This window comes from Nycticebus coucang, chromosome 24 (assembly GCF_027406575.1).
Source record: "Nycticebus coucang isolate mNycCou1 chromosome 24, mNycCou1.pri, whole genome shotgun sequence".
Taxonomy (NCBI): Eukaryota; Metazoa; Chordata; class Mammalia; order Primates; family Lorisidae; genus Nycticebus; species Nycticebus coucang.
Genome location: NC_069803.1, coordinates 13,274,103 through 13,335,050, shown reverse-complemented (window position 1 = coordinate 13,335,050; position 60,948 = coordinate 13,274,103). Strand labels below are relative to the sequence as shown.

General features: G+C 46.3%; 1 protein-coding gene and 1 long non-coding RNA gene across 2 annotated transcripts; one reads left to right on the top strand and one right to left on the bottom strand.

Moving 5' to 3' along the window:
- Window positions 1-1,035: 1,035 nt before the first annotated feature.
- Window positions 1,036-13,630, bottom strand: DUSP4 (dual specificity phosphatase 4). Its single transcript, XM_053578666.1, has 4 exons — window positions 12,798-13,630; window positions 4,143-4,288; window positions 2,409-2,628; window positions 1,036-1,918 (listed from the first exon to the last, which is right to left on the bottom strand). Exons 1-4 carry the CDS (start codon window positions 13,228-13,230, stop codon window positions 1,533-1,535), a joined length of 1,185 nt encoding a protein of 394 aa, XP_053434641.1. The 5' UTR covers window positions 13,231-13,630; the 3' UTR covers window positions 1,036-1,532.
- An 18,040-nt stretch (window positions 13,631-31,670) lies between these two features.
- Window positions 31,671-36,879, top strand: LOC128576543 (uncharacterized). Its single transcript, XR_008377420.1, has 3 exons — window positions 31,671-32,054; window positions 33,885-33,974; window positions 36,662-36,879. It is a non-coding gene; the product is annotated as an uncharacterized LOC128576543 (long non-coding RNA).
- The last annotated feature ends 24,069 nt before the right edge of the window (window positions 36,880-60,948 follow it).

Genomic DNA, 60,948 nt, shown 5'->3' with positions numbered 1-60,948 from the left:
ACTGAGGCTTAACATTATTTATGGGTTAGCAAGAATGTGTTTAGATCTAGACTCTCTAAGGGCAAAAAACAAGAACAAAAGAAAACCTGGACAAGTCTGCAATCACCGCTAATCTGGCACTCCATGACAGCACTGTTCCACAATACTACAAATGAAATGACACGGACCTTGTTCCCTCCTCCCTCTCCCCACCCTCCTCCCTCACAAAAACATAGCCTCTTCTTTCTAAAGCCATTCCACCATTTGGAAAGGCCCAAGGATTCAAAATGGCGGTCGTGTGCCCACAATTCTGAAATGTGGTGTCTACTTCTCCCCTTATTCAAAAGAGGGCCTTTAAAAATATTCACCTAACCAGGGAATTGCAAGAATCTGCTGGCATATTCATTTCAAGTAAAGCCCCTAAAATCAAAATTGTTGATTTATGCAAAAGAGAAAAAGATGGGGCTTCAACTCACAAAAAGATTCATCTCGGGTATACCTCTAGTTATCTGGTTCCCCTGATGGCCTCGCCAAATGGTTCGCTGTAGGAAAATCTGAACAGCACCCAATTTTCCAGGAGCACCTTATTAAGATATGGCATTTATCACAGATGATAGACAAGTCTTAGGCAGATCTTGGGAGAAAGATGCTCCAAACACCAAACTGATCATTGGAGAGAACAGGTTGCCTTGTGGTTAAAATTGCTTTGGTGATGTACCTGCCCAGCAATCAGCTTGAAAAGTAATTAAAAAGTCATTCTTCTCTTTCTTTCTCCTCCCACTCATCCTGCCTGCTTTTCAGTGGCAACAAATCCAAGTTGATTACCATGCTGCCTTGTACACTCCTACAAGACATTTGCTTCCTAACCATTCTGACGTTTGCATGCTGTTGTGCTGTGCTGTTGGACATCAACATGAATATATTCTAAAGTTCACTGTCACGAGACTCCTTGTACTTACATACTCCAAAGAAATTCTTAATAAATACCTTTATTTATTATTAAGCATAATTATTCACCCATGGGAGACTCAGAAATGAAAACCATGTCCTCGAAGATTTCTTTTAAAAAACAAAACTCCTGTAACTACAACAAATGACGACGACGATGACGAGGAAGGGACACGCACACAGACCAGGCACTTCTGGCAAACTTGTTTTCTTCTTATCTTTTCCCACCCGCCCTCCCTCCCCCCTTAATAAAATTGGTTGGGCACATTTGCCAGGATCTGTGGGTTTCCTAACTTCAAGCCTTAAAAAAATGAGGTAAGAAATTTCTATCGGAAAAGCAAAACTGACACAGAAACCAAACCAAGGTCTTCCCCGGCTGCGGAGACAGCCATTATTGCTCTAGGTTGGAGTATTTTGTTTGTTTGCTTTTTATGTGGATTCAGAGTCCTTATTGCCTGGCTGGCCCCGGGGTTGGCCCAGGAGAAATGCACAGGGAAGGAGCTTGGTCGCCTGCCCCCAGCTGGTCAGTCCCCACTGGCTGCCTGCACACAGTCGCCCCAAACTTGCTGGGAGCCAACTCCGGTTTGGGGGGGTCCTGGGTGCCTCTAACAGCTGGGGGAGGTGGTGATGGGGCTGTGCAAGTAGGGCAGGCTGCTGGGGGCCGAGTGCACGCCCACAGAGACGGGGAAGCTGAAGACGAACTGTGACGTGGGGGTCGGGGTGGCCTTGCCACGCTCCCGCAGAGGGCCTGAGGGGCTGGCGGCCTCTGCGGCACAGGACGTGGCCAGCACCTGGGACTCAAACTGCAGCAGCTGCCCCATGAAGCTGAAGTTGGGTGAGATGATGCTGCGGCGCTGCTTCACGAATTCAAAGGCCTCCTCCAGCCTCACCCGCTTCTTCATCATCAGGTAGGCCAGGCAGATGGTGGCCGAGCGCGAGATGCCCGCCTGGCAGTGCACCAGCACCCGCCCGCGGCAGTCCTTCACTGCATCTGGGGCAGAGAGGGCCACACGTCAGTGTTCCTGCACAGCCCTTCCTCCCTCGCCAGGTGGCACCAGTACCAGGGCAGGGAAGGGGATGGGGGGACAGCATTCCTACTCAGGGATGGCCAAGTTAGGCTGGGAGGGGAGCTAAGAAAAATCCACATGGAAGGGACTCTGCAATTCTACTCCTTTGGAGTCTTCCAGTTGAATCCCACCATACATTAAAGGCTTTCCATTTACAGAAACAAAACCATGACCTAATTCTCCCTTTGTCGTCCTGCCCATCCAAGAAGTCTTATGATTTGAACATCAGAGACCATGGAAAGGCCACTGGCTCTGCAAGCTAAGCTCAGTGTAGAGGTGGTCACCTTCGCACTCCCAGCCAACCCAACATCCCAGGAACAGGTCTTCCAACTGAGGACAAGGGTACAGTGTCCTCCCCACTCTTTCCCTATACCAGCCCTCGGACCCAGGAGCCCAAGGCCAGGGCCAGCCTACCGATGTACTCGATGGCTTCCATGAACCAGGAGCTGATGTCGGCCTTGTGGTTGTCTTCCACCGGGATGCACTTGTACTGATAGTGCCCTTCAAAGTGGTTGGGGCAGTCCGAGGAGACATTCAGCAGGGCAGTGATGCCCAAGGCGTCCAGCATGTCTCTTCGCGCAGCGTGGTAGGCACTGCCGAGGTAGAGGAAGGGGAGGATCTCCACAGGACCCCCCTGCACCAGAAAAGAGAACAACGGCCCCCAAACAACATGAGCCTGAGGCCACCAGCAAAAAGCTAAGGTGTGGGGACAAGGAGGGAAGCCTGGGGTGGGAGGGACAGGTACTTCCAGGTCCTAGGAAAGACGCCTGCTGGGCACTGCCCTCTGGGCTTCTCCCTTGGCCTCCTGGAGAGGGGCAATGGAACCCATGGACTTCTCCAGCCTTTGCTGTCTGCTCCTAGGCAAGGGAAGCCTCATGGGTACCTCCCAGCCCTGGCCCCAGCAGTCTGCCTCCCCGGTGGAGGAAGCAGCACAAGGTCTGCCACATGGAGGGTTCACACCAGCCAGCCATGAGCCATTGCTGTGTGGTGTAGGCACCTGTTGGATTGGACACACCTTAATTTAGCCCATTAGAAACAGGTGCCATCGGGCTGGGCGCGGTGACTCACACCTATAATTCCAGCACTTGGGAGGCCCAGGCAGGTGGATTGCCTAAGCTCACAGGTTTGAGACCAGCTTGAGCCAGAGCAAGACCCCCATCTCCAAAAAGTAGCCAGGTGTTGTGGCAGATGCCTGTAGTCCCAGCTACTTGGGAGGCTGAAGCAAGAGGATCATTTGAACCAAAGAGTCTGGGGTTGCTATGAGCTGTGATGCCATGGCATTTTACTAAGGGTGACCAAGTGAGACTGTCTCAAAAAAAAAAAAAAAAAGAGAGAAACAGATGCCATCTTGATGGCAAACTGAGGCTATATACTGGCTTAAGTTTAAGACCAGCCATGCAGAGAATAGAGGCGTGCTCCACCCCCACACTGATGGAAGGGATGGAGGGGGTGGGCTCCTAAGAAAGGCCGTGGCTCTACCAGGGGTCCTCAGACTGCGGCCCGCGGCCCACATGAGGCGGTGTGATTGTATTTGTTCCCGTTTTGTTTTTTTACTTCAAAATAAGATATGTGCAGTGTGCATAGGAATTAGTTCATAGTTTTTTTGTTTAAACTATGGTCCGGCCCTCCAACAGTCTGAGGGACAGTGAATTGGCCTCCTGTTTAAAAAGTTTTGAGGACGCCTGCATCTAGGCACTTTTCTCAGAGGGATGTGGTGGTGGCTACATCCATGTAGCATTTGCAACTGGCTAACTGGCTGGTGGTGAGGGGCGGCCTGATGGTTGGGGTCCAGGGATGTGTTCCACGACCCACTCCCTGGGAAAGGGGTGATCTCAGCTTCCTGCACTGGTTTCCCCGGGCATCATGCAGGCCTCCTCCGGGCCACACAAACCTCTACAGGCTAAACTGGGGAGTCCTATCTCTACATTTCTGTCTTCAGGGGGGCGGAAAGGAGAGGAAAGAGAAGAATTCCAGGGGATGAGTGGGCCCTATTTATCACCCCATCTTAACACTCAGGGTTACCACATTTCCCCCAAATTGAGGTTCTGCCTTCAAAGCCTAAGAAAAAACCCCGTAACATTGAATTCAGAGGCCCCTGATGCCCACAACCTGCCAGCACAGATGCCCAGGGCTGTGCGCGGGGTCTACCTGGTCGTGCAGTGGGGTCCCGCAGGAGCCGCAGCCCAAGTCCAAAGGCTCCGTGGCGCTGGGGGGCACCGGCGGTGGGATGGCTGCTAGGGCCTTGGTTTTGGAACAGAATTCTGGGTACTCAGTGGAAAACCTTTCGTAGCCACCTGTCAAGGAGCAAGAAGTTAGGGTTAATGGGGTCCCTAAGGCAGGGAAGGAACTTGGCTCCTGCCAGACTCAAGAGCGCTTTAGGGAAGGTGCGAGCGGGCTGGCGCGGCACTGACCACCAGGGGGAGCTGTGGGAACAGAAATGACGGCCATCGAGCCGCTTGCGGCGGCTGCAGAGCTCAAGTTCCTGCAGCGAAGATGCCAACACCTTCAGGAAGACTGGTTTGAGATAAAGATACACACAGGAAGATGTGCAGGGGTATGCAGAAGGGACTCTTTCTAGAGAAACTCGGTGAAAGAGGGGACAGCCCCCCTCTCCCAATTCCAGCCCTTCCTTTGGGGAGGAAAAAGTGACCCTGGCATCAGCCCTTGTGGATCTCAGCAGCAGGAACAGATGCTGGTTGTGTGGCCTCATGAACAGCTGTTCCATCAACAAGGGGACAAAACAAGAGGAAATGGGCTTAAACCTAAATAAATCCCTCTTGCTACATACAGGTTTGGGGTAAGGTAGGATTTCCTGACACAAGAGTCGGTAAGCCCTGGAAGGGTTATCTGTGGCATCACCTTCCGGAAATGGGAGATCTTTTAAATAATAACAATCACAAGGAATTTATTATTTTCTGGGACAGTGTGAGCGTTAGCCAGAGCAGGGGGTGAGGTAGGTGGGGTGAAGGAGGGTTAGACACAGACTTTCCTATGATCTCTGGGACTCTGCTTCATGGGCAGCTTCCAACCTACAGTATGGACAATGTTTGGCCCCGCTTTATTTTTTATTTTGCAACTTCGGTAGGACCAAAAGTGGATTATCTTAATTCAGTAGGGTCTGCGTGTTCCAGAACAACCAACCTAATGGACCCATTCACCTGATGAAAATGACAAGTTGACCGGTGGTCTTGAATGTAGTCATCTTGAATGATGACTGTGACACAGGGTTACTATCCCCCTAGAGCCATTCACAGGAATCTTCCAATGTGCAGACATGTGATGGTTAGTCAATTACTTGCCCCAATTCCCAACCCTAAAAACTGCTTCCTACTGCTTCTGAGAGGAAGGAAAATGGTTCTCTGACACATCAGAAGGCTTGCAGAAACAGGGCATACATTTTTTCCTCTCTGATCGGAGGCCTCTCTGTTCCCCTCCACTCCCTCTCTGAGGATATAAATGGATCTCTCTCTGGTCACAGGCACTCATTCCTGCTGAGTCACAGTGACCACAGCCTCCTTGGATGGAAAACCTGCCGGTGGGGCCAGTGCTGACAGCTTCACATGTGCTGGTGGCTTTAGGGGCCACATCAGAGGAGCACCCCTTCCTTCCCATGGTAGCCCCCATTCCCTGCCCCCTGTCCTTATAAGGCTGCCAGCACTGCGGCCCAAAATGCAGTGATCGTTCAGGGTAAGAGGAGTCAGCAAATGTCCGAAGCTGGAGGCCCTGGCAGGCCTCTGCCATGTGTGCATGGGTCAGAGCTCTTCCTGGGAGAAAATGGAAGGAGAACCGCACAGATTAACAAACCATAGTCGTACCAAGTGGGTGCTGAACAAAAGCCTTCACGCATCGAGCACTTCCACAGGATCTGGAAGCGTTTAACAAAATGACCCTTATTTGTTACGTAATTTGAGCAATCAAAGCATGTTTTTAAAAAGAAAGGTAAGATTCAGGTGGTGCCTGTGCGCGGTGATGGTGAAAAGTTCCCTGCCCAGAGTCCTTGGAGGACTAATTCCTGCAGCCAGGGCTCCACGCCTGTCACCAGGCAACACACGGCGAAACTGGCCCTTCTTGGAGCCTGCATCCAGCGATGCCTTCGAAGGTTCCCAAAGACCAAAGAGGAGCAAGTGGGCTGGGTAATGACAATACTTTCTTGGGCTCGAGACCCGATAGAGAAGACAGAGAGGACGGGCAGGTAACACCTGGCATTTTCTACCCTCCCTTCCCAGTCCTGCTGCTGGCTCAGCAGAAACCTCTTGGTGGACCTGGAGGCAGCTGCTGACCTTGGCATGGTGTGGCAGGAAGGACAGGCAGCTGAGTGGGGAGGACCCAAGTGGCCCAGAAAGTGGAGGACAGGCTAGAGCAGGTTTGCAGGGGCCACTTGTCCTTCTCCCCCAGGCTGATCATAATAGAGAGACACCCACTGTTTGGAACAGACACCATTAGATTGGAGCAGAAAAATGATTACTGAAAAGTCACTTCCCTATAGCGGAATCAAGCATAAAGTTACAAACTGAAGATGAATTTAAGGGATGGGCGACTGGAAGAATTTCACTACTGACAGTGGGATTTCCTTCTAGTGGGCCCTGAGCTGCCCTCAGGCCAGGACCATCAATGAGACCAACATGCCCTGCAGGATATTGTCAAGGTCACGCACAAGGATGTCTGCAAATCAGAGTCTGTCCACCAGGTGGAAGAAACCACCCAAGTTCACACCACCGAAAATGGTGTCTGGGTATCAGACAGATATTAAATTATAGCCCCTGTGAGAAGGAATGCTTACTTTGTACCAGCCTCTTTCCACATCTGTGTCCAACCAGCCCCTGTGGAAAGCATGATTACTCCCATTTTACAGAATAGGAAACAGGCACACACGGCAGAGGGCAGGGTCAGCTCTTAGCCTGGTGGCCCCAAAGCCAGCCGTCTAACCTTACTTTCATTCCAGCTTGGCCATCTCTGCTTTTCACCCCTTCCTGGTGGCTCTTCTTTCCCCTGGGGGCACTGTTGGTTTTGTCTGGTAAAGATGAATTTTTCATGCAAAAGCAGAACTAATCCTGACATTTCACCAAACTCTGCTTCTATCCCATGATTTTCTATACAGGCTGCCATGAACAAATCATGAATGACCAGCATTTTTTCAAAAAATAGAATATAGTAGAAGAGGAATTGGTGGAATGCATTGCATTTGAAGAGGGTACCATTTCATGAACTTTTGTTTCAGGTGTGCTAGCCGCCTCCCCTGGGCCGTGATGTAAATTAAAATGTATGTCTTACTGTGGGTGCAGAAAAGACTATTCTAACACTTCTTCCCCTCAGTCCCTCTTACCTTCCCCAACTGGGTGCAAGTCCCATAATCACAGCTCTTTGCCAAGAAGTAGTTTTAGATCACCAAGTTTTATCCAAAATTCACGAAAGGAAAAGCTCCATCCTATTGCATATGAAGGAATTGGGTTTCTACCCCCTGCAAGGGAAACAGGTGGCACCAGCGGCAGGTGAAAGACTCAGCTCTAACTGTGGCAAGAACATTCTTTCCTAAGCCCTCTTTTATCCGCACCCTCAAAATTTAAGAACTCCGATTCTAATATTCTCTGATTCTAAGAAACCAGGATCCACTTATTGCCTAGTTTTGCCAGCTCCCGTGCAACAGTTGCCTGAAATCTACATTTCTATTTTCTAAATAAAATTTCCTAACATATATGCCAACGAATGTCGACCTGTTTTTCCTATGTCCTGCTGAATGTATGAATTGAATTTCTTAAACATCCTATTGAACACAATTCCATAAGATATTCCTTACAAATTTTAACCTGTTTTTCGCATGTCCTTATTTAAGAATCTATTTCCCATTCTTAAAGCTCTCGTTTTCTCATATTAATTTTCAAACTTGAAAGTCTAGGGGAAAAGTACAATTTTCACCAACTTTACTTGTGGAATCAATCCATCTACTGTTTAACTCTGCGGGCAGAGCAAGGAGGCAATTTTCAAAGTTTAATGGAAATAATGACCTCTGGTCACAAGCTTGTCACCACACCCCCCACCCCAGGGAGATAATGTATGTGTAAGTACTTTACAAAGGGTACAGTGATATAGTGCTGATTATATCATCATAATAGGACTCTTAATGCATCTGTGATGGGAAGACTATCACTAGATGATGACTGTCATCACGCATCTTTGTGGGGCTGCCACTTTCCACCATTCCCCTTTCAACACTCAGAATAGCACCTGTTCCCAGACAGGGCTCATGGCCTTGCCCTTGCCCAGCAAGAGAGCCTGGGGTTGTCTGAAGGTCTTTGGGAACTTCATTTTATGTGAGTGCTGACTTACTAAGCATTCATGTAAATGCTGAGCAGTATTTAAAATCTATCTAACCAAGCTTCTCACTTTAGGGCTCTGCATGTAGAGACACCTGTACCTTCCTGCCAGCTGGCTGACACCTAACACAAAGCTGGGGGCTAGATTTGATTTGCAGCCCCTCCCAGTCCTTCTGTGAGATTTGCTACGTTCAGCAAACTGGCTTCCGCTGGAGAGTGAACTTTTCTTCCTGTCATGCTTCCTCTTTGTGAGCCAGCAACAGCCTCCCATGAAGGAAACCAGCTCTCTGGTTTCAGATGTTCTAATTTTTCAGAAGAATGTCTTGGCTACTTAAAATGGCCACCCTTTCTCCTTCAGTTTCTGTGGGTGCAGCCCCTTTTAGTAGGTGCAACCCACCTCACCTCTAAGTATCTGGGACAAGCCCACGGAAACTGTTACGGCCTCACTGGGGATCAAGTTCACATTCTCAACTTACCTTTGCCCCCAGTCTTCAGTTACTTTTGTGGGCTGGAAACATGCAATTTAAATGATGCCAAGGGCAGTTAAGTTTGCTTCATTCATTGTAATTATTTAATGAATTACAATAGAGGTTGGAAATTATCTTTAAGGGCTACCATTTAGTAATTCTAATCTTTAACTGCCATTGGCATTATGTTACATTTGCAAACTGAAAAGCTAGTTATTGTCCTATTGGGTGGAAAAGGTGTGCAATGTTGGCACTCCCCAGGGCTATGCTGTTTAATGCCACTGAACTGGGGAACCACAGATAATGAGAAGGCAAAGATGGGGGTCAGGAGATGACAAGCAGACAAGTCCCCACTGGCCTTACCAGCTGTTTTCTACAGGAAGGGTGACATCAGAGGTGACAGTCAAGCCCTTGGCTATTGAGTACTGCAGAGTACTTCGAGTTGCAACCTGGAGGGAGAAATCAGAATGTCTAGGTGATCCTTCCAATTTCTTAAACTGTTCCAGGACAACCTTTAGAGCAGGACTTGAATAAGAATGAACTGAGGCAAATTTTAGACAGAAGGACAAAAAAAAAGATCACATCCTTATACCTGAAATCTTTTGTGTAGCAGATTGATTTATTTGGGGATATTGGACATAAAGAATGACTTCTATTAGGGTAAGAAAATGCTTTTTTTGTTTGTCTCTAACAACCAGGGAAGCCTAAACCTCTACTCCAAGGATTTTAAAAGAAGACAGACAGGGGTTTCAAAGAGGTGTGTGTACTGTGATAAAATCTGAAACCTGAAATTTCTAAACTGACCCTAACAATGCCTTACAGAATTTTAAACTAAATGAGCTTTTAAAAAAATTACCCCATTGGGAAGCTTTTACTAGCAAAAAGACTAAAATAGTATAGGATTTTAGTGATAGCCTTTAGCAAATCTTGGGTAATATTAGGAAACGCAGAGTTCAGGTAGCAGTGTTTGGTCTAAGTTTATTCCTGTCTTTATGAATTTTCGATTCTGATATTTGGTAGTAACTACCTGCACCAAGTCACATATTCAGTGTAGCATAAATAGACTGAATTTTTAATGCAACTAAGTAGTAGAATTAGATAGCTTTGTCTGGGAAAGACAATGCCACTTCTGAAAATATCCTGCTGTTTTTACTGCCCAGTCTTCCTCCCCCAGGGTGGCAGATACCAACCATTAGGCCTTCGGACAGCCTCCTGTCCAGCCCACTGCTTACCCACATGCACCAGCGCACATGAAATAAAGACCCTCATGGTGGAAAATAAAATGAACAATTCCGGTGGGAACCAAATGCCTTAATTCAGGCATTTATGAAAGATAATCTAAGGGGCGAATTTATCTTCCTTTGCTTCTAAATATTCCCCTTTAGATCCTTATTCCACAGCCCCCTTGCGTGAAAGCACATTCCTTGGGCTGCCCTGGCTTCTGGGCATGGAAGGGAGGTGTCTCTGGGGATTTAGGAGACACTTTTCCTGTTCCAGACGGCGGCGCCTTCCCCAGGGCTGTAGGAGCAGATATTTTTTCTGTCCTCTCTAGGATGACATTTCATTAGAGAACTAACAGGGGGAAGATGGCCTCTGCCTAGCGCATACGTCAAGATCAGCTAAGCTGAACACAATACCGCCCAGTTGACCAGGCAGATGTTAACCACCGAGAGAGTGCGCGGAAGATCCCCGCACCGCCTTTAGGCGCTTGCTTCCAAGGGCAGCTCCTGGTGTTTGTGAAGAGATGCAGCTGAAGTGGCTATTGGGGACAGGAGGTGGTGGTAGGGGGTTGTTTCTGGAGAAACAGAAGCTAAACCCTGGGTCCAGGCTTAGAGACGATCCATCTTTGAGACACAGGATGGTGCCCCCTGCCCGCACGGGGCAGACAACAAGAGGCAGTTTGTGCCTGGGGAAGGAACAGCCCTTAGTACGCCCCCTTTCCGTTGGCCAGGCCCTTGCCCCCCACCAAAGGACTGTCATCTTCCCCAGAGGTAGTCTGTCCTATCCAGGCATTTCCCTTGCCTGGAAACTCCATCGCTGAGAGGCTTGTCAGCGGCTCTGGGTTACGCCAGAAAAGCTTTAGAAGGCGCAGGATGGTGCCAAAAGCCCTGAAGGGTAAACCTTAAAAATAACGCCTCCCTCCCCAAGACTGGGCTTAAGCTCCGAGCTCCGGGGAAGCCTAAGTGCTCAGGTCCCGGAGCTGCCGCTCTAAGGCGGTCCACTCCGGATTTCTCCCAGGAAGGAAAAGAAAACAAAACAAACTCAGCCTCCACGTGGGCTCGAGCCCTACCGCCGTCCTGGATTCAGAGGCCCGCGAAGGAAGGCGCGCGCTCGCAGTCGGAATCGGGGGGTGGGGGGGACTTGCAGGCAGCGCGGTACGCAAGACACTCCGGCCAGCCCGGGCCCCTCCGAGGGACTTGCGTCCCCGGGGAATTTCTCTCATCTCTCCCATCAGTGCCGACAAGATCAAACAATAGCCTAGTCTCCCAACCTCGTGGTCTACGCAGGACCCGGCACCCCTCGGTGCCCAGGGCAGGAGACGCCGGCCCTTCCCTGCGCGCCGCTGGCACAGCTCGGGGTCAGGCCTTCCGGGACAAGCTCCTTCCCGGCATTTTCTCTTAGAGCTCTTTGGCGACAAGGGAGGAGGCCCGGGCTCAACTAGAGGTGTAAAAGGCGGCCCTCACGGAAAATAAAAGAAAAATCCGCAAAATCGCCTTAGCAGTTCAACCAGAGGGCACCAGCAGCACGTCCCCAGCAGCTGACGGGTCAAATGGGCAGGAAACAACTGCCGAGAACAAAGCCCCCCGCTGTGCGGCGGGGACAAACCGGGCTCGCCAGCACTTAGCCATTTTTGTTGTGCTTTTTGGAAGGGGTGGCGGAGGGAGGTTTCCGCCCCCTCCAGCTCTCTTCCTCTCCAGCGGACAGGTCAGGAGAGGAAAGTTGGGAGGAGGGCTAGGGGCGCCCTCGGGGACAGAGGCTGTCCTTTGATGGGACGGGAGTAGGAAACGCCTCCGGGGTTCGGAAGCTGGGACCCGACCCGCGCCGAAGAACGCGCTAAACTGCGCCGCCGATGGGGGTGGGGAGCAGCACGGCAGGGGGCGCCCCAACCCCAAGCGCCCTGACTGCTCCCGGCCCCGGGGAGGCTGCAGACCCGGCCCAGCAGGTGCGGCGGGCGCGAGCTTCCTCCGGTGACTCGGAGACCACGCGGTCCTTTCGGGGTTTCCGACTTTCAAATGTGAAAAGACACCCGAGTCGCCGAGTTTCGCCAGCGTTCCCTTAAATCAGGCACACGCCACCACCGGATAGTCGGAAATCGGTTCTGAACAAAAGGTCAGTCCCGGCGGCCAAGATGTGCCGGCGGCAAAGGCACAGTTCCGCCCGGCGTCCCCGGACTCCCAGGCCTCCCAGGCTCCGGCTCCCGGAGCCGGCGTTAGCCCGCGTTGGTGGACTGGCCACCTTCCAGCAGGAGCTCGGAACCGCAGCAGACGAGATAGAGATCGCGGCACACAATGTGTGCAACCCTATCCTCCCCGTCTACGTTACCAAGGTCTTGTTTTCAGACCAACAGTAGGGCCGATTTCACCTCGGTGCCCCCCCTCCCTTCACCTCTTCCCCACCTCTCGGGTTCTCCCAGTCGGACTCAGTGTAGGGCCCTGGCCGGCCAAACCAACAGACTTATCTCGTCCCCACCTGCCCGGTGGTACTTCGGGGCACTTCCTGGGACTAGAAGACCGGCCATGCAGAGTAGCGGACTCACCTTTGCAGACAGGACCGTTAGTGAGTGTAAATAAACGCGGAATGGCTACGACCCTGCGGGATTGCGGGTGACGGGGTGAACGCTCTCGCACTGTCTCCGAGGAGGACTTGGAGCTCGCAAAAAACCCTTTCAAACCTGTGCCGACCAACACTCACAAAGGGGCGCGCGGGGATTCCACTCCGAGTACTCCTTCCCAAGCCAAAAAGGCACAGGCCGCCCAGCCCCCTCAACGCCCACCCTCCGGCTGGCTGCCGGAGCCCTAGTTTACCTTTGAGCAGGCAGATATCGGTGCGCTCGGCGTTTCGGCGCAGCGCCTGTACCACCAGCGACACTGTGCTGTCCTCGCGGAGGCTCTCGGCGCGCGGACTGCGCTCGTCGTAAACGATGACCGCCGAGTAGAGGCCAGAGCGCAGGCGGGCGCGCACCTCCTCCTCGGCGGGCAGGATCTGCTCCAGGCTCACCGAGCCCTTGGCCCGCCGTCGCACGATGGTGTTGCAGCGCACGTTGACCGAGCCTCGGATGTAGCCCGCGCTGTGCGCCAGGAACGGTCTGCAGTCCAGCAGCAGACACTTGCCACCACTCAGTAGCCCCAGAGTGCCGTGGCCGCCGCTGCCGCCCGCGCTGCCGCCGCTCTCGTCCCGGTTCATCAGCCTTTTGAGCACACTGCAGTCCATCTCCCGCAGCTCCTCCATCGTCACCATGGTCGCCGGGACCTGAGGCTAACTAGGCGCGCGAGAAAGCGAAGGGCGCTCTGGCTAGCTAGGCTGCAAGAACGGGCGGGAGAAGCTAAGAGGGAGCGCCTGCAGAAGTGGCCGCAAACTTGGCCCCAGGTGCTCCCGGAGCGAGCCTGGTCTCCCTTTCTTCCGCAGCCTGGCGGTCACATAGCAGTCGGAGCGGCCTTGGGCGCCAAGCAGGAGGGCGCGCAGCGCGGAGGGGGAGGCGGTGGAGGAGGCGAGTGTGTTTACGGGAGAGGACCACGATCTCCCGTCCGTGGTGGCCTCTAGTGTTGGCCGGTTGTGCCGCTACTGCTGCCACTGGCGCCGGCGCGACCGATCTCCACGCACCGCCGGAGCTGCGCGCTCTGCCTCAGCCTTAGTTCCCTCCTCGGCTTACAGATTTATTAATGCTTCAACGCGCTCCCTCGGGAGGGGGGTCGGTACTACCCTACCAGGCCCCGCCTCTTTCCATTCCCGGCCCCGCGCCCTCCCCGCCCCCCGCGCTGCGCCCCGCCCCCGCCCGGGAGCTTGAATGGAGCGCCGCTGCTCGCGCCCAGTGTCACGGGATCTGGACGTCACAAAAAGCGGAGTAAACAGGGCGCCGGGTGCTCAACGCTAGGCCCATTCATAAAACCGAGCCGGAGAGGAAGAGGGAGGCGGCCTGCGACCAGCCGCCGAGCGGCTGCGCCGGACTTTGTGAATGGAGCGCGGCGGCACCTCTCGCCGTCCGTCCGCCGCTGGGGCCTGCGCCACGCGCCTTCTGGCCGCTGCCGGGAGCTGTGCGGCCCGCGGCCAGACTCGGCCGAGAAGCCGGCCTCGCGGAGGCCAGGACTCTGTCTTACCCCGGGGCGCCTTCGCGCGTCCCGGCTCAACAGTCTCGCAGGGCTCTCCCGGGTACCCGCGTGGGGAGGGAACGCCGCACCGCTGCCCACCGGGCGGGGCTGGAACCTCTAGCCCTAGACTTCCCGAGCGCGTTAGGTCCGGACAGTCGTTTCTTAAAAACCAGATTTCTCAGACGTTGGCTTACGCATCAATGCGATCAATTTTCATCCCAAGCCATTAAACGAGCTTTATAGCTTCCCGAGGAATGTGGGCAAACCCCAATTTAGAAGATAAAAGAGAAAGTGCTCCCGCCCAAGCCCGGTAATAGGGGTGAGGTGCGGGGTTTGTTGTTTTACGACCAGAGGGAGGCATGAATTGCAGGAATGTTGTTCCTGTGGGGGAAAGCTGGCTGTACTCTGGGCCACGCTTCCTAAAAGATGTTTATTTAACCCTGGTGGGGGAAGAGACGCTGTTTTCCGCTTTGAGGAAAGTCTTCACTCCATCGTGCTTACTTGTGAATTGTCTTCTTGGGAAATGACAGGGTCACATTTGGTTCAGAGCTAGACCCTGGAAACTGTACCCACGAAGAGTGACCTTTTGAAAGGACTTGGTAATCTCTGGAGCCGACTCAGGTTTTCCTTGCATCCCGCTTTCCAGGTCACTTAGCATTCCGCCCCCCACCGCTTGTCTCATGCATTTAATTTCCCAGAGGCAGCTTTTGGCTGGAAGTTTGTGCACGCGCGCGGTGGGGACCTCACAGAGCCAAAAATTATTCGCCCGACATCTTGCCAAGTCTTGTTAGTGTGAATTAGTCGAAGAGCGAGGGAACTACGGGACTCGCTCTCGCTCTTGGCGGCAGCGGGATCGAATATTCCATTGCAGGTCGCTCACCGAAGCTCGACAGAGGCAGGGAGGGCTGCTGAACGACCAGGTCCCTCCCGCCCCAGCTCAGCGCTCCCCACTTTTTCCCCCTCTGCCTTTGTTCCGGGCAGAGCGGCGCCCGGGAGCCCTCTTCTCCCGCCCCCAGGCCATCCTTGCACTCCCGGATCCGGGCTCGGCGGGGCCTCCACTTCCGAGATCTTGGACCGGCGCTGGCTTCCCCCTGCGCGCAGAATCCCCCACACCAGAGCCCTGGTTCGGTGGGCTGTGGGCACCGCGTGCCCAAAGGGATCGTTCCTGTGGGATCAGGCTCCAAAATAGCTCACTACGGCACTGCATTGAGCTTGTCCCTATTTAACATGTAATCTATTCATCGTAGACTTTTGCATTATGTTTTTATTTTAAAAGCATTGCATTAAGGTATTTTGATTACTGACTTTTTGCACTCCCTTCCCTCTTAGATTTTGCGCCTAAGGCGCTTTCTGTCCCTAGTAATCTCAGCTGTGGAAGAGGTCACGTTCGTGGACTGATCGAGGTCGCCGATGCCGAGGCCTTGCGAGCCGGGCACCGCAAGCAGGTTAGCAATCAAAGGCACGCGGGGTGACCCCTCCAGTGGGGAGAGCAAAAGAAGCCTGAGGCCAGTTTCGCATTCTGCTGAGGTGGCTGGGAGACTGCGTAGCGACTCGCTGGACGCTAACATACAGGGGCGCGCCCAGTCCAGGGAGCCCTCTATGCCCGGATAGTGCCAGGCTGATCCGCTTTTGCTCTGCAGAAGCTCAGAAACCCGACCGCTGCCAGGACCCAGGGCTGGAGCTTTCCCGGCACAAGGAAATACCAATTCCTTTTAAATAGACTTGGCCAGGACATTTCTTGAAAGAGCCTCTCAGGTGGAGCCACAACCAAGCCAATTTCACGCGTGTAGCGGGAGCTGATCCCTGGACCGCCCTGGCCTAGCTCTACACAGCCTTTGTCTCCCCGGCGCTGGAGGAGTCTTCCCTCCCGCGCGACCCGCGCCTGGCGCTCACGTGGGCGATAAATAACAGTCAAATCCGGGGGGAGGAAGATGCCCACGGAACAAAGAGGCTTCTTTTCTGCACCTGACAGTAATCTGTGCTGGCGAAGCCGGTAAATCCCACAGCAATTCACACAGAAGGGGACGTGGGAGGGCCCCTGCGAGGGTGTGCACGTGTGCGCTCCAGACCCGGCGCTCCTGCTCCCTGGAGGCCCCCAAACTCCCGCAGCTCCAGAGCTAATGTATTGAAGCCAAAAGCGACTTGAATTCCGAATGCATAGACCTGATGTTTGAACAAAACTAATTTTAAAAATCCCCTGCCCCGACCCAGGAATTAGCCTTCAGTTATGTGAATTTCAGCAAAGGACACTTAAATTAGCGTATTGTAGTTAACCAAATATTATGTTATCACCCTAGATACAAGTACATTTTTAATTGTTAAATTTGTGGGTCATCTGGTTCAGAGTTAAATGAATACGATGCGAGAGCTACCGCCATACCCACTGCAGAGATTATGATAAAACTTGTCTCCAATTGGTCTCTGGGCTGTGGGTGGCAAACACAGTCGGTTTACACAGGAACCAGTGAAATGGCATCTCAATAAGCCAACCTTAGTGAAAACAGAGGCATTTGGAGGGGAAGACATTGCGTGAACGTCATTTCAGAGTTAATTTAATTAACTAAGGCATATCTGCAGGAATTGGGGTGTGATTACCCAACAAGGATAGGTATTTTGTTTATATACAGCAGTTAAACCTTGAGTGAAAATAACTTTAAAAAAATCACTGTGACATGTAAATCCCGCTTCCCCTTATCAGACAGTCCATAGACTAAACTTAGTCACTGTCAGGCTCCCCCAAACTCCCTGCTCTTGTTTAAGAAAATTTCTTTCCAATTAGGAAGTTGTGTGATCTGGGAATTTAAAGTCCAGAGAGAGTTATGGCTTCTATTCTGGTTTTGATGCCAACCTCTGACTCATTGCCCTGTCCCCAAGTGCCTGAATAAAACTTGCCTGAAAAATCGTTAATGAATTAATCAAGGTGGTGCTGAGAAGAAAAGACCTTAGGATTTTCCTTTCCTGGGTGAAGAGGGGGCCTTGCTTATTACTCCCAATGGAATAGGAATGATCCGTCTTGCCTGGAACTGTTGGCTAGGTTTCAGTAGTGAGAATGTTGGAAAGAACTGGGAAGTCATCTCAGGCTTCTCAAAGCAGGACAGTCTGTGTCAGTGCTGTGTGTTATTAGGCAACATTTACTAAAGAAATTGAGAAATGTCTGTCCTCTGCCCATTAAGTCCATAATTACACGCAATGGCAAGTCTTCAACATCTAGAATGAACATCCCCCAGAAACCTCAAACACAGACTGAAGGTTTGTTTTTTAAGTCCTAACTTTGTCACTGGTATGTTCAGTAGCCTCCATTTATTTTTTAGGTGCTATTTTCTGTAGCACTTAGTCATGATTTCAAAGGCTAGGTTTCTAGCCCAAGGTCTCTGCAGAAAGGTTTTAATGCATTGCTTTGCATACTACTTTTCTGAAAACCACCACGCAATTTAGGCTACGCCACCATCTTGGTTGGTGGCCTTGGGCAATACAGTCTCCCTTGACCTCAATTTCTTCACCTGCAGATTGAAGAGTTTGGGCAGGACCTTTCCTCAGGTCTGATCTGTTTCCCACCCAGCATGATTCTGAGCAGGAGAGACCTTGTCAGCTCCAAGAACAGCTTCACCAGCCTTCTCTCACCCTTCCTAAAGCCATGCCTGCTAAAATGCTACAGGGTAAAGCACAATCTCTAGCTCCTCCCTGTCCCTCCTTTAGAATATAAAGTCATGGGGAACAAAGTTCATAGTTTTTATTTGTTTAGGTGAGTGTTAATGGCCCAAGCATTGGTATAAAACTTTTTCAGGTTTTCAAAAACAAACATTTTGGAAACAAAAGCTGCTTTAAATAAGAGATAAACATGGGCTTAGCTTTTTCTGGTCACTCTAGTTGTACATATTTTCTTATTATTTATACATGCATTCAACAAACACATTAAAACTCAGCCAGAGAAACAAAGTTATCCAAAACCCTAACTGTGCCTTCGAAGAGTTTGCAATCTCATGTGTCTAGTCAGGGTGTGACTGGTCCTGTACGTTGCTATAGAACAGGGTCTAATAAATGTTATTAGAGATGAACAAAGTGTTAGGAAGATTCAGAAAAGAACAGGATCAAACTATGTTGTTGGATTAGGGAAATTCAAGAAAGGCCCTCATGAATAAAGTGCATTTCATTTACTTAAATGTTGGCCTTGAAATGTTGGCCTTGACTTCTCTTGTGGATCCTTTTTATTTTTTTAACTGTTATCTCACCTCTGACATTCATTCTGCCCTTGTGCCTTGTATTCTTTTCCTTTCAATTGTTAGCATCTCTCTTCCCCAGTGGGTTTGCCTGCTAAAAATAGATGAGCGATTGGTCCGAAACTACTAGGAAGCCAAGATGATGCAAAGGCTCTGCGGAAAATCTGTGCCATGGACGGTAGCCAACCTAGTTGCAAGATGACCTAGGTATGGGCCTGACTGTAACTTTCATTGTCGTTTTTAAGTAAGTCATTTGTTCTATGTCTTAACTTTTACCATCTCTAAAAGTAGGGAAAATAATGTAATTATTATTTACTCTTTTTTTTTTTGACAACAAAATGTCTAAGCCACCTTTCTAAGGATCTGACAAGAAACATATTTCCAAACCAAATATTGGAGTATGTAGTCAGAAAAGATTTCTTTGGGACTTGGGAAATTTCTTACCCAAAAAGTCTTAGTAAGGAGTAAACATATTATCCCATTGACTTATATGTTTATTCATATTTCTTTTATGAAAAACAATAAGATGACCTGTGATCTATCAGAGAAAATCTGGGACTTTGGGGTGTTGGTTCTTTACTGGTGAAACGGTAAAGGCAACAAAGTTAATAGGAGATCTCTGTCATGCCACCTGTTTGTCACCAGAGCTCAGGTCATCATCATCCACTGGTGTCTCCATATGAGTGCCACAGAGGGTCCTGGACATGTGCCCAGTAAACACAGGCGTGTGTGTCCTGCTGTTCAAGTTAGTTGTTTTTCACGTCCACGTCTTGGCCTCATTGATGGGTTTTTGTGTAATGATCAGTGAATTCTTATTATAGTCACATCCACAACTTGACCACATGCCGTGCAGTGCAAAGATAGGTGCCAGAGCTTTCAGCTTGAGCTTTGGCTGGGTGACCGACAGGTCCCTTCAAGCTAATCAATGGCTTTAGAAATTCTGTAGGTCTTTTAGAAACCCGGAAGTCCCTACTTGCGAATTTTCAGGTAGACATAAGGAAGAGGCCAAGAGCCAACAATTTTTTTTTTCCTTTTTTTGAGACAGAGTCTCAAGCTGTCACCCTGGGTTGAGTGCCATGACATCATCCCTCACAGCAACCTCCAACTCTTGGACTCAAGTGATCTTCTTGCTTCAGTTTTTCTACTTTTAGTAGACATGGGGTCTCACTTTTTGCTCAGGCTGGTCTTGAATTTGTGAGTTCAAGCAATCCACCCGCCTCGGCCTCCCAGAGTGCTATGATTACAGGTATGAGCCACCTCGCCCAGCTAAGCCGACAATTTCTAAAGAAAAAAGAAAAAAATCTACCTTTAGTGAACTACCTTAGCAAAAAGCAAACATTTTTGATTGTATATGAATTTGATCAACTTATTTCAGTTGAAATATGGTTTTCTGAACATCAGATATGAACACCCTTCCTAGCGAGATGGGACACTCAGATTACTAGCCCTGGAAGAAATGAAAGGAGAAGCAGGGTTGAGGACTAGAAGGACCTCCCCAGTCCCCCACACTTCTCAGTGGGCTGCCGTTCTGAGACGGCCCCTGAAGAGCCACCGCCTCCCCTGCCCGGGCACCCGGAGCAGCCTTTATTCCTCTGTGACATCAGCTGCTCGGGTCTCCATAATGTGATTTCATCTATATAATCCAGTTCTTAAATTTCTAATTTTCCCTTTTTCTTTTTAGTTGGCCTGTAATAATTGTACATATATATGGGACACAGAGTGATCAAATCAGGGTAATTAGCAAATCTGTCACTTCAAACATTTCTCATTTCTTTATGCTGGGAATATTTAAAAATCTTCTCTTTTTGAAAGTATACAATAAGTTCTTGTTAGCCGTGTTCTTCCTAGGGGCTATAGAATATTAGAATGCTCCTCCCATCTGGCTGTAGTTTATACCCATTAGCCCACCTCTCCCCAGCCCCTGCCTCCCTCTCCTTCCCAGCCTCTGATAACCACAATTCTACTCTCTAGAATTGAGAGCTCAGTTTTTTTTTAAGCTTTCACATATGATCTTGAACTCTCTGTGCCTGACTTATTTCACTTATGTAATCCAGTTTTTTACTTTATATAAAAGAAAATTGGGGCTTTCCAAAATCAGCATACAAAATGTGCTGTTTTCTTTTGTGGGAAGGAACTATAATCTCTCTCTCTACCTTTTCAGATGGAATTAGCATGACAGTTCACAGGGATTTACCCATGGAAGAAACACCTAGGGTCCCTTTTAAGCAACTGGCAATTACATCCGTCTATTTATCCCATTTACTAGAGGTTAACTAATTAGCACCCAGCCAGCTCCACTTTCATCTAATCTATTTTTCTGCCTTCTTCCCCAGATTCACAGTGTCATGTCTTCTCTGTCACACTGTCACACAGTGATGAGGTTTATATTCTCTTCTAAGTGACCAAGGTCCCTTTACAAGGACCATCATCCAGGATGCTCTGGCCTAAGTCTGAGCTTTGTCTTCTGCAGACCTCGGTTTAGTGTGTTGCATTGAAAAAGGGCACAGGCTTTATAGCCAGACAGATGTGGGTTTTGATGCCAGATCAGCCATTTGGCAGCTGAACTTTGGGTCAGTTGTGACCTTTGCTTCCCACATCTTAGTAACCAGGAATGTTACTAACACCTGGATTAATCATCAGGAACATTTTTCAACAAACATTATTCCCTTTCTCTTAGACAATTTTTTTAGGAGATGTCAGTGAGGCTGCATTTTATATATATATATATCATTCTCTCCACGGAGGTGAACTTGGCAAAGCTGCAGACGTATGGGAGAGCACAGGTGGGTTCCCGAGTCATCAGGCCCAGCTGTTAGCACAGGTGTCTGCCCAGGTGTTTTCTCATCTGTCAATGTAACATGAAAGGCCCCTGGATTCTTCTGGCTGCTTGCCACCGTCCTGGGCTGCCCCACCCCTCGCTCTTCAGTCCCCTTGCTTTTTCTCCATGCCAGCCCCCTTCATTCCAAGGACAAAACCTGACAGCCTCAGTGAAGCCTGTGACAACTCCAGCAGGAAAGTCACCCCTTCTCCCTGCGAGCTTTCTCTCACCTTTCCTGCTGTTCACATTTACTTCTTACCATTTCCTGCACAGAACTTGGCCTCTCTACAGTGTGGTGTGCAGTGGCAGCCTCCTTATGCTGCCAGGCAAACCGTCCCAGAGGTCAGGAACAGAAAGGCTCTCAGCCCAAATCAAGAACTTGAACTACAAGGTCTATTAAATCAGTTGAAAACACCTAGTGTTTTCAAAGGGGAAGATAGGAGGTAGGTTTACCCACTTAGGTTAGAGTGCAAGCGGCTGGAAGGACCTCATGACCTGGTCCTCAGTGAGTCAGTGTACACATGACCCTCTTTCTCTGTCACGTCAGTCATCCCAGACTGTGGATAGTTACACAGCAAGCGTTAAGATGGGGGCAAGGAAGCTCTGCAGAGAACACTGCCCGAAGCCCCACAGTCTTGCAGTACTGAAGATGAAGACACAAGGCTGCCCGGGCAGGAAGCAGCTTGTAAACCACCACGGGGGTGTTCTGTGTTTCTAGGAGGAAGTCCAAGAGGAGATAGAAGGGACCAATATGGTGTCACCAATGATATACAATTTAGGGGTAACGTACCTGTCATACCAGAGGTGGCATAACTTATACCTTATAACTCAGTCCTCCCATCTTTTTCTGTCTATAACCAATCTTATTTGTTTTATCCTTTCTAAAAACTAGCCATAAAATACACATAACATAAACTTTATCATTTCGACCATTTTTGGTGGATGATTCAGTGGCAGTAAGTGCAACCATTACCATTATTCATTTCCAAAACTTCTGTATCGTCTTAAACCGAAACTCTGTTGAACAGTATCAGCAGTGCCTGGGTTACAGACAAAGTAAGTTCAGTAGGTTTATTCTTAAATTGAATTTGTGTGCAAGTTGGAACAGGTATATTTACCTATTACCCATAAAACCTCTGTTCGTAAGTGCACATTGTATATCAGTCTAACATCCGTAACTCAGGGACTTACTGTCATAGCACCCATTCATAAGTGTGAGTTGTCTGTCAGTCAGATGTTTGTAACTTGGGGAGGGACTGCCTGTAACTTCCCATTACTCCTCCCTGCAGCCCATGGCAACTTCCATTCTACTTTCTTTCTTTTTTTTTTTAAGAGACAGACTCTCACTTTGTTGCCCTCTGTAGAGTGCTGTGGTGTCACAGCTCACAGCAACCTCCAGCTCTTGGGCTTAGGTGATTCTCTTGCCTCAGCCTCCCAAATAACTGGGACTACAGGCACCCGCCACAACACCCAGCTATTTTTGTTGTTGTTGTTGTTGCAATATGGCCGGGGCCGAGTTCGAACCTGCCACCCTCAGTATATGGGGCTGGTGCCCTACTCACTGAGCCACAGGCACCGCCCTCTACTTTCTATATCTATAAATTTCGCCATTCAAGATACTTTATTTCAATACTCAACATAATGTTCCTGAGGTTCACCTATGTTGCAGCGTATATCAAAATGTCATTTCTTCTCAGGGCTGAATGATCTTCCATTGGGTGCATATACCGCTTTTTTAAAAACTCATTCGGTTGTTGATAGACATCTGGGTGGTTTCCGCCTTTTGTCCATTGTGAATAATGCTGCTATGAACCTTGGTGTTCAAGTTTGTTTGAGTCCCTGCTATTACCTCTTTGGAGTATGTACCTAGAAGTGGAATTCCTGGATTCTTTGATAATTCTGTTTAACTTTTTCGAAGAAACCATCAGTTTTATCCTTTTTTAAAAAATTATGTTCATATGCTCTTTTTCTGTGGCTAACATTGGTTTTTCTTATTTTTTTATACACAGTTCTTAAATATTGCCAGCAATTGACCTTGCAACCCCCTGCCCATGTTATCTGCCCAGCAGCACTACAAAGTCTGTTCTTGGATGTTGACACATGCCCTTCAATTCTTGGGCTACAACTATGTACAGAATAGTCAGAACAGAGATTAGCTAACTTATTAATGACTATGACCTTGTGCTAAGGGAAAGTGTCAAGAGCCTTCTCCTACTCATTTGCCCCCCCTTGCCAGTGACTCTGCTCTGTCTCTGCTGCTCACATGCTTTTAAATCCTCTGTAGGATTCCCATGCTTTGACACACCTGCCATCACTGTTGCTGGCCACCACTTCCTGGTCCTCTTACGTGGCTTTGAGTTTTGCTGCCTGGACACGCAGGGCGACAGCTCACACACCATCCAGACCAGTGATTTTCAACCAGTGTGCTGTGAGAGGATCCTAGGTGTGCAGCGAAAAATTTTTAAAATGATTAATTAAATACATTAATATGAACTTAATTTAAATTAAGAAAGTATATTCTTTTTTCTCACTCTTTTTTTTTTTTTTGATCAACATAATTTAAGTGTGCCTTGGAAATTAAACTATAGGTTCAAGAGTGCCGTGAGATAAAAAAGGTTGGAAAACGGGGGTACAGACCCTCAGCCTCAGACTGGGGTGTCCAGGCCAACTGCCCCTAGGCTGTCATGGCTTCATCAACAGTCCAAGAACTTCGGGCACTTCCAAGCTTACCCCAGATAGGCAGGTTTAATCCTCTCACTTGCTTTCTGGGAACCTCTGACAAAACCTGCTGCTTCCGCTCGACTGAAGCGTACTAGGTGGTCACACTGAAATGTGCTTGTGTGTGTAGACCGAGTTTCAGAGCAGAACCTGAGCAAAAAGGTAGACTTCCTGGCCCAAGGCATAAACACCACATATATATTTTTTCCTTTCAGAAGGGATATTTTTCATGCTTGTAAGGAAGTGTGGTTAGAACATATTTTCTAGAATATTAGGTCAGGCAAATTTCTTTCCCCTTCTGTTTATGTGAATAAAGATGGAATTTTAAAAAAACATGCTGTTAGATACTTTGTAGATAAGTCCAGATAGCCAATTCTAGAGCAGAATTATTTCTGGGATGTTTTAAGATGTAACGAAAGATCTCTGTTATTGGTTTGAGGTGAAAGAGGATTAAGTTGTGCCTTTGGCAGGACCATCAGGTCTTTGGGTCAGATAAAACACAGAAATAGTTTCTAAAAATGACCAGAATTTCCACTTGGAATTTACCAAATGTAAAGAATATCAAATAGCAGAATGCTAAAAACACAGATTTATGAGCGTTCTGGTTCCTCTGTCTTTTTGTTTACAATTGACTGAAGAATCAAGAAAAAATGCTGGAGGTAGGCTTACACCTTCCCTGCAGAGCAGCCCTGGGCAAGGCCTTCTTCCCAGGTATAATATTCCCTAAGACCATTTGTTTTTCTGCTTGAAACACCCATTTCCAACCTCCCCCTCTATCCCTAGACTAATTTTTATAAAATCACCTGATTTCTTCTCTACCCCTTGCAATTCAAAGGGACTTTCTTTTTCCCCCTTTCTGTGAGTGTTAACTCATAGTCATGGCAGGATATACTCCAATAAGAAGCTCACAAAATCCAGACACTGATTTCTTTCCACCTCCAGTCTGGGCCTCTCACTGTCAAGGCGTCTGTGGTCAGTCATCGTTATGGAAGATCAGTGGCCAGCGCTGGGTGGTGATGGGTAGGCGGGAATAGGGGACACCAGGAGTGGGACATGTTGCATTTCATTGTGATTTTTATGGAGGAGGAAAATCATTGCTTAAATGAGGCCCAGGGAAGAAGTGCCTGGCATCCCTCCCAGCCAATGCCTGCAAGGTCAGCTTGGGCCTGCAGTCAAGAAGGGTCAGTCTGTCTCTCCAACCGGCTTCTGCAGGTAGTTGCCAGGAGATCCAAGATGGAAAGATGATTGACAGAGGCACCAAATGAATCCATAAGTGGTTTTGTGGACACCTGCCATTTCTCCACCTCCCTGCCCACATGTCTTAGTCCATTTTGTGCTGCTGTAACAGAATGCCACAGACTGGGTAATTTCCAAGGAACAGAAATTTATCTGGGCCATGGTTCTGGAGGCTGGGAAGTTCAAGATTGAAGGACCAGCATCTGGTGATGCACCATCTTACGGTGAATGAGCAAAGGGAATGGAAAGAGAGGGATTAGCAGTTTCAGACCCTTTTATAATGGGCATTGCTCCATTTGTGAAGGTGGAGCCCTCCTGACCAAACTACCTCCCATTAGGCCCCACCTCCCAACACGACTTCATTGGGTACTGTATTTCCAACAGGTGCTTTTTAGGGGACACGTTCAAACCATAACACTACTTCTTGAGAAGGATTCCATTCTAAAGGTAACTCCATGTAAATCCCTCAAACAGGTTCTAGAAAACAAACAGCACCCACTAACATGGGAATTTGTATTAGTTTCCTGGTGCTGCCTACAATAAGAGAAATTGTGGCTCAGCTGGTAGGACGCCGGCCCCATATACCAAGGGTGGTGGGTTCAAACCCAGCCCTGGATGAACTGCAACAAGAAAATAGCTGGGCGTTGTGGTGGGCGCCTGTGGTCCCAGCTACTCAGGAGGCTGAGGCAAAGGAATCGCCTAAGCCCAGGAGTTGGAGGTTGCTGTGAGCTGTGACACCACATCAAGGGCAATAAAGTGAGACTGTGTCTCTTAAAAAAAAAAAAAAAAAACTTAAAAAAAAAGAGAAATTTAATTTCTCACAGTTCTGGAGGTTGGAAGTCCAAGGTCAAAATGTCACAGGAATTGTTTCTTTCAACGCCTTTCTCTTTGGCTTGTAGATGGCTGTCTGCTCCCTGTGTCTTCATGTGGCCTCCTTCTGTGTGCCCATGACCTAATCTTCTCTTACAAGGATGCCAGTAGTAAAGGATTAGCCTAAAGTGCAATAAAGGGCAATAAAGTGAGACTATGTCTCTAAAAAAAAAGAAAAAAAAAACATTAAAAAAAAGAGAAATTTAATTTCTCACAGTTCTGGAGGTTGGAAGTCCAAGGTCAAAATGTCACAGGAATTGTTTCTTTCAAGGCCTTTCTCTTTGGCTTGTAGATGGCTGTCTGCTCCCTGTGTCTTCATGTGGCCTCCTTCTGTGTGCGCATGACCTAATCTTCTCTTACAAGGATACCAGTCGTAATGGATTAGCCTATTCCGAATGACCTCTTTTTAACTTAATTATCTCTCTAAAGTCCTTATCTCCAGGCTGGGCACTGTGACTCATGCCTGTAATGTCAGCACTTTGGAAAACTGAGGTGGGAGGATCACTTGAGTCCAAGAGTTTAAGCCTAGCCTGAACAGCATAGGAAGACCCCGTCTCTAAAGAAAAAGAAAAATTACTTGGGTGTGGTGTGGTGGCATGCACCTGTAGTCCTGCTATTTGGGAGGCTAAGACAGGAGGATGGCTTGGGCCCAGGGTTTTGAGGCTGCAGAGAGCTAAGACTGTGCCATTTTACTTCAGCTTACATGATAGTGCATGACCTTGACTCAAAAAAAAAAAAAAAAGCTTATCTCCAAATCTCCAAATATATCACATTCTGGGGTGCTGGGGGTTAGGACTTCAATATATGAATTTTGAGAGGACATAAGGGAACTGTTGTTATTGTCCCAGAAGGAGGAAGAACTCTATTTTTCCTTATTCCCTCACTTGGAGGTACTTTTATGTAGGGGGGAGAATATATATGTTCTAGAGTCAGAACTGGATTTAGACCCCAACTCTGCTGCTTCCAGCTGTGTGACCTCAGGCCAGTTACCTGACATCTCTGAACTCCAGTTTCCTCTGCTGTAAAACAAAGACAAAATATAACACCTGAGGGTGAGCCAAAGGCCTCCTTGAGATTATGCAGAAAAGCCTGGCATGGGACTTGGTCCACTCCCCAGTCCCTTGACTCGAGACACGTGGGAGCCTGCAGCCACTTCTCTGAGGTCCCCAAGGACCTGTCCACCCACACGCCAGACAGATGCGTCTATTTCTGATAAGGGGAGCGACCATCTCCTGGGTCCATCACTTGTGTCCTTCTCATGACATCTCTCCATCTCCAGGGAAGACCTCTCTTGAGGCCCTTTTCTCTTCTAGGTTCCCACAAGCACAGCTGAGCAGGCTTCCTGCCTTGCCTTACCCCTCAGGGCCTTCCCTACAAAGCTTTTTTTCCTGCTGGGTTTGGGGGTGGGGAGGACCCCAAGGACATTCTACTCAAGATAAGCAGGGAAGGGGCAGAGGCCTGGAGGGAGGCCAGAGTGGCTGCAGACTGAAACAGGAGCCATGCAGCCTTGGATTGGGGCCAGGACAAATGCCACTTGCACTAGTTGTCGGATTCCAGTGATTAGCAATTTCCCAGCCTGGGTAAGGTGACTGTATCTTCATCAGGAGTCACGAACAATTGCTAAGAGCAGTGGAAGAAAGCAAGGGGGCAGGGAGAGGGTGCCAGGGGAGCTGGGGGAGCTTGGGCCTCCTGGTTCTAGTATGCGGAGGACACCCCTGAAGCCGGGAAGGGGTTCCTGGGCCTGGAGAAGCTGCTAGAGTCGATGCCACCCCTACATCTTTCCCGTGGCTTGTCTGTGCTGCTGAGAGTTGGGACTCCCTAGAGGGAGCTGGGCTCTGGGAGCAGCGGGAGAGGGAAGAGTTCACTGGGCAAAGGGCAGCTTCCCAGCAAGCTTGAGCCTGGCCCTGCCTGGGCGGCCAGCCCGCCGGTGGCTGCAGCCCCATTCTGCCACCTCTCCATTTTGTCTTTTTACCACTGGTTCTCAGCTTCTCCGGAAAGTGCAGAAAAAGGGTGAGGTGACAGGGCAAGTCCCCTCTCTTGGTAGGTACAGCCATGTTAGAGTTTCTTGGGTGTTGTGAACTCAGATGCACCCTCTTTCTTCATGATTCAGCAGGAAATAGACAAAGGTTCAGTGAACATTACTCAATCCATAGCCTAGAGCTTTGCCCGGGAGGGAGAGGGAAGGTGGGCTTGGGATTGGACATCACAGCTTCTCCCCTTGCTCCTCTAAGACATTTATTCCTGTGGCCCCTCAGCAAGCCTGGCTGGGTGCCTAGAGTCTCTTACCCTGCTGCTGGGAGCCACGGGGTGGATTTGGTGGCCTTTCTGCCCAGGATCCAGGCCTGACCTATCCCCGTGATTTCTGGATTTCTGCTCTAAGTCCCTCCTCCCTCCTGGGCCTGGGTTCTTGCTGCCTGAATCTTATTTCCTTGGCTAGATCCAGAGGCCTGCACTTTCCCAGGTGGAGCTAGATGCTCTCATTGGCCTCCTCCCTCCTGGACAGGGGTGGGGAAGGAGGGCTGGACCTTCGGCTGGACAACCAGGCCCTGAGCCCCTAGGAGTGACTGGACACACTGACACTGACCACTGGGGTTTGCATGTCCTGCCCTTCCTTCCCTCCACCTCCACCCAGTGGACAGCTGAGCCAAAACAGGTTAATCCCTCCAGGCCCCCAACCTGCCCCTGTGAAGTCCAGCGTGCTTCCTGGCTTAGCGCACACCTGTGACCAGGCAGTGTCAGCGTGAAGAAGGGCCCGTGTCTGTGGGCTCCAGGCTGACCACAGCTTCTCGACAGCCAACTGTGACTTCTCCTGCCCCCTTTTGTGACCACGTCTCTGGCATCAGTCTAGAGCCCATGGGCAGCGGTCAAATCTCACTATCTCTTAGTCTGGGCTTTTTTACCTCTTACCTGGAATATAGCACCAGCCTCCCAACTAGTCCGTTCACTCCCTGACTCTCAGCTCTGATCCTGCTCCCTGAACACAAACGTGTCAGGGCTCCCTCCGTCCTCCCGTGTTCACGGGATCTGCAGTAGGACCTCTCCCTCCCTCCCTAACAACCCTCCCCTCCTTCCTGAGCTTGTGTCTTTCCAGACATACGCTGCTTCTCTTTCCTGAATGTGTTGGCTCACCCTGTTCTCTCTGCCCCAGACACTCTTCTTCTGAATCTCCCGAGACAGTTCAAGGAGGATTTCACCAAGGTCCAAACGTGCAGGCATGAATTTGCCCCATGTTACTCCCAAACCACGCCCCCCCCAAAACCCTCCTGCAAATCCTGGGTCCATTTGACAATTGCTCCCCTCCTTAGTGATGCAAAACCAGAATAAGAACCGTCTCAGGAGGGACTTTAAACTTTACTTTTGAATCAATTGGAAATTTGGGCAAAACTTCTTTTCCACATCAGGCCTGTCTCTCACTTTCAGTTCAGGGAGGCTGATTGGTCTTTTCCGAAGGACGTGACTCTCCTTGCTGGACAAGCAATAAATTCGTGCCTATACATATTTAGACGACACTGGTTATATTTGTTTCACAACAATACTACATTTACTAAATTCTATGTTTTCTTGATATTCCAGCCAAGGACTTTCTTTCTTTCTTTCTTTTTTTTAGAAACAGAGTCTCATTTTGTCGCTCTTGCCCTTGGTAGAGTGCTGTGGCATCACAGCTCACAGCAACCTCTTTAACTCCTGGGCTTAGGTGATTCTCTTGCCTCAGCCTCTCAAGTAGATAGAACTATAGCACCCGTCACAATGCCTGGCTATTTTCCATTGCAGCTTGGCTGGGCCCGGATTCAAACCTGCCACTCTTGGTATATGGGGCCGGTGCCCTACCCACCAAGCCACAGGCACTGCCCCCAAGGACTTTCTTTTAAATTCTTCATCATTTTGTTGTCTCAAAGCGTTCCCTCCTCTGCTTTTATTCATTCACTTAACAGCTATGCAGAGATTGGTCTTAAACCAAGCACTGTTATTTGTAATAGGTGTGATATTAAACAAAGCAAACAAATATAGGCCCAAATCCCTAAGCTCATGAAGCTCGTGTCATCTATGGATAGAGGCAAACCACACACACAACACAAGAAAGTAACACGTATAGTGCGTTAGGTATTGGGAGGGTGTGGAGAAAAATAAAACAGGTAGAGAATGTGGGAGAATGCTTGAAGTTTTAAATAGGAAGGTCCTGTAAACTTGACATAAATCGGTTTGGACAGGCATAATTCTTAAGTTCTTTTTGGTAAACAATGATAAGCACTAAGAAGTTTGAGGAAAGTGAGACAGGGACCCATTCTACATAGTGTCACTATCAGGGGACAATCAAAGCACATTTCAAACTGGATACTGATTAGAAAATGTATTAACCAAATATTTATTCGACCCGAAATTCTGCATACAATCTGTTCTGAATTCTCATCAATCTCTACATTTCCGAGGTTCTGTGCCCTCTAGATAGAATCATGTAGCCACAAATCTTTCTAAACCAGTGGTTCTCAACCTTCCTAATGCTGCAACCCTTTAATACAGTTCCTGTGGGTCACAACCCACAGGTTGAGAACCTCTGTTCTAAACCAACAGCTGGGTACAGAGGAGATTATTAGCTCTCCTGATAGCTACAAATTACAAGCCTTCTGGAATTCTTACGTCCTTTTTGCATAAAAGTAGGAAGTATCCCTACAAGACTGTAGCTAACTATTTGAGCCAATCCACAAAATAATTTTAATTTGACCTAAGAAAATTGATTTTTAACTGTATGTTATTTAACATTTTGCTAGTTTTACCAATAGACACTTTTACTATAACATCTACTGTGCCGATTGGCAAAATGTGAGTTATTGCTTAAATAACAATACAGGTAAGAGGAAATCTTAGAGCCCTTGGAGTGTGGCTTTTTTCAGTAGAACACAAGCCGACTGGGTACTCTTGGTTACACATTGGCTGACGATCCTGGAATTAAAGCTTGGATGAACGGCGCATGTGTAATACCCCAGGGGTTGCACTAAGACATTTTATAGTGAATTACAAATATTGTAACAGGTGGCTGGGGAAGACTAAAAGGAGGTGGAGGAGTGAGCCTATCCTTTGGGAAGCATGCAAGGCTGATGGAACAGTTCTTACAACAGTCAGCTCAGCAGGAGTGGGGCTGTCCTGTCTGAGGGACAGTAAGGAAGGAGACCAGTGTGACTGAAGCTGAGTCAAGGAGGGAGCAGAAATCAGGACAGGTGGGGTCAGAGAGGCAGTAGGGGCCACACCACATGGGTGATTGGGTGTTGGGAGACATTGGAGAGTCTGGCACAGGAGTGATGTGGTCTGAGGTTTCTCAGGATCAATCAGGCGGCTGTGCTGAGAATTGACTGGAGGCAATGAAGGCCAAAGTGGTTGCCTAGAAGGAGGGCAGTGAAATAGTCCTGCTGGGACTGGCCAGGGGAGTGACACAGAGGCTTCTGTAGAAGAATTGAAAGTAGAGTGACAGGATTTGGCAGTGAACGGAGGGTGACGTGCAAAAGAAAGAAAGAGCTCAAAGCTGCCTCACGATGTTCAGCTGGGCAAGCAGAAGACAGCAGTTGAAATTCACTGACAAGCAGTGAATTTCTCTGCACAGGCAGAAGTCCTGGGAGGGGAAGGTCAGCGTGTCAGTTGCACAAGCCTGGGGGGTGGAGTGGGATGGTGCGTGTGTGGTTGCACATAGGTTCAAGAGAGGACTGGGCAAGAGTCACCATTTGGGAGCAATTGACATAGAAACAGCATTTAAAGCCAGGCATCTGGGTGCAGTAATTGAAAAATTGGTTGCAAATAGAAAAGAGAAGAGGCCCAGGACCAAGCTCTGAAACTCTCTGACATGACAAGGTCAGAGAAGAAGGAAGAGGTAAAGTCTGAGAAGCGACCCGTGTGACAGGAGGGACACCAGGAGAGTGTGTGTCTCGGGACCCAGAGAAGCACGTGACCAAGAAAAGGAGGGATCAGCTGTGGAAGAGGGGGACAGCGGTCTGAGCACGGGGCTAACGACGTGGGGTGGCCGGTGTCCTGGGCGAGGAGCAGTGCAGATACAGTTGGTGGATCCCGGAGAGCTGACAAGAACAGACTCAGAGGGAGGAACCACTCCTCCGAGCAGGACTGTGGAGAAGGGTAAGAGAAAAACGGGAGGCAAGTCCCTTGAGTTACCTTCCACTTTGATCAGTACGGAATTGACCAAATGCCATGTTCGAGAGGCCAAGTTCATATTTCCTGATCATTCAGTGCATGCCAACAATGGGTGCCAAACAAGCAAGGTAGCTGCCAGCACCCCGCAGAACAAACTCTTCTGCAGACCGTGACAGTTCTGAGTGACAAGGATTGTTCTAAGTTCTCTGGGAGCATAAAGAGGCAGAAGCAAACTTCGGGGAAGTTCAGGGTAAAGTGGCATTTGAGCTGGTTGTGAAGGAAGTGTGGTGGCTGCCAGGCGGAGCTGGGGAAGCAGGTTGTTCTCAGCAGAAGAGAGAGAGCGTGTCAGGCACTGGGGGGAGATGCCTGGAATGTGTGCCGCGGGGGGCTGGGCTGAGGCAGGGGAGAGTGTAGACCACATTGATGATGGCCTTGGGTGGAAGTTGGACTTACATCCTCTAGACCTATGGTCCCCAATCTCCAAGCCACAGACCGGTAGTCGGTCTGGGGTCTGTTAGGAATTGGGCACCGCCTAAGCTCTGCCTCTTGTCCCATTTCCTCAACCCCCCCCACCCTCTGGAAAAATTGTCTTCCATGAAACCAGCCCTTGGTGCCAAAAAATTTCCAGGCACCTGTTAGGAGGCGGGCCATGCAGCAGGAGGCGAGGGGCGGGTGAGTGAGTGATGTTTCCTCTGTGTTTACAGCCGCTCCCATTGTTTGCATCACCACCTGAGCTCATTCCCCTCACCCCACCCTCCCCTACCCCCTGCTCCATGGAAAAATTGTCTTCCGTGAAACTCGTCCCTGGTGCCAGAAAGGTTGGGGACCACTGCTGTAGACAACAAAAAATACTGGGAGTCTTTTTAAAATTAATTAATAATTAAATCAACAAATAAGAATAGTACATATTTATGGTACACACCGTGATGTTTTGAAACATGTATACATGAGCAGGAGCTCATTTACATGCATTACCTCACCTACTTATCATTTTTTTGTGGTGAAGACCCTTAAAATCTACTCTTTGAGCAATTTTCAAGTATACGATACCTTCTTATTGATGATAGTCACGATGTGGTACAATAGAGTTCTTGAACTTATTCCCTCTAACTGAAATTTTGTGTCCTGTGACCAGCATCTCCCCAGTTTCTCTCCTGTCCATCAGTGGCTGGTGACCATCGTTCTCCCCTGCACGATTTCCCTGCTTCTGTTTATCTTTTTTAGATTTCACATAGGAGTGAGATAAAAGTGTGTCAGGCTCTGACTCAGATTTGGGGAAAATACTTCTGGGGTCTTAGGGTTAAGGGGCAGACACTGGAGGCAGACAGACCTGAGGAGTTTGGGCCACAGTCTACACAAAAAATAGAGAGGCCTGGATGATGGCAGTGGCCGTGAGGAAGTTCAGGAGGCGAAGGATGTGGTGACAGCCACAGGGCTCAGTGACTGCTGGACGTGGGGACTGATAGGGGGAGGTATGAATGACTCACAGGTTTCTGGTGTGACTGAGCAGATGGGTTGATGGATCTTTTTATCTCCAGAGCGCTTAACATGTAACATCCTGAAAAATGTTCCTTGGTTGTTTGCACTTAAATATAAAAAGCCTTAAGTGAGTTTTGAAATAAGCTTGTGAGAAATCAGGGGCCCAGCACACAGAACGACCAAGTTCATGGACATTCTGGGCAGTGGTCAGGGTAGCCAGCAACTGTGAGAGGCCTTATACTCACGATCTCCTGGAGCCTTAACTGGAGCCACACTGAGTGACAAATCCCTTTGACATAATGTGACGTCAAGAGTTATCTTGTGTGCTTCTGACAGGAAGGACTCTGGGAATATGGAAGGGGGAGAGACCACAGTGAGACTTGCAAGTCGGCGTTGAAAAGGTCCAGGACAGGTGTCATAATGACGGTGAGTAGTAATCACACATTTGCTGTGCACCAGAAGCTTCCCGAGTGCTATGTGAACTGGGCTGATCTTCACCATGAGCTTGTGAGGTGGTCCCCTGGGATTGCTCCCAATTTACAGATGAGGACAGTGAGGCCCACAGAGCTTAGGTCCCTCCTTGGTAGGAGCTCACCAGTGGCAGGGCCAGGATGGTGGCTCCAGGGGTCTGGCTCGGACACTCCTCTGGTGTCACCACAGGTAGCAGGAGGCCAGTTCAGACAAGCTGCTGGGGGACAGCTTTGGCAGGCAGCCCTCTGCACCCCTGGATAGTGGGTTACCAAGGAGACCTTCCAGACCTGGGGAGGAACAGAAGGGAAGGATGCGGAGAGGAAGCTGCAGGGAGGTGCCCAGCCTGCAGGGGTAAGGGAAGGGGAGGAGGTGCTGACTGATGAGGGGCATGGCCCGTAGGGCTCCTGCAAGGTGCCTCCTGAGGGTGGGGTACGCAGGCAGCCCCGGAGCTCAGGTGAGAGTTTGTCTCCCAGGCTGGGTGATGCAGCTTCTCCAGCTGCAGGAGGTTTCCTCTCCCCTTTTCCTCACATCCTCAGGAGTCAAGGAAGAAAGGGAGAAGGCCTGTGAGTCCCCCTCTGTCCCTTATGTAACAGCTTGCCCTCTCCTGGCCCTCCTCAGCCGAAGCCCAGCCTGTCTGTGCGTTTCCGCTGCCCAGAGGGGCCACCGAGCACGTCACAGCCTCTTGTGCTGAGGGTGGAAGAGCTCCTGACTCATCCTCAGCCCTGAGCACTACAGAGCAGCTGGCCAACTGCCTGGCCTGGTCACAAGGCTGCCTCTGAAGGCCAGAACCCCGCAGAAGTGGGTCCTTTTTAGCCCCTTCCACAGGCAGGCCTAGCCCCTGGGGAGAGAATCCCAGATTAACTTTCCAAAGAAGACAACAAAATGTTAACGCCCAGTCATGCTGCAAAGACTTGGTGAGTCCCCAGTAGGCCAGGCACTGCTCTGGTGTAAAACCAAGACCCTGCTCTTGGCAAGTTCACGTTCCAGTGAATGAATGAGCAATGCTACTGGATTAATAAGAGCTATATGCAGCTGGAGCTGGGGTTCCCAGTGGGGCATCCACCATCCTGTGTCTTGCCTGTTTCCTTATCCTTCGTCCTGGCCCTGGTCACCCCAGGAGTCAGGCCAAGATTAGATCCGGGTCTGTGGGCCTTCTCTCTCTGCGTATGCTCCCATCACAGCCTCTAGGAGGGACAGACCTCCCAGTTTCAGGTAGAGCTTGCAAAGGGGAGACCTATACTGCTCAGCCTCGTGGAGACAGCACCTCTGGAAGTCAGCCCAGAGTTTGCAGAGGGCATACTCCCGCTCAGTCGGAGCTTAGGCTGGGACAAAATGTGGGTATCCTGGGCAACTCACATTCATGGACCATAACTTGGCTGGTGGATTGGGGGAGAAGTTCATTCTGAAGTCCACATTTTCTATATCTCTTCTGTTGACAATTTGGGATTCAGGAAGGGAGATTGACACCGGGAGAGATGCAACGTAGTTGTGTCATTGAGGCTGTGGGCCAGGCAGTCCTGTGACACCACAGTACCTGGCAAATACCCTCTCCCAGATGAGGGCATGAGACGGACATTGAGGGCAGTGGAAGGATGTCAGGCATTTCTCCTGCCCAGAACTTCTTCTTTAGACTATAGAACCATGATTTTCCATTGGAGAAATCCTCTGGCCTTAGTGGGACTGTTAGTTAAGGTGTCTGCCTGTGGTGGACACAACCTCCAGGCCAGCCCATCTCTCTTACTCTCTTCAACAGACATGGGGACAGCTGGCACAGATTTATCCCAGAGGGACCATCAGATGGCTCTGGTTCCTATTCTTCTGTGGCTGGTTGTGGTGTTCTTCCTTGTAATTTGGGAGCTACCCAGTATCCGTAATGAATTCAATTTCTTGCTTAGATTGAGTTGTTTTCTGTTGCTGGCAACCCAAGAATCCTAGGAGATAGGAAAGCTAATCTGCACTTGTCTGTGTACCTAATCCTGCATGGGGAGAGGCTCATACAAGACAGTCAGGCTTCCAGGCCTCAGAGTCCTACTTTCCCCAGTGCAGGAGGAAGGCTGCTAGCAGAGCCACTCGGCTGCTTGTGATGTCGAGGGACAGAGGGACTGCCCCTACTTACCCTTCTGCTGTGTAGTCAATTATTGCAGTTGGGAATATTTCTTCATATTCTGGACCACAGTTTCTTGGATGTTGTCTTTGCCTTGCCCATGTTCTGGATGGAGGGGAGGGAGAAGGCCCTCTCTGCACATACCCAGCATCCAGCCTGGCCTCTGCCTCTTACTCCTAACTGGCCTGGCTCTCAGTTTGCTGTCTCCCTCTTTCACTTTCTCCTAAGGGCCCTGAAGTTAGGTCAGTGCTAGGAGATGGGGACAGGGTCAGGCAGATGGGAAAGAACCAGACCCTTAAGTTAGACACAGCTTGTTGCTCTGCCACATGCAAGAATGGGTCAGCTGTGCTCACTGTGGCATCTCCAGTGCCAGTTGCTGGCAGTTGTCCAACAGACCTGCTCCTAAGATGGGCAGGCTCCCTAGGGGTCTGCCCTTGCTGCCCTGATTGTCCATAGCACCTTGTTCCTACCCCCTGGCTGCTATGCTGACCACTGGAACATGTATCCCCAGACAGTAAGATGTACTTTCCTTCCATAGGTTCAAGTCCATTTTGGGAGACCACCTGACCAGGATGTTTTACAGGCATCCAAGTTCCAAGTGGGAAATTGGACTCCATGAATGTTAAGATCCCTTCTGAGCCTGGTGTGGTGATGTCAGCCTGTGGTCCCAGCACTTTGAGAGTCCAAGGCAGGAGGATGGATTGAGGCCAGGAGTTTGAGACTAGACTAGACAATGCAGCCAAACCCCCTCCCAAACAAAAAACCAAACAAATAAAGAGTCCTTCTAACCTTGGGATTTGATTATTCTATACCTTTTTCTTACTTTCAAACTTTTACATTTTTTTTTGAGTTGTTTCAAGCATACTAAAAAGTACAAAAATAATACAAGTAACTAACGTGTAAAACAAACAAATAACAAACTGCTACCTAATTGTCATATTTGTTCCCAAAACAAATGAACCTTGTGCATATTTGTTTTTTCAATGGCATATTTATTAAGGTATGATTTACATATAATCAAATGAAGGGATTTCACATGTACACAGTAGTGAATTATGACAAATGTGCCATCTGGGCAATCAGCTCCCTGAACAAGATATAGAACTTCCCTCATGAATCTTCTCTAGTCAATCCCCCCTGCCAGAGGCAACCACTGTCCTAATTTCTCTCAACATAGATCAGTTTTGCCTGTTCTAGAACTTTATATAAATAGAATCACACAGAATGAACTCTTTTTGTGCCTGGCTTTCTTTGCTCATTGCAATGTTTTTAGAATTCTTCCACGACAGCGGTTCAGTCCTCTTTATTTTTAAATAATATTCCCTTGAATGAAGGACCATGCCATGATTTACCTGTTGGTCTAGTAACAAATCTTCGGATAATGTGTTTACCTAAGATGAATGAAAACAAATGAACAGTACAGGAATATTCATTGTAACTTTTTTCATAATAGTTCCAAACTGGAAACAACTCAGATTTGTATTTTGTTTTTATATGGCATCCTTCGCCCAGACAATGAGACCACGGTGCTTACCTGATTCGCCTGTGTTTCAAACATTGTAGGTTATTAATACATCCATTAGATGCATAAGAGGACAGGAGGAAGAGAGTGCAGAGTTCTCCCAGCCCAGTCTAAAGACGGGGGTAAGGATCAGTCCTGGGCAGCTCCTAACTGGCCTGGCTCTAGGTTTGCTGTCTCCCTCTTTCAGGAATAAGTCAGAGTATTAGCAGGAAAAATGTGTTAGTTCACAGCATAGCCTCAGTGCTAGGCACAGAGCCCAGCAAGTAATAACTATTCAGAATATGCATGATGAATGAATGAAAAATATACATACTGAATGAATGAATGATGCACTGTGAAAATCACTCAGTTCTCTTGCCCCCAGGTTATCCTTACTGTTTGGAAAGACAACCCTTCCAGGGTACAGGGAAAAAAGGATATTGTCAAATAGGGAGAAAGGGCTAAGGCCATTCTCTGGAGGTAAGGACAAAGAGATCAAGAGTTTCCAGAATAAAAAGTAAATGAGGTTTTATTTCTTTAATGCTATGCGTGGGTCTCTCAGTATGCAGGGATAAGAGAGTTAAGGTAACTTGTCCCTGCACACCAATAGACCCACGCCTAGCATTACTAGCATTACAGGGGTCCTCAAGCTGTGGCCCGCAAGGGCCACATGAGGCGATGTGATTGTATTTTTTCCCGTTTTGTTTTTTTACTTCAAAATAAGATATGTGCAGTGTGCATAGGAATTTGTTCATAGTTTTTTTTTTTTTTTAACTATAGACCAGCCCTCCAATGGTGTGAGGGACAGCGAACTGGCCCCCTGTTTAAAAAGTTTGAGGACGCCTGAGTCTCACCCGTCCCCACCGTCATGTGTAGGACAGAGTGTCTCACCCACTTTCCATGGTGGTTTCAGGCTGATGTTCAGATCCTCATGGAGGCATCAGACAGGCAGGTGGTAAATAGCTTTTCATCCTCCCCACCCACCCCATCCAGGGTCTCTGACCATTCAGGTCCACAGAAAACCAGACATTTGGCTTTAGGTAGGAAATCGATTTTACAAGGAATAAAAAATGTAGCCTCGAGACTTCAGTTATGTTTGTTCCAATGAAGGGATTTGTTATTTCCTTAAATGACAAATTTTGAAAACTTCAAGTCTTCGCAGGAGCTAAAGATATTAAGAGAATTGTGGAGAAGAGGAGGCTTATTTATTTGAACTCTGACCGCAGTGTGACTCTTTACCATGTAAGGATCAGTATAAAGGCATCTAGAGATTTTTACCTATTCATTCCCCTAACTTGTCTTGAGCTCACAGGCAACTTAGTTTCTAATAAGAGGTATTGGAAAAAGGAGACTGGGGTTCCAAACTCCTGCATTCCTCTGGTTCTGGCTGTAGCTACGACAGGACCTCAGCTAAGTGGGTTTCCTCATCTGTACCATAAGGATGTCAGATTAGATGGTCTGTAAGACTTTTTCCGGCTTTGAAGCCCGTGCTTCTAGTATTCCAAACTCTAAGCACAAATATGGTTGATCTCACCACTATAAATGTTTCTAGGGGCAACTTCCCAGCAGTCTCTGGCAGGGGGCTCATGTATTTTAAAGCCTGACATGAATATTTTAAAGACTTCAACGTTCATTCCCATTGAGATTTTCCTGCCCGTGTTTTCTCTTTTTGAGTCCTGTTCAGAAATGTTTTCAGTCAACATGTCAGCGTGGGTGGAAAAAAAATCTGGAAGATTTTCTGTTTTATATCCTTGCTGATAATACTCACAAACAAGGCCCCATCGCCTTCAGAGGATGGTGGAAGGGGAGGAAATTCTCATCCCTCGCGGCTAAAAATAAGTCCCTGTGGACAATCTGGATAATCTGATTGCTCAAAAAAGTAGCAGCCTGGAGTGTCACTACATGAAAGAGAAGGGTACACTGCCCTGGCTGGGCCCAGGACACCACGATTAAAATAAAGTTGACCTTTTGCAAAAGAACACTGAGAAACTGTGTCCACAGCTTCCCCCTCCTCTCTCATTTTTATGGCTGTGTGCTGAATTTCATATGGAGTATCTAAGTACACACTTCAAGCTCAACATCATTTATTTCCTGTTAGGGCTTAAAGAGGTTTATATATTCAGCCTGACCTTTCCAGAACTTATGACACGAGTAGGATTTCTAAGGATTCACTTATGGAAGATCCTAAAAATTAAAGATCATTCAGTCAGTAAAAAAAGATTTTTTTTTTTCCTCCTGTTTGTTGACTGACAGAACTGTTGGCCTCAAAGTTTTGTTTGTTTACTTTGAAGGGCCCAAGGGAAAACTTCCCCTTTGCCCCTGAAGGTTCACAGAGAGTCAACTGACAAAAGGCAGATTTATGGGAAAGAAGGTGTACAACATTTATTTTAACTTGTGTGGGTGGGGGAATCACAGGTGAGTGATTACCTCATGACCCACTGCAGTACAGACACTTGTACACCCTTTCTCATGGGGCACAGGGAGATAGGGAAATGTGGATGATTGTCAGGGGAATTCAGTGGATTTGGAGAATATACAATGGTCTAGGACAGAATCTGTTGAGTCCACTGAGGAGACAATGGCTGGTAAAGGATTCTCTTTGAAATACTGAATGGAACCCAACCCGAAGACAATGAAGCAAAAGTCTGTTCTGTTGTATTTAGCTATGAACTGTGTGCTGGCAGACTTAAAATGTCCATGGTTAAGGACACAGTTGAGATGAAAATTTCAGCTGAGATGAAAATTTGACTTTTTTTTTTTTGTGGTCTGCAACAATTAAACATAATCATAATTATCATTGGTAACATAATGAAGACATATAAGACTTTCAGAAATCTCAGACAATTTTGAGATACATATTTAATAACATAGACATCCAAATATAACTCAAAAAAAATTAAACATTTCTAATTTTATAATGTTTCCCATATAAACATATCAAATAAGCCTATTTATTGTTTCTTTTTTTGGATGCTTTAGGGGCCGTTTGAAACATTCCAAAGTTAGTTTGCGGTCACAAAAACTTAATTTTAGAACTTGAAATTTGATTTTGGGAGGCCTGCCAAAATATGTCAAAAGTTTAAAACACTTGATGAAAATAGGATTACAGGTCACTCTAAAATAATAGTCAGACATTTAGCCAAAATGACTATTAAAAATTTCAGAAAGCAAAAACTTTTACTTTTTGATAGAGGGAGGAGATTCATTTTTCTGAAGGATCAAAAGACTGAATAAAGACAGTGAGAGACACGTAGTACCTGTTTCTCCAAAGAGTAAACAAAAATCTCTTATGTTTAAAATCAATACTACATGAAAATCTTATTTAAAAGATTCTAGATTTGTATTAATGTACTTTTTTTTTAAGTCTTGGTCTTACTCTATTGCCCAGATCTAAAGTACAATGGCATCATCACAACTCACCATTACCTCAAAATCCTGGGCGTAAGCAATCCTCCTGCCTCAGCCTCCCAAGTAGCTGGGACTACATATGGGCACCACCACACCTGGTTAATTTTTCTACATTTTTGTAGAGATGGGAGTCTCACTCAGGCTGGTCTCAAACTCCTGGCCTCAAACAATTCTCCTGCCTTGGCCTCCGATAGGGCTAAAATTATGGGCATAAGCCACCACACCTGGTCTGGTGTACTTCTAAATAATATAGCTAGTTTTAATAAAAACTTATAAATAAATTCATCCAATTTCAGTCAGCTTTGACCATACAAAATAAAATTTCTATAAATCTTTCATAACCTTTTACATTTTAAAATTATCTTCCTTTGCACAACTTTTTATACGATTTAGTTTTATCTATATAATTTTTACTCCATTCATTTATTCTGAAATAACCTATGAATAATCTCTAAACTAGATAAAATCATCATTTTTCTTAATAAAAACACATCTTATACTTTATAACATCTCACTTTCCTTGAACATGCTGTATACAGAATTATTTGTTGTACGTAGTTGCTTTAATTACATATATTTTGTAATTTTAACTCTAGGTTACCCTAATTCTCAGTGAAAAAACTTTTTATATCAATAATTAATACATCATGACTTTAAATTTTAATTGCTCAATAGACTTTTGAAACTGACAATTTCATTTATAAACATTTATCCCTATTTACTTTTAACTATTTTACTCATTCTTAACAATGTTATTTGAATTGTTCACAGAACAATAAGCTAGCCACTTTTTTTCTTTTGAGAAATCAAAATCAGTCAGCTGTGTACACTGACTCAGCCAGTCTCATCTTAACCAAAGTCTTTAAGATGCTGGACACAAGTACTTCCCCTCAATATCCTCCCCCAACTGTTATCCTGGGCCCCAAGTACTCACATGGCATCCATGGTAGCTATGAAGGGTAGGGCCTGTCTGGGTCCTGAATTTATAAATCAAGTGTAGAGCCCAGGACAATGTCTGGAAGAACCAACCTCTCCCAACATGACCAAAAGACAAAACTAGGTCTGAACTTGGCTCTCCCCTGCAGCAAATGGACCAGGTGCTATGGACACTTATATCCCCAGTCCCCATATGTCTAGAGTCCCCAGAACACAAATGCTTAAAATCAGAGACATACATTCACAGTAATATGTGTATATGGCATCAGAGGAGCCCAGTAGCCATCCCTCACAGCTTTAGCATACAAATAAGTCAAGCAAGGATCAAAAGCATCATAGAATAACAATTTTATAACCTGAAAACATTTAGCAGATACAGCAAAAATTTATCTGATGAGTAGACCCAGGCAAAAATGTATGATTTAAATTTTGAAGACATCTTTATTTTATTTGACCAACAAATTTTAAACTAGCTTTATTTATGAAAGATTACTAAAGTCATGTGAATTTGAAAATCATTTAGGCTAGTTATGCAATTTATGCATATTCATGTATTTATAAGTCAATTTGGTACCATGTAGACAATGTATGTGATACATACACATACATGTAGACACAACATATAACACACATGTATCCAAACATCAAAGATATCAAGAAGCTTAATGTAAAAGAAAGCAGAGCTTTAGACCTGGGAAGAACTTTACCATGACTCTTTGGGCTTCATGAGGAAGACCAGAGTCTCCTCAAAATAAGGGGTTCAGTGACACCAGAAGTCCCCTTCTAGATCCCTTCATATGTTATAATGTATGTGTATGTATTACATGGGCTTTCATAGACCATTAGCTGACATTTGTTGAAAAATGTTTTTCTAAAACTGCTTTTCTGATTTTTAATCTTTGACAAGGAAAAGCTGAGACCATGTCAGCCATCTGGGTAAGGCCTCGGGTTGGGTTAGTGGTTCAGAGAGGAAGTTGTGTTTCTTAAGACAGAGTATGGGAAAAGGAAGTACGAGTACCAGGAAAGGAAATAGGGAGTGGACAGCTGGACACTTCCTTCTGCACCATCCCCTTCCCACTCTCTGACTGAAGATAGGTGAAGGCCTTTAGGTCGGCAGGCCTGTGCACATCACAGCCTGGCCAAGTCCCTGGGTGTTGCTAGAGCCTCCTTTCCAGACCAGAGCCACCTGCAGCATTTCTTGCCTTGCTTCCAGAAAGAGTCCCTTGTCTGTTTCCAGAAAGAGACCCTTGTCTGAGTGTTTGGAGAGAAATTTAGCTTCCTTCTTTTTCTCCTTTGTGGGAGTGAGGGGAAACTTCCACTTTCCCCCAAAGTTTGCTGAAAGGTCAACTCACAATTAAGGCAGATTAATAGGAGGAAGAGTTTTATTTACTGTGCCCATGGAGAAGGTCACAGAGTGATTACCCAATATCCAAGTGGGATCTAGATATTTTTATATTCTCTTTTTAGAGGGGAGGAAAGAGCTCAGGCATATAGGTCATTCTGTTTAGGGGCAATAAATGGTTGCTAGGGAGAAAGAATAAATGTTTGGGAGAATTAGTAGATGGGGGCAAACAGATTCTCTTGTAAATTAACCTGAGAGGTAGTATGTTTTAAATGATTTGGGCCAGGTGTGGTTGCATTCTTCATTTTCTTTCCCATAATATGGCGAGATAACAGGGAAGAGGAGATGTGTTCTTTTTATGGGTCTGTCTGGTTATGCAGATAGGGGGAAAGTCCCTTCCAAAGCCTGTTGATCTCTAACAGCCTTTAATTCAAGGAGTCATATTTTGGGGTAAAATTTCCTGAGCTCCTTCACCTTCTCTGCAGAATCCTGGGCGATTCTTTATCTCTCTCTTACGCCCTGTGGAATGATGGAGGTCATGGTCTTACACTCACATGCAGATTCCTTCTCTTCTTCTCATGATGTTATGAGCTTTAGATATGCCAGAACTTCAGAATTTGGGGGTCCATCTCTGTGTCTTCACCCTTTAGCTAAAGAAAACACCCTCCTCCCCCGTTCACCTCGGGATACTTGGTTTGCCTCCAGCTATGTTTAGGTTTCTGTTTTCCTCTCTTGTCTGTGGCTCCCTCATCCCCACACCTCCACCCACTTGGAAAGGTTTTGTTGAAACTTCCCATACAGATTGATAAAGGGGTGCAAGATGAGAACTAGAGCGGGGGCCCCAGAATGCTGTGAAGGAACAGATTTGGCTAAAATACTGATAATAATCAGCCACTGTCCCCTTGCTTGCTTCTCTATAATTGCCACTCTAGAGGGCACAGATGGTAGCCATAAGGATTTTTAACTTTTCTCCTAAATAACATCACCTGTTCAGAACCTAGGGATGATTTTTCAAATATATTCTGGGTCCTGCATTCCAGACCAAGGAACTGACTCAACTGGTCTTGTGACTCCTACTCAAAAACTTGGTCCTGTCTTCCAGAGGACTGGCTGACCCACTCGGGCAGTGGCCCATAGTCCAGGACTGAAGGCTCCCCACCCTGAACCCACCCAATTAGCAGACCTTGATTGGCCAATCCCCTGCCTGTCAAACTGTTTTTAAAAACCCTATCTCCTCAATTCTCAGCAAGGTGGATTTGAGAAATATCTCCTCTCTCCTCACTAAGTTCTATGTGGATTTGAGAAATATCTCCTCTCTCCTCACTCAGTGCTATGCGGCACAGACTCTTTCTCTGCTGTAGACTCTGCTGTCACTGGATATTGGCTTTCTCTTGGGCAGCAGCCAGATGAACCTGGCTCAGCGGCAACATTATCTACCTGTCCAGGTCCTTGCCTGGGGAAGTAACAGAAACCAGACCATGTAACCAAGCAGGGCAAACCATAGTTTAAAGAGCTTGGCAGCAGAGGGTCTTACAGACCTGAAATCAGATTCTCTCTCTCTTTTTATTTATCATTCCAAACTTGACTCCCAGGGAAAAATGATATAGCATCAAAATCCAGATTTGTGTATTTGAGATTAGAGGGTTTAATTTATTTTTTCCATTTATGTAGTTTCTCTGACTCGTTTGCTATTTTTATTTTGCTCTGAGGAGTGGCCAAAATGACAAGTCATCGAGTCTGTTCTATGAAACAGCTGGGAATAGACGTGGAGTCCTCAGAGCTTGGTACCTTCTAGGTGTCAGGAGGCAGCCGTGTGACAGAACAGAGAGACAGACACAGATACACCCATGAACTGGTGTGAACAATGTGTGTGCTCCCAGTGGAGGCCCCAGCTGCTTTCCTGTAGGTGGAAATTTATTTAGAATGGGTATGTATGATTATACAATATACGTTCATTATAAAAAGTTCAGACAATAAAGACATTCTGTGCAGAAGGAAGAATCCCACCACTCACTCATAATTATAGGCAATCCCCAAGTTCAAACATCTGACCGACATACGACTCACACTTATGAATGAGGCTACTATGGCTAATAGGTAAATGTACCTGTTCCAATTTAAATACAGCTTCAATTTAAGAACAAACTTACAGAATCTATCTTGTTTGTAACCCAGGGACTGGCTGTATTCTAGAGGTCAGTATTCTGCCCTACTTATTGCTTTTTCTTTGAGACGGGGCCTTGCTCTGTCGCCCGGGCTGGAGTACATTGGCACGATCATAGCTCCCTACAGCCTTGAACTCCTGGGCTCAAGTGATCCCACTGCCACAGCCTCCTGAGTAGCTGAGACAACAGGTGTGCATCACCAAGCCTGGCTAATTTATAAGATTTTTTGTGGAGATGGAGATCTCACTGTTACCCAGGCTGGTCTCAAGCTCCTGGCCGTAAGTGACCCTCCCACATTGGCTTCCCAAAGGATTAGGATTACAAGCAGGTGTGAGCCACTGCACCCGACATGCTATTTTTAAAAATTTGATGTGATGATAACAGACAATTTAGGACTGGACATGGTGGATGACCCACAGGCACAAGCACATGCAGGACCAGGGAAAGCGTCATCGGAGAGATACTGGTTTCTTCCTGTTCCTGTCTCTACCATCTATTCACTCTTTGCACCTGACCAGAGGCTAGACAGAGAGCACAGGGAACAAAAACCTTTTGACCTTCAAGTCCCAAAGCAGCTCCAGTGAATGGATGGAAGAGGAGTTTGGCCTTGAGGTTGGGAGTGTGGTTTGGAGAACCTCCAAGGGAGAAACTGTGAATGTTGAACAAACAGAAAACCGAGTCCACTCTGCTCCTGGAAGATAGAGCACACCTGGGTTCCAGTTTATTATCTTTACTGCATTAGACTATTGATAAGAAGACCAAATGGGATAACGTTTGCTTTGAAAATAAGTTAGAGCATTACCTCAAACAGGATTTTAGGTCATCAGACCTAGTCCTTATCAATGTAGAAATTAGAAAATGGCCTACACATCGCAGACGTTTCACTGGGAAAATAGCTTCTCAAGATGCATTTGAGTGCCAAGCTGCCTTGGGAGGCCAAGCTAAGAATGCTTAGAAGTTAGTCACTTTATTTGAAACAAAATTGTTTAATTCTAAAACCTGTCAATCCTTCCAATTTATCATACTTACAGATATCTTTCTTTAAAAATAAATTCTTCCTCTCCAAAGGGTAGCAAATCTCAAAGAGTGCGATAGTGAGTTAGCGCTGGTCATCTCTGCTTTCAAGGTGGAGAAATTAAGTAGGAAAATTTAGGATCCTTAATACAAGACTTTAAGCCAGGCATTTGCCCTCCTGAGACCCTTGGGCATTTGAGGAGATGACTGACAACACTTTCTGTTGTTTTCTTAGCACTAAAGGATTCATAGGGATCACCACTCACCCTGGAGTGGAGAGCATTCAGGAAACATCAGGGTGAGCAGGTGTGGGGGTTTCCTGCATGTGTCGGGGAGGCAGGTAGGAGCTGAAGATGCTGCTGGAATGTTTCATTCACCCTGGGCCAGAAGCTCCTGTTTTATAAATTCTTCATTGGAATCACCTCGGTTTGCTAAAACAAATGTGACCTGCTCTGCAGGTGTCTGCTCTGGCATCTCTCCTTAGCAGTTCAGGACATGAGCAAGGGTAACACCACCGGCTCACACTGTCAGGGCTGAGCCACAACTGGGTTTCTGCAGTGAGGCTGGAATGAGGCAGAGAGGAGGCGGGGGGCGGGGATGCCGGGGTCGTGGGCTGGGGCGCAGGGTGTGGGGTGAAGTGCTACTCAGGCATTCGACATCCTGAGAGTCAAGATGGCCTTTCATAATTAAGCCATAAATTAAAACAGAAGCAAGAAACAAGAATTGCACTTATTAATAATCAGACACCAATGTAAGACCTGTTTAAAGTGTTTAAGCATGTCAGAGTGCCAGGGCCCAAGCAGGATAGCTAGAGAGTTAGAAACCATTTTTGCTTTGAAGTGGAGTAGGAAGGGTGCTTTATTGGTTAAAGACTTTTCTGGGATGGATTAGATTTTTCTGATGGTTTCTGCTCCCCACCTTCTGTTGGCTGGAATAGGAACATGAGGCTTTTAATTTTCATCCCTCTTTTCCCAGGTGGAGTGATGTGAGTGTCTTCGAATACTGTCTCTGCCCCTTAAGGCTGGGGGATGGTGAATGTGTGGTCTCTGTCCCCGTATTCTGAGCCTCTTGTGAACTCCAAGGGAAGCTGAGTCTAGCACTTAACCTACCAGAGGCTGCTTTTGTTTCATCAGTCAACTTTTGCTTCTGAAAGTTCTAGAAGCCTTTGAGATTGTTTCATAATGCCTGAATCTCTTCCATAATGACATAATTAGGTCTCCTAACAGTGAGAAATATGTATGCCTTCTCACGCCTGCATTTTATACCTGGATGGCTTTAAACATTTTCCTGAGGATGGGAACATGGTTTGATACCAAGAAAGGTTCGAGGAACTTTCAGAATGGGTTTAACGGTGTGTGTTAGGCCTCCTGTTAAGTGACTTACAAAGAAACGAGATTTAACAAATATAAGGAAAGTGCTTTACAAACAACTTGCCAGATGGCCCTTCTCCACTTGTCATATTAGCTTGGTTTTGTGACTTCTGAGTAAATTTCCTTGTGTAATTCCCACCAGAACTACCGAGTCAGTGAGAGAGTGGCAGAAGAGTATCTCAAATGGGAGTTTTCAATCATAAAACTTCTTAGTAACTTTAATCACAGAAAGGAACCGCCCAGGGCTTTGAAGGAGAACATTTGGGAAGTCACCCACAAAACAGGAGACCCGACTACCTTTCTTCCTCAAAACTAAACGGAACCCAATCCAAACATAACTTGTGGCTAAATCTCTCTCCCCAACTTGGAGTAATTGTACTTTTTTTCAGCACTGGGATCAGATGTACCAAAATAGTATAGATGACACCGGCTTTTCTCAAGCTGCGTGGATCACAACCAGGCATAGGAAAATGCCAAAAGTTTCTCAAGGCAAAATATTTGCTTCATTTTCCATATGGAAAAGTTGGAAATGGGTTTTCAACTTTTAGTGGCTACAACCATCTGAAGCCAACGATGGAGCAAGTAAGCAATACTTCGTTTTAATGTCTCCCACTTGGTTGCAGAATGTTTATTTACTTTTCGGCTTGATTTTTTCCAAGTCTGAAATTGAGTACACAGCAAAACTTCACTCTCCAAAGCCCTTGAGAGCAGGTGCTGTTTTTTGTACTTGCAGGAGAAAGACAGACAAAAGTGCACTTGATAAACTCCAAGACTGTTCATAAAGGATTCTACCCTGCCATTGTTTGTGATTCTATGGTATTACGTCTCTTCTGGGTGTCATGGAGCAAGCTAATGTTGGTCAAGCACTTGACTCCCTCCCCCCACCCCCCAAAAAGTTAAACTGGAAATCAAGAGACTTGGGTTCTCTCTGGTCCCAGCTCACCCACTGATTCAGTTTGTGAGTCCAACCCTCTGATCCTTGTTCTTTGTTTTTTCATCTGTGAAATGGGAGTGAGGGGGAAGATTTAGACTAGACAAGCTTTTAAGATCCTTTCTACTCTGGATATAAAACCATTATTTTCCCTTTTAGTTTTCTTTGGATTTTACTTTATCAATGCTTACCTTCTGTCTTGAGCGGCTGCATTGGTGGTGGCCTTTTCTTTAGAAAATTTCAGAAGATAAATGTCTTAGAAGTACCTAGGTGTAAGAGGCTGATGTTTATCTTTGCCAGGAATTTTTTATATATGTTCTGGGTATGTTAAAAGGTCAGCAACCAAGAAGACCTTCAAAGTCATCACCCTTTTGCTACTACTGAGCCAACTTTAATAAGAATGGGAATGTCTAAGCTACTGCCTCAGTGTGCAAGGCCATTGTCATCCCTCATCACCGTGTTCACACTTGCCTGTACAGCACGCTCTGCCTGCCACTTCTCTCCCTGGGTTTTCTCTCCCTAGGACTTTACACGGATTCTTTTGCACTCAGTTCCCAGATACAATGTCCGCTTCTTATATTAGGGCCCTCTCTAGCCACCTGTTTAAAGAGTGCCTGTCTCTCACCATCAGATTATTCTGTTTTATTCCCTTTGTAGTCCTTATCTCTGTCTGAAATTCATTTTCATTTGTTTGCTCATTTCTTGCCTGTCTCCCTCCACTGGAAGGTGAGCTCACCCGAGCCTAAGCCTGGTCTTGTTGTATGTCTCCAAGGCCAAATGTAAGGTTCATAATGACACTCAGTAAATATTGGCTGAATGTACAAGGAAACTTCTCCACTTCCCTTTACTCCCTCTGTGTCACTGCCACGCCAAACTTCTTGCAGCTCTTCAAACATGCCATTCTTTTCCCTACTTGCCTGCTGTCAAGAAGGCCTCCCTTCTTGGTTATAATTCTAGCCATTCTTAAAGACTCAGCTCAAATGCCATTCCTCTTCTGGAAAAGCACTTGGTTCATACCTCTAGATAGCTCTTGTCGCACAGGGCTGACTTTGTTTATCTGCCTGTCCCGTAAGTCTGAAGGATCCTTGACGTCAGGGACCAAATCTTACTTCTTAGTGCCCCAGTCTGAGACTTTGTAGGGGGCTAAGAAGTGTTTGTGGATGAATGGTTTCCCCCCGAAGCTTTTGGATAATGAGACTTATAAATGCAGAAGCTGCCTCCCAGGCCCTGGCCTTTGGGAGCCCTGGTTTATTGCCACTGCTGTGTCTCTGGAGGGGACCAGACTTGGAGAGGCTCACGTGATGACCATCTGGGAGAAGAAAGATGCTGACAAGGAGAACACAGAGCCAAAGCCTGAGGAGGAGCCACCAGCTGCCTTTTGCTGGGAGACACGAGTCTCCCCCAAAAGTGAAAATTCTTCTATCATGTTGCATTTGGTTCTTTCTGCATCAGTTTGTGCAACAGATTCTCATTCCACAGTCGTTTGCAGCATGAAAGCTGTGGAAAGCTTGGTAACATTTCCAAGTACTAGTCATCTGTCTTGGTGACGATTCTTCTGAGATCTTGGAGGAAACCATAGACAGGGATGAGAGTCTCACCCATTGCAGATACCATTTTCCAAAATCACTTTCCCAAAACCTGGCTGAGAAAATGGCCTGCCACAAATGATAGTTGATAGAGAGGCAGAGAAACTTGCTACTTCCTACAGCCTCCCTTCTGGTCCTACACAGAGAGAAACATGAAGATCTCACCTTTTTTTTTTTTTTTTTTTTGGACAGAGTCTCATTCTGTGTCCTGGCTAGAGTGCTGTGGTGTCACAGCTCAAAGCAACCCCAAACTTTTGGGCTCAAGTGATCCTCCTGCCTCCCAAGTTGCTGGGACTACAGGCATCCACAATGCCTGGATAATTTTTCTATTTTTAGTAGAAACAGGGTCTTGCTTTTGCTTCAAGCTGGTCTCAAACTCCTGAGCTCAAGGAATTCTCCCATCACGGCTTCCCAGAAAGCCAGGATTATAGACAGGAGTCCCTGCCTGACATCATTTTTCTTTAAATCTGTTTCTGACTCACTAGCTGGTTCATTGCAATAACATGCGTGACAACTCCCTCTTAACTGCAAGCAGGCTGTGTAGAGATTAGTCATTTGTATCAAGAATAATTATCAGAGGGCAAAATATCCCCATACATCAATGCTAACTTTCATTTACAGGGATGTTATTGAAGATTTTTGGAGAACAATAAAGATTTCCTAAAAGTGATAGAAAAAATAATCTTGGTAAAACAGCATAGCGTGCTATAAGTATTTATTGATTGATGTGTGGTAGTTAAAGTAGATAGATGTTTATTTCTTTTTTGTACAATAATCCTATGACACATTCCACTTTGGCAGTCAGCTCTGCTCTATGCAAGATACCAAGGACCCAGTTTTCTTCTAATGGTTTGCTTCACCATCCAACTAGGGTGTTGTCATGGTTGAAGCTCAGGTGGCAGTTAGTTATATTAGTAAAAAGGAACAAAAGAATATAGAGGAGGTATAGCCATGTTTTAAAGGCTCAAGCCAACAAGTGACATGTATCATTTCCATTCATATTCTGTTGGATGAGAACTTAGCCCCATGGCATGTCTAATGGTCAGGAGTCTTGTAACCGTAGTCTGCTTACATGCCCAGACAACAGAATGAAATGGTGGGCAACCACCAACGTCAATCACAATCTTCCAATGGGAGGTATAAGAATTCATTACATGGAGAATACAGAGAGGAAAAAAGCATCATCTTTTTCCTAAAGAATTTACATCTTAGTGGAAGAATTACGCTACGTGGGTATGCAGACACACGGCTGTAGTATAAGGCAGAATGTTGTAAATGGTGGGGATGGCCCAAGCACAGAATACACAGGGAGTTCAAAGGGCCATAAGGTGCTATGATGTCCCCAGGGGACAGTAATCCTCCTAGGTGCTCCCTTGTGTGGCATTGACTATTCTCCATTGGTGTTTATGCCTTCCATCCTCCTCTGTGGAATATCAGCTCACTGAGATTTTGTCCCTCATTAGAAATAAATTCTCTCTCTATCATCCTGCCCCCTCCATGGAACCTTTGACACCTCTATAATGTTCCTCACTGGTTGAGTGAATGTATAACTTATCAACCAAACAAGGACAATTCTGAGAATGAAAGGAGGTGCTATTATTCCCTAAACTGTGACTGCGGGCATACTCCATGACCATGTCTGGAAAACTGGATGTATGGTCACAGTGCTGAGGGATATTCCTCCGGGAGGGCACTGGCCCCATTCACCCACGTTTCCTCCCATCTACCTGCTTTTCCATCTCAATGGGTTTCTTGCAGGTGGCTGACTCATAGCTCATAGATTCATGTTAATGTTGATTAAAAAGACTGGGTTTTTCTTCTTTTTGTGTGTGTGTTCAAGTCATTCTTTTCATGTTGAGATGTTGAGGATTGTACTTAATTTCATCCCACAGTCCTCATTTTATTCAATATGATAATGCCTTGTGTTAATGACCCAAGTTACTTCATTCTAATTTCTCTACCCGTGAAATAAATAGGATATAGACTACTATAAAATAATAAAATGCAAAGCATCTGAATTTCTTTTTCTTAAGTTATTGTTATTTGGTAACAAGAGTGGAGTGGGACTGGGAGGGGAAAGAAAAAAAGCCGTGGGAGTATAGTACATATTCTCATGGAGTCTTTTTGGGAACACAGTGGAAGAATTTACAGAACATATCAAGCAAGCTGGAATTCAGCCAATCTGCATGGCTGTCTCTTTATATCGCTGGGAAAGTGTCCGCTTTAAATGCAAGTGCCTTATATGCTGACATTTCTCGCTGCCGTGGGATATAGGAAGTGTGCTTTGTTTGTCATTTTCAAAAATCCTAAATTCTCTGACCTTGAGACTTTCTGAACAATGATCTAAAAAAAAATAATAATAAGGGTTGAGAACTCCCAGGTCCTCCAGAGTCCCTTGCTGGGCCCTTTCAGGGCTAGGATGCCCTTTTTCATGTCTGGGAAACCAGGCAGCTAATGGTAGTGGCTCTTACTAGATTTGGGGGTAGGACCCGTAGTATTAAAAAAAAATCCTTTCCTTCTTTTTGCCAGGTTTCCCAGACAATTTGAAATCTTAGATGTTTATATTTTTTTAAAAAGCCAACAACTCTTTATTGTTCAGAGTTTTCCTAAGGACAGCTCACCCAGGATCTAGCCTTATTCATAAATGATAAAATCCATTCCTTTACGGCAATGTATTGTGTGCTTGCTCATGGATGCGGGATGTGGGGTTGAAAACCAAACTAGATGAAAGCCCAAGATACTAGCTGTTACTTTTCCGGTTTCTGAAAAGCCAAGGGCTTCAGAACCTAGAGATGTAGATTGTGCCAGTCTGAGTCCCTGGAAACTCCGAGCAAGGTTTTCTCACCCACAAGATAGGCACTCTTGTCTCCACAATATGTGAGCCATGATAACAGATAAGGTTTATTCACTGCGCACCGTGAACCTGCATGGAGTTAATGGTTGTTTTCTTTCTTTTTTTTTTTATAGCCTCTCATTTAAAGGCCACAAAAACTCTATGAGGAAGGTAGGGTGTTATTTTCCTTATTTCATGGATGAGGAAACAGAGACTTAGAGAGATGAAACATTTTGCCCAAAGTCCCAATTAAATAATTGGCACCACCAGTAACTGATCCCTGTCTGTGGGACCCTGGAGGCCTGCTTTTCACTGATGGACTCTGTTTCTCAGGAGGTGATGAAAGGCAACATGGCGCTATTACACACCTGCTGCTGGGACTTTGGCGAAGGCGCTGGGGGGCTGTGCCTTCCAAGAGGGCCGAGCAACACACCTTCCATTGCTTCTGCTTGTTGCATGTCTGCACTTATTTTAGCCCCCCGAAGGATGTTTACTCTAAGGAATATCATGTAGTAAAATAAGGTGAATTTTCATTTCTTTGGGGGGAGTTTTGGGTGGATAGCAAGTTGGTGGTGAAGGGGTGCAGATGACCTTTTTGAAGGTTGAACCTTCTTCAGCACCAGCGGGCCATGGAGAATTTTTTCTGGTATGGTTGATGGTGGCCCCTTCCTCTTTTCTGGAAAAGCTCAACTGAGTCTATTCAGATTAGGAAAAGTCTCCTTTCTGGGGAGATCCAAGAGAGTCTCTTATACTGCAAAAATCAGATACTTAAATACCTCAAGAAAGTAAAAAATCGCTGTCTTATTTGTTGAAGGACATTAAATAGAAGGTATCCAGAACATTGGGTTGGCAGATTTTTAAGAAGGGAATGATCTCTATCTGAGCCATTGCTCTCTACGCAGAGGTTAAGTTAGATGTGAGCACTCACTCCGGTCCAGGCAGGGTGAGCACTTGAAGTGATTAATTCTGATTGTACAATTAAAACAATTTTATTTTTTAAGAAAATTTTGTGATATTTTCTACATTCACATAGGTATGTGTTACTTCTGTGATTATTACAATATAAATATTAAAGATGTCCATATTCTTGGGACTCAAACCTAAAACCTCTTTTCCATGTATTGGAAGTGGTGTGTATGTGTGAGTGTGCACACCTGATTGTGAGACCTCGGATTGGGACTGTCATCTATAAATGTTTCATTCACTCATAGATTGAGTTTTCTATAAGACTCACTACTTCTAAGACAGGGACTACTGTTTCCTTGCTCCCGTTAGCTGAGAAGCATATTTTCTTTTTATATAGATTGAATAGGTAATAGATCCACCTCATTCAACATTCAGAAGGTACAAGAAGTTCCCTTCCTGGAAGCAAAAAATGTTATCAGTTTCTTGTGTGTTTTTCTAGAGATTTTTCTTATTTATGAAAGAAAGCACACACACACGGACACAGCAATTTGGGGCCAAAATAAAAATAAAACAAAGATTGGAAACGAAGTGCATTTTAGCTTGCTCCACTTGACCGAGCCACACAATCATTATTCTTTTTCTTTGCAACTAGGATTTGTGCCTTCTCGCTCAGATTCTAATCTCTACTATTTTTTCCTTCCTTCCTCTGTCTTCCTGCTCAGGGCGAAACAGCCACTCCTTTTTATTTCTGATTCTCAAACACCCATTTCTTCTTCCCTTCCCCCCTACCTCAATTTAATATTAGACGGTAGAATGGTACTTTCAAACTAGAGGCAAACTAGAGGTGGCTGGTCAATACTGCCCCCAAGAAGCTGGCCCCAAATGCTTCCCAAGTGGCATTCTGTCAGCTCACAGACCGTGGAAGGTGAGTGTCCTTCAAGGGGTGACCTTGTGGCCTGTCTCCCTTCTCCTTCTTTTGGGACCCCAGCCTTCTCCTTTCACGTCCATGGCCCATAGGCAACTACATCATAGGTTTCCTGTGTGCCCTTGAATGTTGTCATCCTTTCACCCTTGGAAAAGCTGTTCTGTCACCATCAAAGGCAATCTGAAATAAAAGCCAGTTGCTGAGCAATATGCCTGTTATTAATTTGTAGTATTATTAGCGACAGCAGGAATCACACAGTTACAACTTTTTTCAAAAACCAATTTACCCTCCTCTCCCACTGCAGCTCAGTTTGAGTCAGAATTAAATGCTATTCCTCCTACCAGGTTTCCCAGGGCACTGAATCACAGGCTTTTGTGAGGAGAAAGGGGCCCAGTGACGGCTGGGTCTGGTCCTCTCAGTTTATAGGCCCACGATACTCTCACTGATCTGATTTGATACTTTTGGGCCTCTGTATCATTCATTGTCAGGAAACATATTTGGTTTTGCCTGAAAGAAAAAGTCCCATGAACAAGGTCATCTGGCTGTCCCCGATGGGGTTTGTCATAAGGCTTCAAACACAGTGACTCATAGTCACAGGTCGGAAGGAGCCTACTTGCTATCATTTATTAAAAGTGAGCTCCCACCTAGGGAGGCTGACTGCCTCTTGTAAATCACGTCCCCCGAGTGGAGCACTGGTGAAATCATTTTTAATGACGTGGTCTCTAAAATAGCACAGGCTTGCTGTTTTTGTGTTTCTTTTGGGTTTTATTTGTTTGTTTTGGTTCACAGCTGGTCCTTTGCTGAATTTTCACCCCTCAAATGAGGTGTAGAACCATTGGATATTGGTGAAAATTTGCATTCTTCCCTCTCCTCCTGGAAATGGGCTAGATCTGGAGATGGTGGAGGAGAAGGGTGCCCTTCGCGGGGAGCAGGAATAGGGTGACGCCAGTGTGTGGCCTATGAGTCACCCTGTCTTTTCCTTTTCTCTGGTAACTATGCCTGAGGTGGACAGAGTGTTCTAGACAGATCAGCTGGTGAGGTCCTGCCATGAAGGGGCCAGCTGACCTCACCAGCAGTGCCTCAAAGGCAAATCCCCCAGCCAGGATCTGGACTTCCAGTGGGAGTTTCAGAATCCAGATATTCTGATCAGGCAAAGAGGAACAAAATAATCATAATGATTAAACTCTCGAAAGGAGATTATCAATTTAGAATAAGAGATACGGCCACAAATGGACCAGAGGAGAGTTTACTGGCCGTCTCAGCTTCTCTGTGTAGACTTATGTGTGTGCAAAGCCAGTTACAATTTTAGGAGGGGCCTTAGGAAAGGAAGAGTCAGATAAAAAGGAGGTGAATTTAAAATATATCCAGTTTATTTACCCTTCGTTGTTTCCATGTGTGTGTGTTTGCCTGTGTAGCAGGCTTGCTAAAGTAATACCAAAACCATGGAAACTTTATAGGTTACCGGTTGTCTTTCTTTTTAATTACTGTTTATTATTATTCTCAGATTAATATAAAGGTACATACAATGAGGTTACATTGTTTACATTTGTTAGGTAAAGTCCAAGTTGTAGTTGAGCCCTTCACCCAGGAGGTGTGCCATGTACCTTGTTAGGTGAGAGCTTATCATTCCCCCTCCCTCCTCTCCCCTCACTTTCCCCCTTCTTGAATTTACGTGTGTTTTTCTTTCCTGTGGGCACGTAGTTGTTCATCTGCTGGTTTCATATTAGTATGAAGTACACTGGATGCTTGTTTTTCCGGTCTTGTGATACTTTATGTGGGAGGATGTCTTACTCTTTTTGAATAATAATAAACATGCAAATGTTAAAAAAGCCAAATAGAGCAAAAGGTACACAAGTGAAAACTGAATCATTCTCCCACCTTTGTCTCCAGGCGTCCAATTCCTATCCACAGTTACCAGTTTCTCATGCTTTCTTCCAGAGATGTTCTAGATATAGAGAAACATACATGTGGTCAATTTCTTCCACTTGCATTTTATGTGTGTAAATAGTATCATTCGGCAGGTGTTGTTATAAGTCTTGCTTTTTTCGCTTAACAGTCCATCTTGATCATCTTTCCAAGCTTATTTTTCCATCGTAGAGATCCACCATAATCTGATGGGCATAGCTCTTGCTTACAATCTTTTGTTATTACAAAAACTGCTGAAATGAATAAGATGATGCCAGGTGTGGGGACCAGATGTCAGATGCGTGCTCCTAGGTTCTTGGTTCCCAGCACCAATGAGTGGCTACTGGTTTCGAATTGATTGAATAAATGAGCAGACCCAGCAGATACAAGCAGGCAGAGGGCCAAGGTTTATTAAAGCATTGTACGTTAAAGACACAGTAAGGTTAGTACATTCTCAGTTGGTGGAGAGCAGACTATTCCAATAAGGAGCAGCAGCCCCCCAAACCCGGGTTAGTGTCTGTCCTTTTACGGTAATCCCTAATAATACACTAAGCTGGGGTTGGAATATTCATGAATTTTCTGGGAAAGGGATGGAGAGTTCCCAGAACTGGGAATAGCTCCTCTTTCCCGACCCACCAGAGGTTGCCGTGGCATTTGTAAATGTCATGGCCCCCGGTGGGTGGGATTTTTACTATGTTAATGAGGGTGGTTCGTTAGGGACACTGCCACTTTGCTTGTATGCATGCTCCAAAGACCCCGTTTTGTGGCCTTGATCATATCTCCACTTTGTGGTTTCTCTGCCCCTTTCTGGCTGGTTAATCCTTGGAGACCCCCAATCATGGACCAAACATATGTTCAGTCCTTGGAGACCCCCTGGGACAAGGCATCTGTTTCTCGTTGGAAGCCCCTGCTGGTCAATTTGTTCCCTCTAGTAGACAAGGCACCTCCTGATGCCATCTTCTCTGCTTTCTCCCTCCTTCTCCCTATCTAACAATGATGGAAGGGATATTTTTAGTATGAAGTGCTCTAATAAAATATCCGTCTCCTACAATGGCCTCGAACTCCCTTGTGAATAGGACAGTCTTGTTAACCAGGCCCAGTGACTTTCTTTCTAGACACTGAAAAACACTGACAAAGTCTGGCCCCTCTTCTATACCATCCTCTCCACCCCACCTCTGCCCCAGTTTTTATGTTCACCATTTTTCTTCCTTCTGGGTACAATGTAGTTAATTAGATTTTATCTTTTTGATGATGTTTTAGTTAAGTGCCTGAGACCATATCTAAATCATCTTTCTAAAATTTATTTATTTATTTTGAGACAGAGTCTAATTATGTCAACCTTGGTAGAGTACTGTGGCAGCACAGCTCACAGCAATCTCAAACTCTTGGGCTCAAGTGATTCTCTTGCCTCAGCCTCCCAAGTAGCTGGGACTACAGGCGCCCACCACAATGCCCGGCTATTTTGCTATTTTTGTTTGTTTGTTTGTTATTGTTGTTTTAGCTGGCTGGGGCCAGGTTTGAACCCACCTGCCTCGGTGTATGTGGCCGAAGCCCTACCCACTGAGCTATTTAGACCCCATATCTAAATCATCAAAGCTAAATCTTAGCTTTCCCAAAGCATCTCAGCTATATCATTACAGAAAATTGTGTTGCTTTAGGGATGTAGTATGTGTGTGCACGAGTGTGCATGTGTGTGTTTAACAGATTTAACCCTCAAGCGTTAACTTCATTCTGAAGACCAAAGGTCTGTATGCCTTCAGATTAATTTATGTTGTTACATTGAATTTAGATGCCTTACTTTTGTACCTGTGACATAGGTTATTTATTAATTTGGAAAATTTGAGTAGAATCTCATCTCCTTTTTTTCCCCTAACATTGGTCAGTGGACATTGGTCCAGGGTAGGCTAGAACTTTTGTTTCAACATTACTCTCTTTATGATATGTGTGTGCACAGTTGTTGGTGTGTGTACATATCAAACTTGTTGAGGTTTTGAGAAGGTGGGCTTACAGCGTCACACTGCAAATAGCTCAGGAATGAATATTAAGCACCTGTGTTTTTAGAAGTCCTCCTGGCAGGTTGCCACCAGAAATTCCTTACCAGCCACATTTCTACAGACTCTGTAACTCGTTTCAGACCTACATTGCTTTCCTCTGTTGTACTTTAGCCTTGTAGTTCAAATGGCATAGACAGTCTTTGATGTCTGACCCTAATACAATTGCCTTCTTCTTGCTTTCCAAAAAGATTTTTATGAAGAGTATAAATCTCTGAATTTTTGATACCCTGAAGAGTCTAAGAGTGGCACCAAAAGCATGACAATGGACTGTTATCTACCAGTGCCTCACTGGTAGACACTTGGCTCTCAAGGTCCAAGCCACTGAAAAATAAAATCCATTAGGGTAAGCTAATTTATGTCACAGGTAGACATCCAAGTGTATAACAGCCCTAGTGCATTCAAAATGTATTGCTTGTTCATGTGACAAGTGGGTGACTGAACAGCTCAGTGGATGATCAAACAGCTCCCCAAACCTCTACATAATAATTTTGGGACCCAGGCTTTACTGGCTCTAATAGCCCTAACTCCCGACTTCCAAGTTCACACTGGAGGTTACCTCCCCTCTATACATTTGGAAAGAGAAAAAAAAGATTGTAGTAGAGTGTTGCATGGCAAGCTTTTAGGGACCAGAGCTGAAAGGGGTGCAAATCACTTCTGCTGACATTCCCCTAGCCGCCTGACTGCAAGGGAGCCTGGGAAGCCGAGTCAGGGACCTACTTTGTGCCAACACCTCTACACTATGGAAGGGGGAGTCAGAATATTTGTTGGATGCATAGATTTCTTTCTCTTATAATGTTTTTATGTATCACCTTTTGAACATGTACCTATGAGACACTGTGCGGTGTGTATATTCACTAATTCTCAGAGGTTGCTATTTGTTACAGATATTATTAACCTACTTTATATATGGAGAAATTAAAGCTCAGAGATTAGTTCACTTGCCCAAGATCAGATATTTGGTACATTTTAGAAGGGAAGTTAAAATCCTGGTCTATCTCATTCTAAAACCTAGTACTCTTAATTTTTATGTTGCCTAGGTAGAAGTGGCATGTTTGAGCCTTGGATGGTTAAAATAGAAAACAGGGATAAGCCCCTGATGTTTCCTTTTGTTTTTCCCTAGTAGCACCCAGGAGGAGGCCCAAAATTCTGAGTAATCCCAATGGTTTTCACACAAGCCCTCACTTCATCATCCTCTGGCATCTAGATTCGTTTTAATCATTCATAAGGATTCAATTATCATCCATGTAGAAATGAATCTGAGATATTTGCGTTCAGCCCAAACATTTCATTTCAGTGTAGACTCATAGTTCTATGGGCCCCGCCAACTCCACACGTCCCCCAATTAAAGGCATCGTCTTCACACCCAAAGACATGCCCATTCCTCAGTTTTGTTCATCAACAGCTCTCTGGCTTTGATTAACTTCCCAAGGCGTGGGCGCCAGACATTTGCTCCTCCATAACTGCTCACCTCTTAAAGAGTAAGTAGATTCACAGCTATTTTGCATGTTTTCTAGACAGTCCAAATGTCATCTCTATCCCTTGTACGGCTGAGGGACTATTTTGAGATGGTGATGAAGATTATCTCAGGAAAAGATCCTCTATGTTCAGGCCTCTTCTCATTTCACTTTCTGTTTGACACTGAGGACGTTGGTGAGAAAGCACACTAATCCTTAGCACATTGGGCATGGCCTGAGTCACACCTACCCACTCATGGAGACACATTCACACTCATGAACATGAGCATATGGGGGCAATAGAGGAGGTTCTGTTGTCTTACGTCTTTCTTTCCAATTCATCCTCTGGGGACATCTTTTTCTCTTTCCCACTTTCTTCATCTTTGAGCTGATTTTTTTTTTTTTTTTATTGTTGGGGATTCATTGAGGGTACAATAAGCCAGTTACACTGATTGCAATTGTTAGGTAAAGTCCCTCTTGCAATCATGTCTTGCC

Bases quoted from the DNA above. Each gene is read 5' to 3' on its own strand.
- DUSP4 (XM_053578666.1), bottom strand. From the start codon at position 13,230: ATGGTGACGATGGAGGAGCTGCGGGAGATGGACTGCAGTGTGCTCAAA. The intron at 2,629-4,142 runs GTAGACCCCGCG...TTTCTGGTGCAG, and splicing joins GGACCCCACTGCACGACCAG to GGGGGTCCTGTGGAGATCCT. The intron at 1,919-2,408 runs GTAGGCTGGCCC...TCTCTGCCCCAG, and splicing joins GGAAGCCATCGAGTACATCG to ATGCAGTGAAGGACTGCCGC.